Below are 60,948 nucleotides of genomic sequence, written 5' to 3' on the forward strand. Positions count from 1 at the left end.
CAGACGATTGTGTTCCTCATTAAATGTTTTTGTTGGTTCGTAATACTTTTATTTAAGCAACATAATTTGCTAAAATTATATGATGACATCCATTGAAAGCTGACAGTTGCTCTGCCGCAGTTCAAGATTGGGTTATAGGATGCATGGAAATTAGACCAAGTATCCTCAAAGGTACAGCTTCTACAACTTTTACGTTGTGTCTTCAGTGTGTCCATTTGTATCTGCCAAGGGATGTGTGTTGCTTTTGTATGTAGAAGCAACCAGATTCGGTGTGGTTTGAACTTGGTACAATAATCTAACACACTCTTGTCTCTCCTCATCATTTCCTGTGCCATTCACACACTTAGACACACGCACACCACAGATGACGTGCAGCCGACTCCGTGCCTGAGTAGCAGACTGCGACAGAGCATCTCCCTCCCTCCCTCCCTTCCTGTCTATTCCTGCAGTCCTCTCTTGTCCCAGGCACGCTGCTTCCGCCTCCTCCTGCAGCCCTGCCTCACTGGTAATAATCAATAAGCTGTATTAGCCCTTCACTAATCATATTGTGAGAGACAGTGAGAGAGAGTAGGGCACCCTGGCTCTGAGTGCATCATCTGTGTGTGTGTTTGCATGTGTGCAGTTGGGGAGGGAAGAGGGAGGGGTGTATCCTAGCGGGGAGCTTTTCCCTGTTGTAGTAACCAACCACACGTCGACTGCCAGCCATTACTTCACTGCAGCAGCAATCAGCCCTTCCGTACTTAGTGAGCCAGACACACTAACCTGTCTGTCCCCTCCTCTTCTCTCTCTCTCTCTCTCTCTCTCTCCCTCTCTCCCTGCCTCTCCTTCTGTGCATATTCAGCAGAGCTGCCCTCCTCTCCTCCTCATCACTTTACCGCTCCTGCGGCATTGCTCTTTGCTTGAAGGGGACACTGGCCTGCTCCTCACCCACTGATTCTGCATGACTGTCACAAAGGTAAGACCACTTTGTGATTGGGAAGAACTTTTAGGGTGTCCACACATGATTTTGGCTCAGGGGATGTGCTGAGGGACTGAAAAGATTATTTAAAGCATTTTTTCCTCATGCATGTGTGTTTTAGGAGTGGATGAGTGAAAACGAGTTTTTGAGCAGTGCTGAAGTGCCGGGGTACTGCCTGGTTGTCAGGATGTGTGTTATGTGTGGTTATAATAAGACTGCAATTATTTACATTCTTATACTGTAACTGCATTATGTTACAGGCCGGCAACAATTCATTCTGGCGATGAGAAGTCATTCTTTTTATCCGTATAGGAACTATTTAAAGTTTATTCAAAAAGTCAAAGATGCAATCCAGTGGGAGGCCTGACATCCAGTAACACAGCTGATATTGTACATGTTGGGTTGGTGTGGTATTCATAATGGGTTGTTAACATATTTGGCTCATTTCTTTCATTATAAAAGATGAGAACCAAATCATCAGGTTGAAAGCAGTTTGGTGTGTTGTTTGCAATCAGCTGTAGGAATAAAACATGTCTGAAAGCTCTCCGGTGGCTTTCACAAATAATCATATATACTGTAACGCTGATAAGCAGAAAGATTACATTTGACAAATTATTGCTCACGCGGACGCTTACAAGTACTTCACATGAAAACGCATCCTGAGTTTTTCAGATTTTGGTGGTTTCAGTGTGGTGTCACCCTGATCTAATGTGCCTTGGGTTATATTCATGTTTGTGCAATGATCTGAGTAAAATAATCTGCCTAATGAAGAAGTGTAAAAGTACAATGTAAAACACAATGTGCAGATATCACAGGGACTCAGGCCTTATTAGGGATTAAAAAGGGGATTCCAGCAAGACAATTTTTAAGGTAAAGACTTGTTTTTTTGGTTAAAGTTAGGTGAAGGGGTGGGGTCAGGCATACAGCAATATGGTGGAAATAATGGTAGATCCTCTGGGGATATGCATAAGTTATTACGCTGCTCTCTCAACTGACAACAAATGTGTTTGTGTATTAGCATCTAAGGCTGAACTTAAAGTAGGGTAAGTGTTCATGTGCACCTGACTGTGTGTTAGTGGTCGTAGTTTGTGCTTAACGTTAAGCAGCGAGTTGAATCCTCTTAATCAATTAACAAACACACACATGCAGAGAGAGCGAGAAAGGAGAAATTAGCACACCTACTCCGATGCAGAGAATTAACCTGGACCAAAATAGATGACCTAGGATAATGGCCTATTTACCCACACTTATGGTCACACACCTGCATGTTCCACCCAAAAGTATTATTTATAGAAAATGAAGAGGTCTGTATTTCCAGGATGCAATCTCCAACACAGAACCACACAGATTCACAGACAGTTGCTTTCAAAGCACAATGTTGCTGCCAGTGTGTGTGTATGTGTGTGAGAGAGAGAGTTTGTGTGGGAGGTGTATGTGTGTGTGTGTGTGTGTGTGTGTGTGTGTGTGTGTGTGTGTGTGTGTGTGTGTGTGTGTGTGTGTGTGCGTGCTGCTGCGTAGGTGGACGTTCTCCACTATGAGAACTGGAAGAGGAAAAGGTCAGGTGCTCCTGTGTTGGCACTTACCCATAACCCAAATCTGACTGTAGACAAGACCCAAAGCATTGAAAAGAAATGTAATGAATATGGTTACATTTTCCTACCTGTAATTATAGAAATGAGGAAAGGAGGAGGAGGAGGAAGAAAGAGGAAAAAAGAGTGAGAGAGAGAAAAAAAAAAACATGCTTTGACATCTTTGTGAAAAAGGTATGAAAGCATTTTACCCAGTGGTGTCTAAAAGCTGATGGGTGTGTGGGAGAAGAAGGGAGAGGGAGAGAAAGAGAGAGGGAGTCTTGGGAGCTGATTTCATGGCTCTGCCTGCCAACAGCAGAGAAGTCACCTTGGGAAGGATACAGGACAGGGGCCTCTATGCTGATGGGGCTAAACAGCCTTCTTCCCCTCAGCACATAGATGCAGACTGATAATATTTTGGAGAGGAAGGCCCCGAGATGCCTCTCAGACCAAGATCTGGATTGTCTTCCCCGGCCTTTTATCATAAAAATATAAACTTGTAATGGGAGTGTAGATATTTTCACAGTTACAGTGATGCTATCGCTTTAAATTAGCAATAATATACAATTCATTTTTGTTGACTCCTGAGCACCAGCACGTCAAAAACAAAACAGTATCAGGCACGCACATATAAGTGCATTTATAGGGATATGACCGATTAAATCTGGCACACCAATAAGCTCATCTGCATGTTTGATTTTTAAATAACTCAATCTATAGTGCAAGGGTTAAAACTTATGTGCTCCAAATCAGGACATTATAAACAGTTCTTTTTGAATCCTTGACTGGCAAACAAGGCTGGCCAAAAAAGATTTTATCAGGACAGTGTAACTAGCTATATTTGTTATTGCTCATCCCTTAAAAAAAGATTTATTTCATTTGAAGCTGAAGTTGCCGCGGCTATTTTTCTGAGAAACTACAGGAAGTCCTGGATGTGACTGAGAAACGACAGTTAAAATAAAGGAGTCCCACTGACCAAAAAAATGATAACAGTCAAAAAAATGTGCGGCTTTCACACTGAGATAGACAGATAAGCTGACAGAGTGAGAGGCTACCATTCAGTTTTTTAAAATGCTGACAGAGAAAATAGGTCATTGCACGTTTAAATCCAGGCCTTTGCTTTCAAACACGGCCTTATCGGGCTGAGTTCTCTATGAGACAGAACCATAAGCTCTTTAGCTTTTTAAGTCAGACACTTTGGTCTACTGGCAATAATTTCCTTGGGCTGGGAGGTTTATCCCATATATTGCTTCCAAATAGCATAATACCTCAAATTGAAACTCATAATATGATTTGTTAATACCTGAGGGCATCCCTAAACTGTGTGATGTTATTATACTGCTGTGTGCAACTGTGCTTCAGCAATACTTGGACACGGAGGTTTGACAGTGCTAGAGAGTTGCTAAGGACCAAGTGAGCTACAACTCAGAAGAATTATTTCACAGTTTATCTGCAGATTAGAGAAGATTGAAGTTCGAAAAAGAACAATAATGCTTTTCTTGAGTGAGTTGTCCCGTTTTGCAAACAGCATGGTGCTCTCGCAGCGTGTCAGAAAGCTGCACGCACGAGCTTGCGAGCACATCAGGGAACAGCATGAAATTATCATTACTACATCCGGACACTCTGTTCTCATCTGCTCTGTGATTACGTGTTTGTCTGTGTGTGATGAGCGTGTGGATATAGGTGGGATGGCACCAATGTGAGTTGGCAGACACATTATGTGTAGGCCGGTGGAAAACTCACATTACTATCAAATAAGCAGAGAATATTGGAGAGCTTGTGATACCAGCAAAAGAAAATAAAAATTGTTTATTTACCTTAAACTTATGGCTGTAGCCAATTTAAACCCTGTAGTTCACAGCTGCTTCCTTCCATGAAATGAGAAGAAGCAACTAACTCATACAGTGAAACTACTCTGCCTTCGGTTTGTTTCATAAAAGACCCCTTCAGCGTCCTTCGGCTATGCAGGGGGCAAGAGAGGCTTGCTCCAGCATTGATTGTTGCCCAGAGTTAACTTCCCGTCAGTTTTAGTTTTGCTCTCAGTCCACAGGACACAACAGGAATTCTCTCTGAAAGAAACTGACCTCTCCAGAAGGCTGAGGTCACCCAGCCCTTGATCTGCCAAACGACCTCCAGCCAGAGATGCTGGGCAGGAAAGAATTCAGTTTGAAATTTTAAGCAATTTCTGAGCATTTAGAAAAACAATCCCAATGTGCCATAGCACATTAAAGAAAGTTGCTGGTATAGAAATTGTTGCACAGACCATTTGGAATGTTCTCTTGAATGCACCCTTCATTAGAAATCCACAACCCTTTTAATGGTCCAGTTGTTTTTGGTAGGATACCACAGAAAGAGCAGTGTGCCAGGGCTGGTGAGGGAGCTGGAGGAAGGACAGAGGGACGCTGACGGAAGAGGCAAGTGACCAAGATAGTGAGGGGGAGGACTGGCCTTTGGAGTACCCCTTTATTTTTTGCTTCTTAGACACCAGTAAAAGTGCTCCTCAGCTCACACCATGATGGTGATAAATGAGATCTTTCCCAGAGGACACATACACAGGCTTACGTCTAAATCTCACTCCTCATAAGTACAAGAATATATGCATTTAAATCTACGTTATTCTCAAGCAAAGATTTTACATTAACTTCCTGACACGAATCCTATATAATTCAAAGTAGCATTCCAGCTGTGTTGAGTGTGTTTGCAATTACATATCTGCAAACACCCCAATTATGAAGGAGGCCCATGCTGGTCTAATGTCAAGCACACATGTGGTCGGAAAGACGTCTGAAAGCCATTTCAGAGTGTTTATGGTTCAGCTTCTGCTGTTAACTGTATGGCAGTTAAGACTCTTATAGCACAAGCTAGATTTTTTTTTTCCTCTGTAGATATGCTGATATAGTGACTTAACATGTCCGAGTGAAATAGAAAATAAACAATTGCCGCAGAGAAGGGTGACAGATGTGCACACAGAAATCCACACTCAAACTGTCTTAAGTTGTGGCACCTCACCCGCCATAAATCTTAATGGAATCTGATTTAGACCACTGGCCATTTGTCAAGCCTAATGTTTACCCCACACACACACACACACACACACACACAGACACACAGGCTGGATCATTAAACCAAGTGCAAAATCGCTAGCCTAGCAACACCAAAACCTGCTCTTCCTGAAGTAAGAAAAATACACAACAGCTTAGCAGATTAAGAATACTGAATCCAGAATTAGTCTTTTTTTTTTTTTAATTCAGTCTAAATGGAACAGATAAAAGAATTAACATAGGGGAGCAAGTTGTATGTGTGAGGAGAACGGGCATACAAAAAAGTGTGAGAAAAAGAGGGAAAAAGGAGAATAGTTGTGAGAAAGCCGCAGAAAAGCATTCACCACAGGAAGACATTCAGATCTCATGAGCTCATTGCCTGTCAGAAAGCTTCCTTACCCTGCTCAGTGTGTACGTGTCTGTAAGAGTAAGTGTCTGTAAAATCTGTACTTTTCAATTTTGTGTGAAAAACCTGAAGTACATTTCCAAAAGTTGGGAAACTTCTCTTTCCCTGTGTCACTGTATAAATCATCCCTCTGCTGCAAACACATTCACACAGCACAGACTCCCTTTAAGCAGATGACCTTCTTTCCAAAATATGACTTGAATTCATTGTGCAAAGTGAGCGGGAGAAAGCTTTGTTGTGGCTTTAGTTGGATAGAAGCGTTCATTTTTGGAGTCCCCTTTGGGAAACTGCTGAAATAAAAGAAGACGAAATCATGTGAAATTATTTGTGGACATCCTCTGGGGGAGATAAAAACACAGGAGAGGGTGACTGTTATGAGCATTCCCTTTCCACTGCAGCTGAGATTGAGTGCACATCTTGTGTCTGTGTGTTTGTGCAGTCTGTAGAATCAACACATAGGATGTGCTTCCTGTTTGTGGGCCTGAGGACAAAACAATGACTCAAGAGAGATGGGGGTTTTACTCTGTAAGTGCAAGTGTGCATTACTGTGTGTATGTGGTAGGTTGGTAGTTATTTAAGTTAGTTGAGAATTTTGAACAGTGTCCAGTGAGGATGGCCTGTCATGTCAGATGAAATAATCACACAATTACACAAGAATTTCATAGAAAGTTATTTAGCATTTAAGGTATATATATATTCATCTTTTTTACGTGCATGAAAAATTGGAAAAAATTGTTAGAAAGGCTCAATATTGTCAAATGGTATAACAAGAATGTTTGTGGAGTTAATCACTCTCCTAGATGGATTTGGACTTTATTAGGTACGTCTGTGCAACTGCTCATTAATGCAAATATCTAATCAGCCAATCATATGGCTGCCACCCAGTGCACACAGTCAAGCTGAAGTTTAAACTGAGCAGAATGGGGCAGAAAGGAGATTTACGGGAACATGGCATGGTCATTGGTGCCAGACTGCTGATCTGCTGAAATTTTCCTACACAGCCACCTGTAGGGTTTACAAAGAATGGGCCATAAAAGAGAAAATATCCAGTGTGCTGCAGTTCACTGGGCAAAGATGTCTGTTGATGTCAGAGGTTAGAGGAAAATGAACAGACTGCTTCAAGCTGATAGGAAGGCAACAGTGACTCAGATAACCACTTGTTCAGACCAAAGTACAGTATGCAGAAGAGCATCTGTGACAACACAACACTTCAATCCTTGGAGCAGATGGGCTACAGCAGCAGAAGACCACTCCAGGTGCCACTCCTATCACCTAAAGACAGGAACCTGAGGCTTCAATTCACACAGGCTCACCAAAATTGGATTGACATGATCAGAGAATCAATTGTTTGGCGAAACTGGTTTAACATGTGTATACATAAACACAAACACCCCAAGGTACTGGATTCAGATTTGGTGACTGAGGAGATGTTGTACAGTGCATTGTTAGCTGTCAGGTATTCACATGAAGATTGATTTGGGCATTAAGGCACCCAATGTGTGCCACTCATAGACTCATTTATAAAAAACTGGTTTGTGGCCTAATGTTCTGAAGGTTGCACTTTGGCGCTTTGACCACAGCCAGCTTTGCGTTTTGAAAAAGAGCTCACTTTTCTTTGATGCATCACTACAGTTGCACCTGTGAAGCTGCAGCGGTCGGTGCATGTCAATGCAGAGCTTTTCAGCAGCACTGCAGAATCAGGGTGGTCCACTCTCTGTGAGACCACAGAAGTATCATAGAATCATTTTAGCAAAATGCCATCCCACATCACATTCCCAGGTGTGAGGCTGACAGTGGCTGTGCTGTGTTATTCTTTCTAGCATGCTTATGCAGTGCCAAATCACAGTGCAGACGCAAAATATTTTATGATTATTCCTCACAGGCGGCGTAGTGGTCAGGGTATGATGCACTCTGATGTTTTATACCTGTATAGCAGTGCTTCAAAAATGCTAAATGCCACATTTAAACACAACACAATTTATCCTCACATGCAGCATACTTCAGGTATTCTACAGCAATATGACGGCGCTAAAAAGCTGAGTGAACATAAGAGAGCAGTGAGCGAGGAGTACGGTAACAAGGAGAGCACATCCGTGGAGGATGATACTTCCACCCACACTCGCTGTTACCACACACAAACACTCAGACATCCGCATTAGGGTTCATCAGGGTCAAATTCAGCTCTGTATTTGCCTGTGGGCACTAATCACAGTGCAAATATAGAGATAAGTTTCTGTAGCAGAGAATCGTTTCATTTCCTTTCCTCATGTGCCAGTTCTCTTACCACATGTTTCTACTATTCCCACTCATTTTCTCTTATAACAATGCTACAATCTGTGCCACAGTCTGTTTAGTACTGTTAAAAATGAGACTCACCAAAAGTATTAAAACAGATTTTGGTTAGGTCTGTATGAACTGATGAGTGAGTGCATAAGGACATAATTCTCAGGGTGTCACTGCCTGACTCAGCAGTGAGATGGATCTGTGACTTCCATCTCATCGCATATGGAAAAGGATCCATTAGTATGCAGGGTTAATGTTGTGAAGGAGCATATTTTAATCCAAATTACTACCTTCTTCTAAACTTAGCAAGGTAGTCTTTAGTGTCCAACCCTAAAGAGTGAATAAAAAGGTAACAAGATGGGGACCTCAGTCTCTCGGTAGGTTGGAAGAGAGGTCTCCTCCAACCTGCTGCTGACTTTTTGATCCTTAAAAGAAGACCACTAAGTCACAGCATCCAATATTGCCACAGCCAGAGGATGCCAGCAGAAACCATGCATGTATACTTGTGGTGCATCTTACTGAACAGCAGCCTTTCATACCCTGGGCTAAGAATGAAGAACAGCCTGTCTCATTTCCTGGGATGAGAATGGTTGCAGACAAATAAGCTTCTTATAAAGGCTGCAGTTTATGATGACAGTGTCAGCCTTAAGCCACATATAAAGCCTGGTGTGTCAGCAATTTGTAAGATGAGTTTAGCCAGAGTAACCCATTTTAAAAGCAGAGTTCAACTGCCATTTGGAAAGATCAGGAACCAGGAAATGCAGGAAAAAGGAAACAAAGCAGTAGAAACCTGAGTTCCACTTTAACAGTCCTTCAGACTTTGCGGTGTTAGTATTGCTGTGTTGTTCATGTACTTGAGAACTTGAGGTAAAGGGCTTTTTTTTTTTTTTTTTGCTGCACTGAGTTTTTGTGGTCAGTGTTTTGTGTAGACAAATGAAACCCCAGTTCCAAAAACGTTGGGATGCAGTGTAAAATGTAAATAAACACAGAATGCAATGATTCAAAGTTATTTAATTTGATGGCAGCGACACATCCCAGAAAGGTGGGGGCAGAGCCGTGTTTACCACTGTGAAGCATCTCTTCTTCTTTTAATGACAGACTGTAAACGTCTGGGAACTGCTGGACTTTCGGGAGAGGAATGCTGTCCCATTCTTGTCTGATAGATGATTCTAGCTGCTCAGGTCTGGTCTTCTTTGTGTGCCAAATGTTTTCAATTGGTGAAAGGTCTGGACTGCAGGCAGGCCAGTTCAACACCTGGACTCTACTATGAGCTGTAACCTCATACTGCAGATGCAGTATGAGGTTTACTGTAGCTTTGTCTTGCTGAAATATGCAAGGCCTTCCCTGAAAAGCACATTGTCTGGATGGGAGCGTGTGAAAAATCTACATATACCTTTCAGCACTGACGGTCCCATCCCAAAATGCAAGCTGCAAGTTTCATTGGTACAGCTTTTGAACTGAGCACCGAGCATTTTCAGATTTCAGTTAGTTTGACCACAGATCAATTTTTTCCACTGTGCCTCAGTCCATTTTAATGAGTTTTGGTCCAGAGAAGATGGCAGTGTTTATGGATCATATGGCTTCTTCTTTGCACCATCGAGCTTTAACCTGCATGTGTTGACGGCGCGGTGAACTGTGCTCACAGACAGTGATTTCTGGAGGTGTTTCTGAACACATGCAGTGATTTCCATGACAGAACTGTGCCTGTTGTTAAATCTGTGCTGCCTGAGGATCGCAGGCATCAAACATTGATTTTTGGCCTCTCCCTTGCGCACAGAGATTCCTTCAGATTCTCTGAATATTTTTATGATATGATATTCTGTAGATGATGATACATTTAAAGTCTTCACAATTTTATGTTGAGAAACATTATTCTGAAACTGTTCCACAATTTGTAGATTCATTTTTTTTTTTTTTGCAGATTGGTGACCGTCATGGCACTGATCTGTTGCCAGTTAACGTAAATAGATGCAAAATCTTCCTCCAGCTGTTTCTTTTTTAGTACCACTGATTTTTCCTAATTTTTCTTTTGTTGCCACCATCCCAACTTTTTTAAAGTGTGTTGCTGCCATAAAATTTGAAAACTTATTTTTTTTAAATTTTGACTGTATCTTACCCCTTTCTTGTTTATTTGTTTTTTGAGCAGTATATTTGTGAACAGCAACATGACACTGCATCATCAGTTTGATTTACAGCCGACTTTTATTTCACAGAAGATTTATTATCTGAGACTTCCCTCAGAGTTTTTTTTATTTCTTTTATTTTTTTTTACTGGATGTTTTTCATCACAGCTGAGAAACGTTGGCATTAATGTTAATCGGCTCTTATGTTTGGAAAAATGGTTATTAACTCCGAGTGTCTGGATTTCAGTTGCTGTCACCATGGTAACTCAGTGGGCATGCCAGTCTGAAAAGGAACAGTACAACAACTGAGGCGAGAAACAAAGAGCCTTTAGAAATGATTGGCCATCAGAATTCATAGTTCCATCAAACATGAACTGCTGTATTGAGTTTTGGGATCGTTGATATTTCTGATTACCATAACACATTTCACTCGTGTTTGTCTGGCATAACTAAATCATACTGCTAAATAAGTGATTATGAGAAAGATACCCCAACCTTAATTATAATTAAAGGTTTTAGGGAAACAAAAAAAAAAAGCTATTGCCTGACACATTAGTAATGTTGCGCTTGCTTTGATAGTAAGGTCTATACATTGGAGGACACATGGACTGGAGCTCAGGGAAATCCTGTGGGCACCATATGTTGACTTACTGTATGAATTTTCCTCATCTGTTATTGTTTACTGGATGGACTCGCCAGCTGAGAGCCAGCTGTGTCTGCATTCCAGCCGCTAGTTTTTTCTCCGTGGGTGGTGACTGCAGCTGAGAGGGTTTGCTGGGTCTACGCTGATGTGCCATTTACTTGTGTAGCTTGTTCATAGAGAGAGTGAAGGAGAGTAACACGTGTCAAAAACATGGAGAAATGGGTAAGCTGTCCAACACCAGAATTTACGTGTATTAGTATGAACAGTGAGCTACTTTAAAAAATACAGTTAGCTATACATAATGATTATGAAAGGCAATGAGAATTAAATCATTCATTCAAAATGGCTGTGCAGGGTTTTTACACTGATTCTGACACATAGACACATGATTCATACACTGATGCAGTGCCTTTGAGTCTGGGAACTTATTTAACAGAAATCAGTGCACTTTCAGTTATTTCTCGCTATTTGATAAACAAATATGTCAGTTATTCTTTAGTGAATTAAATCTAAGATAATAAAACTTGTTTGATTATTTTCCTTTGGCTCTGTTTAAACCTCTTTGGGAACACCAAAGATTCACATTATTGTCACGCTTAGCCTATAAAATTTAAAAATAAAAAGGATGGCTTATTATTAAAATACTTGCATATTAAAGTTGAAATAAACCTGCAATTGTGATTTTATTGATGCCTCTAACAAGAGGCGATAAATTCTGAGGTCTTTGTGTGTTTTAGGTTGCTGTTTTTGTTAGAGGTTTAGTGCTCACTGTTTTAGCAACTATCAACGGATTGCAGGTAAAAATCTATCCACCCACTCTTTTGTTTTTCACCACACTGTTGGCTGTATTTGCTGCTATTGCACCTTTTAGAAATTAATATTTGCAATAGTCTTGGCAATGCTTCTGACAATGAAAAGTGAGCTTAATATATAGTGATGAAGGCTAAAAATTACAATTCCACAACATTCACAGCCTATAAGAATGAAAAGATAATAGATTAATTTAATTTAGGACATCACAAAGAGCCTAACTAACCCTCATCACTACAGCCTCATTTCTCTGCTACCCCAGAAAAAAAAAATCAGGTATCTCCTGGTTGAAGTTCCCGTCTATCAATTAATAAAATCATACCACTGCAAAACTCTTAATGGTTGGGCAATAGAAGCTACTGTGTCCTTCCACAATTGAAACCACAGCAGATAGCATCAGCCTTCAAATGAGACAAGTTAGAGAGACAGAAAGCTTGCTGCTGATATCAGCTGCTTTGCCTTTGTGCTGACAGACACATTAGGCACAGTGGTTTGGCTTTGGTTATTTTGGTGAAAAACAGCTGCACAAAATGAAAAATAACTGAGGCCTGACAACTACAGGCAAAGCCTGGCATTGATTTTTGACCTAAATTTACTTTCTGTATACTGTAGAAGTTTTTCATTTACACATTTATTCAGTGTTACAGCCATGAGCCGATATGTATTTTTATGTTAAGAATATGGAAGGTATACAGTAGATGCTTATATTTTAACTGTCATGTATATGATTGTAAATGATGTAGTCTAGCGAGTTTATTATTTTCTTCAGCAGAAGATGCACTCAGTTTCCAATTAATTATTAAACTTGGCTAAAAACTAATGCAATCCCACCCAGAATTCTAACAACACCTCTTTAAAACAATTTTAAAAAGATAACTTTATAACTTCTATGATGGTAGACTGTCTTGCAGGGCTGTTACACTGGCTGCAGTTGCTTTGGATATTAGATATACATTATGGGAACTGAGTGTAGTTTTAGATAAATAAGACAACCTGATAGGTGAGTTGGATAATGGGGCACCACTGAGAGTCCTCACTGGCTGCATCATTGTATGGTACGGAGGCTACACGACCTCCTGACCTTGCAACGCATGGTGAATACAGCCAGCAAGATCGTCAGTGCCCCTCTGCCTTCCCTCATGGACATCTTCAACACCCACCTCACCTGCAGAATCATCACGCTCACTCTTCGGTCCTCTGCCTTCAGAGAGGAGGTACCAGAGCCTCCGGGCTCACTCCACCAGACTGTCAAGCAGCTTCATTCACCAGGCTGTCAGGAGACTGAACTCTGCCCACCACCTCCCCCTCTGCCCCCTACCCCTGAATCATAACACATCCCCTTACACAAGAACTCTATCTTAGCTGGTTGCACACAAGGGCTCAATACGTTCAAATCTTTTAATGCTACTGACTGTCTTTGCCCTTTACTGCAACCATTTGCACTACTTGTCCACTACGATTTATTTCACAAGCTGCTCTTTTAATTTATTTTATAGTATTTATAGTATATATCCAGGTACATGTATGATACTGTATTTGCATTACTGCCACTATAGGACATAGGTTTTGATTTTTATATATTTCCTGGAGTGTCCTTTTAACTTTTCTTAACTCTTCTTTTTTGATAATGTGAGAGAAAAACAGGATTTCAGTTCTCCTGTTTGTCCTGCACAACTTATTCAGTTTATTCAAAACACTCTGATACAAGTAAAAATAGGGATGGTAGAGATAATACACGTGGCTAAAGTATGACTTGGGAAGTGAGCAAATTTAGCATGGTGCTGAGACTCCCTTATGGAATAACATCCAAAATTAAATATTATTCTCCATGGAGGATAGTGAAATTAGGTCTTTGTTTTACATCTGGCCTTTAAACTGGGACACATACTGTAGTGTAGCAGTCCAATTAACAGACTGGCAATAGATGGATCAATGAAACAGACTGGAAATATGTGCATGAGTGGCTGACCTTATGATGGAGAGCCAACCTACTGCTAGCTACCAAACACAGTCCACACTCTTACATGAACCATCCATCCATCCATTCATTCTCTTCTGCTTATCCCCATAATAAAATTCTTCAGCAGTGGAAAACTTTTATTAAAAATATGGACGCATGCTGGTGCAGAATGACAGCAGCAGGAGAACAGTAGTCCTGTGGTTGGTTTTCCGTGTGCAGTCTCGTCAACATATTGGCTGCTCAGAAGTAGGTCAAATTCACAACACATTAACCTTCATCCTCATATGGGAATACTGTCATTTCAATGTAGCTCATCAAGCTCACACATAGACGCAAAGGCGATCGCTGCTGGCTGTTTCTGCATGAGCGTGCTCTTTTTTCTTTCTTTTTAAAAAAGAATTGCAAACTTAACTCGTCTCTTTTGTCCCTTTGTTGAAACCAAGAACTGAATAAGACATTATTTTATAGGCAATGGAGAAATGATCCTAGATATACAGATGTGCATGCAGCTTGATGGGAGTCTGTGTGTGCAAGAGTCAAAAACTGAGGAGATGGAGCAGTACACAGTCACCATCTCTACTCAGAATATACATTGGCTTGATTTGTATGCTTGTCTATTTGGACTGTGAGTATGTCTTTAAGCCAGCTATATTTCAACATGCTCACTTTAGTAGAAAAACTCATTAGACGTCCTTCCTCATGACTGCTGCCCTGGATAAGTCGTAACATCTGGAGTTTCCCTTCCCCCACTTTGGTGCCAGAATGGTTGAAACCTGTCTGTCTCTTCACAGATTTGAACTTCTTTGTATACTGCTCAACAGACTGTTGCATGCCTAATTTTAATGTATTTTAAAGAACCCACAAATTAACTTTTTTTTTTCTTTGCTCTCAGGTAATTGCATCGCAAAAATCCTCTATATTGATATGCTCTCTTTTATAACTGTTCTCTTCTCTTCTAGCGACTCGATCCAGTTTCTCCACCATCAGCAAACCACAGTCACCTTTTCCTAATGATAATATAAAGTGAAAGTGCAAAGATAGTCGCTTTTTTGTCCTGAACTGAACATTTCTTTTGTATCATTTCCTAGTGTTCCTAGTGGCTGTCATTACTTCGTGGATCTGCCTTCTTTGTGTATCAACTATTTTATTAAATTTGAAGTAACCAGTGCTTAATCTGAAAACTAGGCCATCCAGTGAACAGAGAAAGTGCTATTCAAGCATATCAGGAGCTAGAGGAAGGCATGAAACACATCAAAACAGTGGCTGGAGCACACTGGACAGCATCTATTGGTGTCATAAAAAGGATTAATTATTCAAATTTAATTATCACAGGATTCAGATATTAACTCAAGATCAGCCAGTGGAGAAAAAAAACAGCTGCCTGACATGGATTTTTTTCAATGGGGGAATGTGGCAATAGGGTCAAAAGTTGGCTTTGCATTCACATACTAGGCTAAGAAACCAAACTAGATGTCACATTCTGTTTGTCTACCTACCAATGTCCTCTGCTTTGTTTCAGTATATATCACAGCTCTGTGTGATCTGAATGACTGACATCTCTCTTTTTCAAAATTAGGCTTAAAATAGATCCAGATTAGGTAAATAATCGATTCATAAGTAACTTCAATTGCAAATAAAAGAATGAATAGGTAAATAAATATTACAAAAACTTTATTGATAGCAATAAAGGAGATTTTGGATCCTGATAGGAGCAGTCTTAAATTTAGGAGAATCAACGTCCATCCATTCATCCATCATCCATCCATCCATTCATCCATCCATCCATCCATCCATCCATCCATCCATCCATCCATCCATCCATCCATCCATCCATCCATCCATCCATCCATTTATCCATCCATCCATCCATCCATCCATCATCCATCCATCCATCCATCCATCATCCATCCATCCATCCATCCATCCATCCATTCATCCATCCATCTTCTTCTGCGGGGTAGGGGGCTGGAGCCTATCCCAGCTGTCAGGTTGCCAACCTGTCACAGGGCTAACAAGAATGACTGACAACCATTCACACTCACATTCACACCTATGGACAATTTAGGACATGTAAGAGGCTCCTGTACAAGGACATTAGTTAACTCACTGCCCTGGATAACTGCATCACACAGATAGCTGCATGAGCTTTACACCTTCTATCCAGTATCTGCACTGTCACTCATACAGACTGAGTCTCTCCAGTACTCTGATTCAAAGTAAAATATGACAACAACTGCTGTGTAGACTAGAAAGGAAATGTTGAGGAAATTCAACCTAATGATGATTCCCTATATATTTAGTAATTAGACTTCTTTTGTAGCCATCATTAGATGTAAATATTCACCTTTATACAAGATAAACAAATCAGAAGGAATACTGATTCATGAATCCTTTCAATGCCAGACATGCCAAAATGACCTAATTGCCTATCTGCCTAATGTGTATCTATTTAATTAACATGTAATAGTCTATTTGTGAAATATACATTGCAGCTTTGCAGCTTTGTGGGTACTCCTTTATTTGGTTACCTAATATGACCTGTGCTTCCAGTTTAAAATGTGACTGGCTTATCTAGTAATGGACAAAGTTCTAACTGACATTAAAACATTAAGATATTTTATTTTCTGTTGAGTTTATGAATCTTAGATCTTTCTGATTCTGCTCCTTCTTGGATTCATTAACTTTGGTATTATCTTCAGTATTCTCGCAGCATGAATGACTCTTGCCAAGGTTCAGACGGTCGCTGTCTGGAATGGAGAAGCCCTTGGCCCGGCAGATGGTCTGTCACTTCTCTGTCTAGGTTTGATTTTTCACGCTGTCCATCTCTCCAATCCTGTGAAGAGAAACAGAGTGAGAGAACAAACTAGTGAAAGGACACGGGAGAGAGAGAGAAAAGGGAGAGCGAGACAGACAGTGAAGGATTGAGGAGGCAGTAGCACCAAAAGGGTGTTGAGTCCGTCTGGTGCTGACACACAGTCGAGCAGGAGTGCCGAGCATACTAAAGCTGCGCACTTCTGATCCTCAAAGCTGTGTGCTTCATCCAATTTGGAGCAAGTAGCTTTTCCCAGACATGTGAAAAAAATAATAAATACACTGTACGTTTTGATGAAGAAAAAAATCAGATGAAGCAGTTGATGGATTAATGTTTTTATGGAAACTGGTGGCTGCTTCAGTCTTGCCGTGTTGTAGCATTATTATCCTTTTCTTATATTTGCTGTAGCACTGTTGCAGTCCACAATAAGCAGTTAGGTTAGGCCTTTCTTTACAGTAGACATGTTGTCTTGTCATGCTAATAAAGCAAATATCTTACTCATAATAGTCACACACCTTTTTCTTTCCAGGGTAAACCATGACAAATGACAGCGTGTACAGTATATGAAACTGAAGCAGCTACCGTTAATTCAGACATCATTAACACTGGTTTTACATGCCGACATGTCAAAATGCTCATTATAGAGCTGTGTCTGTGTAGATTCTCAGTCATCCAGGTCATAGTAGTCTCTGGAGCTTGAAAAAGGCGACTGGACTTCTTTTTGTTTCTTGAAGACGTTTCACCTCTCATCCCAAAGGCTTCTTCAGTTCTCAACCAAATGGTGGAGAGACCCAGGTATTTAAACCCCTGTGGGCGTAGTCCCCTGGAGGTGGTTATGACCCTCTATTGATCATGTGCGTGAACACATGTGCCCAGGTGTGAAGGGGGCGTGGGTCATATTTAATCAGTGGTTTCAGTTGAAACCAATTTAGGACTCCGCTCCATTGTTTCCTGTGGCCTATTGAGGTCACTGGAACAAAGGTGTGAATGGGGGTTGAGACGGCTGGGAAGGGAGCTCAGGACAGCACTGTAAGCGGGGGAAAGTTGGTGACGTAATCCACCTCCTCTGTTCAATGATGGTTGTTCACAGTGGACATAGATGGCTTCTTTCACTCCTCTTTCAAACCATCTGTTTTCCCTGTCCAAAATGTGAACATTGGCATCCTCAAAAGAGTGCCCTTTTTCCTTCAGATGCAGATGTACTGCTGAATCTTGTCCTGTCGAGGTGGCTCTTCTATGTTGTGCCATTCGTTTGTGAAGAGGCTGTTTGGTTTCACCAATGTAGAGGTCCGAGCACTCTTCACTGCACTGAACAGCATACACTACATCGCTGATCTTGTGTTTGGCGGGTTTGTCCTTGGGATGAACCAGTTTTTGTCTTAGGGTGTGACTTGGTTTGAAGTATACTGAGATGTCATGCTTGGAGAAAATTCTTCTGAGTTTCTCTGACAAGTCTGCCACATATGGGATGACAATGTTGTTCCTCTTGTCCTTCCCATTCTCTGTAGTTTGTGTTTGGCCTTCATTCCTGTGCATCTTAGCTGATTTGATGAAGGCCCAGTTGGGGTAACCGCATGTTTTGAGGGCTTTCTTAATGTGTGTGTGTTCCTTATGCTTCCCTTCTGCCTTAGAGGGAACACTTTCCGCACGGTGTTGTAGGGTCCTGATCACCCCAAGTTTGTGTTCCAGAGGGTGGTGGGAGTCAAAGAGGAGATACTGGTCTGTGTGTGTGGGCTTCCGGTAAACTTCAATGTTGAGGCTTCCATCTTCCTCGATAAGCACCGCACAGTCCAGGAATGGTAACTTGTTATCTCTGGTGTCCTCCCTGGTAAAACGTATGTATTTATCCACTGAGTTAATGTGACGAGTGAAGGCTTCTACTTCTTGGGTTTTGATTTTGACCCAGGTGTCATCTACATATCTGTACCAGTGGCTAGGTGCCATCCCTTTGAAAGAACCAAGAGCTTTACTTTCCACTTCCTCCATGTAAAGGTTGGCTACAATGGGAGACACTGGGGAGCCCATGGCACATCCATGCTTCTGTCTGTAGAATCCATCATTGTATTTAAAATATGTTGTGGTAAGGCAGAGATCTAAAAGTGCACAAATCTGATCTGGGGTGAAGCTGGTTCTGTTCAGTAAGGAATCGTCTTCCTGTAGTCGTCTTCTGACGGTCTCCACTGCCTCAGTTGTGGGTATCCAAGTGAAAAGTGAAACCACATCAAAGGACACCATGGTTTCATCTGGATCCAGTACAAGATTCTGGACCTTGTTAGTAAAATCTGTAGAGTTTTCAATGTGGTGGGGTGTGATGCCAACAAGCGGTGATAAGATGGTGGCGAGGTGTTTGGAAATGTTGTAGGTGACCGAGCTGTGTTCTGCAGAGTTTTGTCTTTGACTTGTTTAACTTTGGGGAATGTTTGATTGTGCAATGACTGACAGTGTTTCTTCAGTGGCTACATTAGAAACTAGTGTGGTGGTGAGCAAATATTCCTTTTTTAATCCCACAGTGTGAAAATGCTTTGTCGTGCACTCGGTTATCCCACAACCAGCAAAGAAACAAAACACCAAAAAAACCAGCTCATCCACCTACAGTCTCTTAACATGCTTTAGCATCAGACAGAACTACTGTTTGTATTTGACTCATAAGAGGGTGGCTTTGTGGTTAGCACTGTTGCCTTGCAGCAAAGGGTTCACTGTGGAATTTAAGTGCAAGTTTCTTTCAGGAGCTCCAGCTTCTCCTCTTGTCCAAAATAACCTAAGTTACGTTTCCAAAAAGTGACCTTGACCAAGGGGCTGGCTGCACAGTCGTTGCCCACTGCCCCTGATGTACATGATGGATTTATTGCAAAGAAAAAAAGATTCACTGCAGGGATGAATAAAACCTTCCTTTGATTCTGGTGTCAGGTTCTTGGCACTCCCCCGGCACTGGGATAAATGACCAGTGATCCAAACCTTCTGCAAGTCAATATTCTCCATCAGCATTCACCAAACACACTTGATTAACAGATCTGAAATCATAACTCACCGATTTATCATCCCTCAGAGCTGTTCTGTTACTTCAGAGATGAATTTCAATAATTGGATGAAAGTGCTCCTTCGTCTCCTGTGTCTCAGCCTCTGTGCCATTCTTCTTCTTCTTTTTCTTTTTCTTCTTTTCTTTTTTGTAGAGCTGCCAGAGGGGTTTAATTTCAGAGCTGATGAGATTTGTGCAGCGTGACATAAAACAACTTCCACCCATGCTGCTTCTGTGAAAGTTCTTCAAACACACAGTTTCATTTATCTTTACTTGTTAGTTTTACACAAACAGATGTTCACCATGTATTCAAACAGTCTGTGTACAGACAGGAAGTAGTCGCTGTGATGTCACCCATTCGTTTGTTGTCCTGTTGTGAAGCCTTGAAACTGGACGTGACGAGCAAAGCATGGATCTGACTGAGAAACTCAGGGACTGTCCCCACTTATGTTACTGACGCATCAGTTATAAGTTAGGCCAGCCTGCCTAACTGACTTGACTTGACTCTGATTGATATTTATTAGGTGAAGATTAAAAGAAATTAGTCCTTTTATGGGATTGCTGTCAGGATAGTGCTCATTAAATAATGATGCTTAAATGCAGTCGCTGCACACAGTTTGGTTGGCTCACTGTGTGTGTGTGTGTTTGTGTGTGTGTGTGTGTGTGTGTGTGTGTGTGTGTGTGTGTGTGTGTGTGTGTGTGTGTGTGTGTGTGTGTGTGTGTGTGTGTGTGTGTGTGTGTGTGTGTGTGCTGCAGATCAGGCAGGTGGTCTGACAGAGGGGAGTTAATCTCTGTCTGGTAAGAGCCTCCTCTGCTCCTCCTCTCTGTCTGCATTTTCTTTGTTTCTTTAAATATTTCATCATTCTCTGTCGACCAGCCTGCCCTTTCTTTCTCTTTATTCTCTCCTTCTCTGGCCTTGCTTTTCACCTCACATACCTTATTCTCTCTTTTAGCTAGCTTTTATCAGCATTTGCCTTTTTCCCACTGGACCTCCAGTGCTATCTTCTGTTTCTCTCTCTGGACTTTTTCCTTCACCTTGAGTCTGCAGCCCCCTTCTGCCGTTCAGGGTGTGAGGCCCAGATCGCATCATTATGCTCCAAAAAGCATGTGGCAGAAACTCCTGGGGGAAAAAGAAAGCACAAGCACAGAGGGAGATTATTAATTTAGACCTTTCTTCTGGGTTTTGGATGACTGACCTTATAAGTGGTGTAGGGAAAAATGTGTCTCTGGTTTGTGTTTGTATGGAAAATATGGTATGCGTTAGTGAGAAGGATAATGAAAAGGGCTCCGAACTTGTATCTGAAAGCATATCAGAATATCCAGGAAATAATATGGAATATATCCATAGTAATTTCATTACCTGGGCGATAGCGCTGCTGCTGATAACAACCTCCTTTTACCTTCTGGAGGGATAGATGGATTCCAGGACACCCACTTCTTTATGTACTTGTGCTCTGATAAGTGCCCTTGAGCTGTGTTTCAGTGTTTCCTGTCCATGAGTAGTGTGCTCTTTGCATTACAGCTGCTTAATGGGGCTGGATTCAAGCCCAAGACCAACCATTATCTGAGCCTCTGCATCTCCTGTCATTATACTGAGTGATGCCCCATCATCAAGAAAGCGCACTCCAAAAGTCAGGCAGCGCTTGTTGCTAAGGTATTGACAAAGATAGATTCAGTGAGTTTCATGATCTGGTTACTATTTACCGAGGTTAAAGACACTGTGAGGTGTTTAACCCCTATTATTGAGTAAACTTCTAAAAGCATGCATCTAATTTGTTGAGTTGTGTCACATTAGGTACAACAAATATTTCCACAGATATGTTTTTCGCTTTTTAAGATATTGTAAATCCGGTTTAAAAGCTTTATAACGCTGGGATCTACTGTAGCTTTATACAGATCACATGTGGAGTTTATATAACAACCACCCCCCCCCCCCCCACCCCCCCACGTCATGAATACTCAGACTGCTATTGGCCAAAATGCTGACATGAAAAATAGGAATGTTTTGCCCTTTCACCCAAACCTAGTGCTCACTTTAATGTGATGTATCACAGTTGAGTCTTTTTGATGTGTTCATGTGCACTCTCCGCTTTCTGAGAAACTCCAGAAATGATATAAAGGAAATTAATGGGCACGATAAATGGGACCAAATGAGTTCCAACAGCTCCTGTGACCCTTCTTTTTAACTGATTGAAATTAATGCAGGCTCAAATAAAAGATTAGCTTTCCAACATTCCTGAACAGGCCATCTGGAAAATCTGACAAAACTCCAGATGGACCGATTCACTTTAGGCTGCTGCAGCAGGTGTGTTAAATCTATTCTGTTCTGTTTTATTTTATTCCATTTGCCACTCGCTCGCAGCTGCTGTCCTGTGCTGCCTCTGCCCTTCCTTTACTTCTGTTGGTATGATGCTTCAAGTTAACTTTGCATTCATGACTTCTGTGAAACCAACCTGAGAGTTTGTAGTGCTTTTAGTGGCTGCAACAAAAATGATTTTTTCAGTTTTCTGTTGATTTGGTCTGTCAGCGTGCTTACAGTCCACCTTGGAACGAGGGGCTAACCTCTCCTTTACTGACAGCACCTATTTTGGTTGCTTGCTTTGGATCTGATTTAATATAGTCTGCGTGTAAAAATGATGAATTAGTCTTGCATTCGTCTTCCTCTGTGACTGTCTTTTCATAGCTTATATTGCCGTGCGTCCAGAGGCACTGCTTGCCACCAGGCAAGGCGGGCAACTGCTCGTCTGGGGGCCTCCGAGGGCTGACGAACTTTAAACTACAGCAGCAGCAATGTGCAAAGTTTGCAGTGACATTAGATGAGACCTAATTTCCCTAAGGGGGACCCACCTGGCTCCACTCATTCTCATTGCAAGTGGCGTGCATGATTTTGTTTGAACAAACCTAATGACAACAATGAAAGCCACTTAATGAAATTGAATAGGAGTTATCCTTCTGGGAGTAAAAAAAAAAAAGGAAAATGAGAAAAAGCAAGACAGTGGCAAGTGGAGCAGATAATAAGGATTAAATATAATGCTGCTAAATAACTAAATGCTGCTAATCTAGCCTTAAATATGGAGGATACTTGAATAATGTAACTTGATACACATTTTTTTCTTTTTTTGACATTTAACATTAGTTATTTTAGTAGAGCAGTCCAGTGTGCCCAGTTCTGATGGCTGATGTGACTGAGTCACGTGTGTGCAGCATGGCTGAAAGAATGTAGAAGTTGGTAGTTACAGTATTAATACTTCATAACCATAAACTTTGTGTTGGGCATTGTTACCAAAATAAATGTCTCTGCCATTTCTTGGACCAAAACTAGTCAGTTCAGTTAGATCAGAATGTTGAAGATGAGGCGAGTTTGAATTCAACAGTCACTTGTTGTCAAATGTATTATTTTACTTATGCAACTATCTAAGCTTCAGTTGTAAACATGTAAGAAACTCTGTATGAGGCAATGTTAGGATCAGCATTGCTGCTGCTGTAAAGAAGATTAACATCAGCCACTGATGCTGACTTTCAGCTGATAGCGTGTAAAATGGAAATACTTTGCTTCAATAATCTGCAGCTTCACAGCACACAAAGACCTTTTATAACCACAACTGTCCCATCAGGCATCGCCATAGTGCTGCAGAAAATATTTTAGCACTTTCAGCCAAACTGTGATACTTCCTGTGTGAGTCAGAAATAGAGAGCCCACTTCATGCTGAGAGACAATTTGGCCGAAGTAGCCAATAGCAGAGCTCTCTTTTTGTGGAATTTACTCCTCGCGGAGATGGGAAGTCATCATAAATGACTGTACAGTGTCAGTGCCAAGGGACGGGAAGAAAAGACAGAACATGGCACGGTGGCTTGACAGGGCTTCACTGTGTCTGAGTGACAAGACATGCAATCTCCCTGTGGATTTCCCTTTTGTATCTAGTGAATGTGAACCCAGATGGTCCTACTTCCTTATTTGGCAGCGACATTGATAAAATCCTGATTGGAATATTTTAACTCAGTCATTTGATTTAGTGCTGTATGAATGGCTTTTTAGGGCTTATTATGAGCCAGTGAGCTGCTCGTTTGACTGCTGCTGAGTACCACCAAAAATGAATATTCAAAAGAGTTTTCATGTACCATTTAGACAGGTAGCTTTAGATTCTGGCAGCTTAAATAGCTGCCAGAAACAAAGATCTATTGCTGCATGTCAGGAAAAAATTTTTAAAAAGCCTCAAAAAGACAAGAGGGATCTGGTGCAAACAGCGAAGCAGCACTGTCTTGAGGCAACATGTAAAAAAGTCAATAAACATGCTCTACTCTCTGGAGTGCTCTGCCTTGCAGCTATGGATACTATACTGAATGTATACTGGTGCAAACAGACAACAAATGGTCAGGCATGGATGCAGGTCTAGAAACCAGCACACATGTGGCACGCACGCACAAACACCATGCTGAGAAGCTTCGGTACGCCTCCTTCACACTGAGCCTGAAGGGGCCCGTCCACATTTCAAATTCACAGACAATCATCGAGGGATGCAATTTTCACTACAACACCTGCCTCTGTATCGACCTGACCTTTCAGAAGTGGAAGCTCACACAGTTATCTCTGTTTCCATTAAATCTTTAAATATTACATAGGTCGCAAACAAAAATGTTTTTTATAGGTTTACCAGTGTTTTTTTTTATTTTGTTTGTTTGTTTTTTTACTGGAAAAAGAAGAAAAATCCCTGAAGAGAAGACTTGTAAAATGTAATTATTTTTCCTGCTAGAGTCATCAAATTAAATGGGCCCAAACCTTTTGTGTCTGGCACTCGTGCACAGCCCCGTCAGATGAGCTCTCATTTTCAAATGTTTTCATTTGGACTCATTTAAAATAGGATGGAAACTATTTAGCAGTTGTCAGATTTTTTTGTAGCTAACAGCTGATCAGTCAGCTACTTTCAGTTGCTACTTCATTTAATATTTTTTCATTTTGTATATCAGCTTTTACAGCTTATCCATTTGGTTTATCTAACAACTTTATTTCATCCATACTTTATTTATCTCTATTGCCCAGTAATCCATTCCTTTAGCTAACTTTTAGCTAACATTTAACCACTTTTTCATCATAACTTTTGCTTCCTGAGCTTGCTGTTCCTGTACTATTTTTCATTTCATATGTTTAGCCATATTTTTAGCCAACAATTTTAATTCAAACTTTTTTCTTTCTTTTTTGTTTTTTACTTTTTGACCAGTGCTTATTTGGAAGTTGATGGACCTACATAACTAACATAGCATAAAACACAGCTTTGAGACAACTATAGATTGAATAGTTGTTTAAATGAGGCATCTTCTACATTTCTTGTCTGTTAATATTTCAAGTTTTACACATAATTACTTGTTGATTTATTATGTTACCAACAAAGACCACAGTTGGGAGAGAAGAGATTAAAAAGAGAAAAAGATGTAAAGACTGAAGGGCCTTGTGATTCCAAACAAAGCAGTGGTGGGTGGGAGAGGAAAGAGGATGAATGGCTATTTCTCTAATTCTGCTACTTTGCCTGAGCTGGAGCTTCAACTGTAGTGGACACAGAAAGAGATGCAGAGGGCTGACTGAGTGGCAGGATGGGAGAGAAGGGTAAGGGGGGGGGGGGTGCTGGCCCTCCAGCTATCAGTACTAGTAGGAGGAGAAGAGGGTGGGAAGAGTGAATTTTAAAGGGGAGGGCTGAGAAAAACATGAGAGAAGGAGGTAGAGTAGACACAGGCCACCAGCTTACATTCGAAAGGGAAGGAAGGAAGAGAGAAGGTCCTGCAGCTTGTGTGGATAAGAGGGTGGATGTTTGCAATCTCAGAAAGCAGCAGAAACACTGTGACTGTGTCACTAGAAGGGCACTGGTAAGGTAAGGAGACATTATCAGGTGTGGGATTAAGATACGTGATGAAGTGGTGATATGAAGTTTATATAATTCAAACTTGGCACAAAAACCTTCATGTTGTGAAAATATGCAAGTCTGCGAAGTCATGAAGGCCTCACAGTGGGTAACGCAAGAAGAACTCGCGCTCATAATCCACAAGTCTTGTGACATGATGGATGCTAAATCATTTCTTGAGCTGCTGTGTTCCTGTGTATGCGCATGCCTCTGCTCATGATCTGGGTGCATGTTGGTGTGCTGCAAACCCTCGTGAGATAAGAAAGACACAAACACGCTCAGACAGACATCCTCTCTGTGCCATACGCCGGTGACCGATGAATGAGCATCCTTGTAAAGAGAGCTCAAAGCAGACGAGTCTCCTCTAACTGTCCCTTAGGCCAGTTTCTGCTGCTCTTCTGTTCTGCATTATTCCTTTAACAAGCAGCCACTATTCAGCTTATACAGACCTAATATTGTAGGGTCTTTACCTTACAATGTAAAGCTCTTTGGCATAATTGCTTTTTTGAAGTGGAATTGAAGTGAACTGAATGTTTACATGCAACATATGTAAGACTTATCTTCAAAATGCCAAATAAATAACAGATGTTTTACTTTATATACTCCACGAACTCCTGGTTAGACCAACTTTAATGTCCAGACCATAGATTTGTCTTTATATTTTCTTTCTGTAGACGGTATATGTGGTTCAGGTGGTAGAACAGATTGTTCAGCTTGCGCTGTCTTTTTAAAGCTGAAAAAAATATACAGACAAGGAGAAAATCTGTGAAGTCACAGTCCTGCCACAAGACACTGAACCTGCAGTTGCTGCTAATGACAAGCAAGCACCTTGCATGGTGGTACAGCCACTACTGGTGTATGAGCGTGTGAATGGAAGAGTGAGAATCATTTAATGCTTTACATTTACCATAACCATTTTGGGTTTTTAGGTCTGTTTGTTTTGTAAGAACTTGACAGCACTGCAGATTCATAAAGCAAATGTAGGAACAGTAATCATCTTGAATGGTTTGTGGTTTTGGAGAGGTCGAAGCATTTTTTCTTTGCTCTGTGTTTGCTTGCCTAGGACAGCCAAACCACAGAAACACCTGTAATACAAATGAAGTTCTTTTTCCTGCATACATTTTATTTCTAAGGGGTATAATTCATTCACTACGCCCGAAGCATATTAGGTGCTGAAGTGAGGAGAGGGGGGTCACCCACACTGTAGTCTCCAAGATGCTATTTCTCCAGTCCAGTTTGAAACAGGAAAAGACAATGGTAGCAGCATGGTCAAGGCATGTTTCTATTTGCATGCATACACCCCTCCCACTGGTTCCCTTCCTTACCCTAGAACAATGCTGAATAGAGGATTGCCTGATGTCATCCCGAATTGCAGCCACTGATCTGACAGTGGTCATAAATCCTCTCCCCCAAGTATCTGTTGCAAACTGATAAAGTCCCAATCAAGTGTGACTTAAAATATGTTCTTAAACAGATCTCCTTTCAGAGAATCTTTCAAAATATAGCCACTCATTCATGAGCAATTCCCACAACTGCTGTCCTCTTGGGGCAAAGGTCATTTTACATCCTTGTCCTGTGGCTGAGTCAACTGTTGCGTCTCTACGGAGAGTCAGACAATACCAAAAAGCAAGAGCTCCACCAGTGCATTCTTGTGGTGAAGTGGCAAACAAAAGAAGCGTCTTGAGTCGAGCCTAACCATTTCTCTTTTGTTGTGAGCACCAGCTGCAAACAATGGTTGCTTTTCTTTGGTACGAGATCCATGTGGACCAAAAATAGAGTGACAAACGATAGAATATGCTGTGTTTGTCAGAAATAAATGATGTTCTTGATTGAGATTCAGTTTTTTGTACATATTAATCACCAACTCTAAGGCAGGAGGAAATGGTATGAAAACATTTTCACCCAGTTTTCACCCTTCAAAAGTCTCACACCCAAAACCAATTTGGATGATTTCCCACAACTGTATGTGTGACTCTTATCGTGTGCGCACAGATGGGCCAGCCCACCCTGCAACTGCGCTTGGAAGATAGGAATTTGACACAATCACAATCATTTTTATGTATATATCATTTCTGGTGTCCATTAACACAAAAATAAAAAGATTTTCCATGCAAGGTAACTTGCATTTGTCTGGTTCGGCTATTTTACAGAGACTGTATATAAAAGATGAAGCCATCCTGATGTCATTAATTGGTTTGTAGGCTGCCAATTTGAAGGCTTAGTTTTATCATTCTGGCCATCACCATCTTTTTGTTTGTTTGTTTGTTTGTTTGTTTGTTTGTTTGTTTTGAGCTGGAAGTGACCATGTTATTCAACAGAGAATAATGCTAATTTGTCAGTTAATGCTAGCCAGCTTGGTCAGCAAACAGCATCCATAAGCTGTACAGGTGCATCAATCAAATGCAGATACATCCTAATTATTAACTTAGAAAAAAATGCTAGAAATTCTTGCAACAAAACTGAAGTGTAAACAGTCTTTCAGTATAATTAGCCACAAAGCAGGTTGTGTTATTTATCAGCTCTATCGCCCAGTAATCCATTCATTTAGCTAACTTTTAGCTAACAATTACCCACTTTTTTTTCATAACTTTAGCAGCCTGAGTTCATTAAAATGCCATAACAGCATAACAGCAGCATAACAAACATACTGAAAAATCCAAATGAGTGACTCAAATTTGCTGAGGTGACATCAAGCAGAGTACTAGCGCCCTGTTGGTTTGCTGTTTGTTAGTCAGTTTAGCCATGCCCCTGATAATATAAACTTTAAGCCTTAATTCAATTTCACCTATAAATATCCCCTACCATCTCTGTACAGACACCAAAAAACATTTTTTGTGCCGGGCTGTAAATATGTTTGTTTAGCTCCAAAGTTTAGCTTTTCAAGCTCAGTTTTTGGTCCTAATGTAATTTTTCAGCATCAGGTTGTTGCTTGCTATCTCATTATTACAGTCCTCCTGCCCACAATTTAAAAAATTGCTGCTTAGTTCACATCTGTAGTTCTACATAGCAAAAGCAGAGTTGTCATCTGAAGTCTAGCTATAGTTTAAGCTTAATGGACAAAATATTAGGGACACTTACTTTTTAAATTGACACTGAAAAGGTCAAACCTTCACTGGTCCTAGTTTCTAAAATGTGAGGCTTTGTTTTGTTTTGTTTTATTGATCTGTTTTATATCATTGCAAATAGAACATCTTTGAGTATCTGACTGTTCAGACTATTTATCTTTGACACATTTCTCTTTCTCAGATGTCATGGCGTCCAACGTACCGAAGCTCCAAGTTTCGAAATGTCTATGGAAAAGTAGCCAACCGGGAGCACTGCTTCGACGGCATCCCCATCACTAAGAATGTCCATGACAACCACTTCTGCACCGTCAACTCCAAGTTCGTGGCAGTCGTCACGGAGAGTGCCGGCGGGGGCGCTTTCATTGTTATGCCTGTGTCCCAGGTAATGCTTAATTTGCTCTTTGCTCTTATATCATTCAGAGTAAAGAGATGAATGAAATTTACAAAATAAAATGCAAATCACAAGTTCAGTAATTCTCAACCAAAGAATTTCTTGTAGGATTTTGCTGCATAATATCCATTTTTTCAGACCCAATATTTTTTCCTGTAGCTTTATAAAATTGCTGTGACTTTCAGCTGCTTGGCTCCACAGTGAAATCTGCAAGCTGCAGAGCTCTTTCCACACAAATGAAGCACAGACTGTAACTGCCATTGCAAAGCATGCCAGCCTTAAATCTTCAAGCCAGACTCTAAGGCCAGCATTGTAGCAGGGCTATGCTGCCAGTAGGAGAATATAAAGGCATACTGGTATTGCCTATAAACACTACAAAAGGTTTCTGTTGTACTAGAAAGTCCAAAATTCTTTTTCTTATTATGGGAAAGGGGATTGTATCTCTTCTCACTGATATTTCAGTTCACACTGCATGTACAAGAGTTTACTTTTCAACGAGGATATGATGTAGTTTGTATCTCATTCACCTTTGTAATTGGCATTGCGGGCCTGAGAAACCATAAAGTGTTTTGCCTCTTTAAGAGAGACCATGCCAAGGTGCTTGAAAAGCACTTCGCTGCCAAGCAGGGTCAAGTCAGGTTGCTATCAGGCAGCAGAAGTATTCAGTAAGCATTCAGTTTGCTGTCTGAAGCAGAGAGACTTCAGCTACAGTTTACTTCACATAATGATGAGCTAAGGTGTTCAGGCATGGAAAAAGACTGTGTGTGTGCGTGCATGTGGGCGTTTGCTGTTTAGGTGATTAGATACTTGGTGTGAACCTCTCCGATGATGTCATGCTTTTTATGTGTCCTCACTGGGCACAGCAGTGGCCAAAGGTGATTATCTTTTCTGAGCTGTCTGTCCCAGTTTTGTGAAGGTAATATCTGAGGAGCAACTCCAGGAAATTTCTTTGAATTTGGCTAAAACATTCATTTAGAAGAACAAAGCTCAAAAGTGAATTAGAACAGAAAGTTCATGCAGAGGATTAATAAGACAAAATGATGTACTCGTAAGATCAAAGGTCAGCTTCTCTGGTCATTAGTCTGTGCCTTAACTCAGGAAGATAAGGGGAGATTGTGATCAAATTTGACACAAATCTTTATCTGTGCTGTAGTTTATTTATTTGAACCATTGTTTCCACGACTGTCATGGCTCCAACTTTGTTTTCTATCAGCTTTTTCAGCTAAACATAAATGCACTTGACGCCTGTTATTCCATTTATTTTAAGTCCACATGAGTCTGGATAGTTCATCGATGCTGCCTCAGAGACACCCTTTAAAACTGCTGAAGCTGTAGATAACACTCAGAGCTGTCTCAGAAGTGGCTGTGCAGCACCATTTATTTATGAACGTCCCTGGGCTTTTTGAATTGGAAGGAAAGTGAATTGCCTGAAATATAACATGAAAATAAAACTCTTTTTTTTTTTTTTTTAAATGTTGCTTGCACACATAGAAAGAGAAAAGTCTGGCAGATTTCAGTGACTGGGATCCTAAAAGAAAGCGCTGAATGAAGAGGACAGGCGTGAGTGAGAAAATTCACACACAGAGAATATCAAGAAAATTAGATGTTTATAGCAGCAGTTTTATATATTTCCAGCCATCTATCTATGTTCTTGTTTTGTGACAGCTATTTTGCTCAATTTGAGATTTTTTTTTATCAGTCTGAAGGAAATTAAGTTTGTTTGATGCACCTGTACAGTAATCTTAATGGTAAAACTTGAAAACTCTTTGCAATCTTAACTTCCACTGCTGAATGATATACTGTGATCTCCGGTACTACGTAAAACTTGTGTTTCACCGTGGTCCTATTCCTGCGGTGTGTGAAGCAGGAAAAGAACCATGCAAAGGTAACCCAGCCAAAGACTATAATTTGATACATTTCTTCCTCCGACAAAAGTATTGTACTTAAGCATTCAGGTTTCCGCTGAGTGGACAAGTTCATAAACGGCTATTATCATATTCAGCAACAGCACAGCTTCTGTGTTTAATGCCGTATCCTCCGGTAAATACAGAAAGTCAGCAAACTTACATGATCACTTGTATAAGACAGTAAGACAAACACAAAGTTTATTTTATTTTTAAAATTGTATTTTATAGATTTCAGCTAAATGAGACCATGTATAGAAGATGGCATGTGCTGTTGTTAAATCTGAGTTAAATCTTAATAAGCAGAGGGTGTGGTGTGCAGAGTTATCCCACCTCTTTTCAGACTTTGCAAAGAAAAGCAATAAAGGAAATCTAAAATCTTCTTTCAGTTTTTCCCTTTGTTACAAAAGGCACCCACACGCTTTCAAAAACAGCTCTGGCTCCTCTGTTAGATAAACAGACCGATCTGTAGGGGTTTGGCTAATGGTGCGGTATGAGCGTGGCAGACATATTATGATGACAGCTGGCGAGACGGCCATATGTTTGCCCGCAGACAGAGCCACTAGCAAGTGGACGGACTACCACTGGCACCACCTGGCATGCAGACCAGCTCAGAAAATGACACACAAGGTCACCAGCACCTCTTCATCACCTCAGACAAAGAGGAAATTGCAGTGGGCGTGGCGCATTGTGAATCACTTTAATATTATTCCTGTTATTACTGCGATTGCTGTGTGATGCAGTGTGTGGAGGAAATTAAATGGTTGGAATCAGTTTCTATGATTAAGTCACTGAGCTAATATTTTAGATATAGATCTATATTTAATAGTAATGCTACAGAATAGACATTAACTACATGTAGTAGACAGTGCTCATCTTCATGAACAAGGGTGTTATTTTGTTACGTGGCCATTTAGTTTGAACCCTGAGGTCACTTTAAACAAAGTCCTACTGTACAGTAAAACATGTGGCAGCAGGGATCCAAGGACAGTGACTAAATCACATGACTGGCCAAACACTGCAGATGTGTACAGTATGAAACAACATGCGTTAAACCATTAACTCAAGCTAAACCATTACAAGTTCATTTAAGCATGACTCAGCAGGTTCATTGCAGTAGGCTGAGGAGTCACAGGCCGCATGGGAGATATGCTACAGAATATATAAAACCACTTCCACTTAGATTCGGAGCTTATTACCATTAACTTGCTGCAGGACTCGTGCATAAGAGCACCTCAGCGAGAGGAAAACTGACAAAAAGACAAAAGTTACAGACTTTACAAACATTATTACCTTTTCCTCCTGTTTTGCAAACTGAAACATTAGTCCTCATCATAGTCAGGGGAACCACATTATATTTTCAAAAGATTAATCCGTTAGATGTTTGCTGTTAGTAATACTGCAGTGACAGTGCAGCCGCGGTGAGTCGCATTAGTAAAGATTTATTGGGAATAACAGATCAATAAATGTCAGTAGCAATCACAGCATGGTGCCGCTGACGTATTGGAGATGCTGGTACCTGGCCAGCACATCTGCGCTTCACAGAAAGTGCTCATGTGTGCCACAGCCTCAGGAAATTACTAACGACCATCAGGCCTAACACAGGCCCAGTCATCTTCCTGTCAAATAAAGTCTAGCTGGTGGAGGGCAGTTAACAAGGACTATTTTATAATTTCATATTAAGTTTTATACATGGTAGAAAGATAAAAAATAAATAAATAAATGAAGGGTGAAATCCAAGCTATGAAGTCTGTTTTATTAATTTTATGTCCCATTATAAATTTAATTCCTTATAATACCTCTCAGAGCCTCTGAACCCTCTTGTTCCCATTGGACATTATTTTCTGTGCAGGTAATTAGTTCCACCCAAATAAGGAGTCCCTTAGATCCTATTTCATTAATATTTAAGGCCGAGCTAAAACTTCCCTAATAACAATGTGTCATCAGCTCTCAGATTGGCATAGCATGGCATTTTAAAGGGAGATTTTGTTACCCTAGTGGTCTGCATTAATCATATAAGCCTGTGATGTGTCTGAGTTAGCTGTGTTTATTAAATCAGCTGTCTTGCTTAGTCATGCTGTTTATGTTTTTTTCTTCTCTCTCATCGGTGGATGTCTAGCTTCACAGTGGCTGTGTTTTGGCGGAGATGGATGTCTACTTGTTTTGGCTTTTGTCCTTTAGTTTGTTTGCAAAGCCCTCACTGTGTAGGCAATGTGTTACCTTGAAACCTACTGGGTGTTTTTTTCTGTGGGTAGACTTCCTGCTTTGCAGCTTTTTTTTTTTTTTTTAGCTGGTTAATTACAGCTAACCAAATCTGACATTCCTATAGACGTGAAGAATTCTTTAAACCCAAGCTTTACCTTAAATTTGTGATTTTATTTCCCCATTTTGTCTCCTGCTGTTTACAGGATTACATGTATGCTAGTCTTTTTTTTTTTTGGGGGGGGGGGGGGGGGGGGGGGGGGGGTGCAGTTTAATACGTGTTCAAGGCAGAATAAAACATTTATTATTAAAATGTTGTTAAAGCCTGGAAATGCCTCTAAAATAAGTCTTCAGGGTTCAGTAAGGACAGTGCGTGCAAACACACATGGGATTTCACAGGGGGATGACCCGATGCTCTTAAACAAATCTCTGAGGAAATAAAAAAAGAGGTCAGTGGATTGAAAGGACATCAAACATTCATGACATGATGACCGACATGAGGAGGTTCCTGTCATCTGCTCTTATGATCCAGTGCCCCTCTGTGGACTCTGTAGGTTATTGCAATAATAATAATGATAATAATAATAATGTGCCTCAGCTGTCCCTGTACAATAACCAGGCCTGCTTTGCTTTGTTCAGAAGCGATGGGGACATCTCACTGATGTGATTTCACATTTATTACATTTTATTAGTCTTTCACGTCGACATCAATAGAAGCAAAGATCAGTTTTGCTCAGTAATATTCTCTATAGATGAATGTTATTCTTAATAGGTCCTTAAAATGTGCTCTATTTGTCTCTACTAATGTTTTGTGCAATTTGTGCAATACATCTTAATTTATGAAATGATATATTGTATGCATTTTATCTACATGTTATATGTCATTGTTTCAGTCTGGCCGCCTGGACTCCCACCACCCCAAAGTGTGCGGCCACAATGGCAACGTGCTGGACATCAAGTGGAACCCTTTCTGTGAAAACATCATAGCATCCTGCTCTGAGGATACCTCGGTTAGTGATCCTCTTTATTCTTTTTAACTCCTATTTTTTATGAGTTGATCCCTTTTAATTAAAAACATTTTTTTAATATATGTTTAATACTGAGGTTGACAGCCATTAGCCCAGACGGTGAATGGGTCATCAGTTAAATATGGTCAGAGGTTACTGATTCCGACTGTACTGAACACAACCTTATGATCTGATCGCGGCTGACAGCTTCTTTGGTTTGCGCTGCTGTTGTTGTTGCTGTGAGCCAGTGGTTTGAAAACGACAAATGACAGGCAAAAATCTGTTAGCGTTTCAGTAGCTGGCTTTAATAATGACATCAGGCACAACATCAAACAGCAATCACTGTTACTCTGAGGCCTCTACAGGCTGTTTTTGTGATACATGTACCTGTTACATTACTCTAGTGAATGCTGTACAGCATTGGTAGCACTGTACTCTGTGTAGTACTTTCACATATTCAAGGATAATCTCATCTGGTCTGACACAGACCCTCTATCCATAGCGGTAATCCTGTCTAATCCTAATGCAATGGGCTACGTTGATAGCTTGTGCTATTTCTGATCAGAAGATCTCTAGCTGTGTCCTACTGATTGTGTTTTGGAGTTCATATTAATGTGTTGTGAAAGCATGTAGTAGCCCCTGATAAATTACTAATAAAACTAGAATAATAAAAATGTCACCTGTGACCATGATTTGTAAGACTAGTTATTAATGTAAATTCAATAAGAACCTCTGTGTGCGTTTGCAAATGTTGCAGGTCCGAGTATGGGAGATCCCGGAGGGTGGTCTGAGGCGCAACATGACGGAAGCGGTGCTGGAGCTGTACGGTCACAGCAGACGGGTGGGTCTGATAGAGTGGCACCCCACCAGCAGCGGCATCCTCTTCAGTGCAGGCTACGACTACAAGGTGCAACAGTAACACAGCAAGCTTATACCAGCAAACACAATGATTTATCTATTTATAATCACATTAACTGAAGTGCAGCAGCCGTCTAACAGCTCCACCGAAACAATTCTTCCTGACTGAGTCAGATCCTGATCTGGAACCTGGAGATAGGCGAGCCAGTGAAAATGATCGACTGCCACACTGATGTCATCCTCAGCATGTCTTTCAACACAGACGGCAGTCTGCTGGCCACCAGCTGCAAAGACAAGAAGCTGCGTGTCATTGAGCCACGCTCTGGGAGAGTCCTTCAGGTGAGGGGGAAGTGGCTGATGGTTTGATGCAATATGAATGGCCATAGTTTAAACAAACAAAAGAGATTTATGGTTAAAAAAAAATCCATCTTTAACTAAAATATAATTGCGACTGTCCACTGCATACAGATTTTACTTCTCCTGGACCTCTTATTGATCGTAAAAATTTAAACAGTGGTGAACATATAATGTTGATTGGCATAAACACTGTATTATATGTCCAAGACTATGGAGATAGCTCCATAGATCCCATTTATTTAAAAGTAGCTGAAATGTTTCAGTGGTCTCTCCATTAAAGCTCTGCTTTTAACTGCCATAAGAATATCCTGTTAACGTGTTAGTGTTAACTTTTCCTAGCAGGCATATGAAGTGCTGGAGCTTCACTATCTCTTTGTGTGCTGCTCCATCAGCAAGCCAGCTGCAAGAACCACCGCGTAAACCGAGTTGTGTTCTTGGGCAATATGAAGCGGCTGCTCACCACAGGGGTTTCTCGCTGGAATACCCGGCAGATCGCTCTCTGGGATCAGGTCAGACAACGCTTCAGTATGAATCATGCGTACAATGCCACAGCTGGTGGATTGCATGTGTGTGCATGTTTTTAACAAAACGCTTGTATGTGTCATTATTCCTAGGAGGATTTGTCCATGCCAATTGTGGAGGAGGACATAGACGGGCTCTCAGGACTGCTGTTTCCCTTCTATGATGCTGACACACACATGTTGTATCTGGCAGGCAAGGTCAGGACTGATGCCTCTACAACTGTGCAAAAGCAGTGCACAAAATCATCAAAGTATTTCAGGATTAGTCAAACAAGTTTAGATCTGACATCGAAACAATTTTTTTGTCACATTTACATGTTTCAGATCGTCAAACAAATTTTATGATTAGACAAAGATAATATGAGTAAATACAAAATGCAGTTTTTCAATTATGATTTCATTTATTAAGGGAAAAATCTATCCAAACCTACCTGATGCTGTGTGAGAAAGTAATTGCCCTAATAACTGGTTGTGCCACCTTTGGCAGCAAGAACTGCAATCAAGGGTTTGTAATAACTGGCAATGATCTTTCACGTTGCTGTGGAAGAATTTTGGCCCACTCTTCTTTGCGGAATTGTTTCAATTCAGCCACATTGGTGGCTTTTTGAGCATGAATGGCCTGTTTAAGGTCATGCCAAAACATCTCAGTCCAGACATCAGCCCAGGTTTAGACTCGGCCACTCCAGAACCTTCATTGTGTTTTTTGAGCCGTTCAGAGGTGAACTTGCTGATGCATTTCATTGTCCTGCTGCAAAAGCCAAGTGTGCTTCAGCTTCACGACATGAACTCGTGGCCGGACATCCTCCTTCAGGATTTTCTGGTAGCGAGCAGAATTCCTGGTTTCATCAATTACAGAAAGTAGTCCTGAAGCAGCAAAGCAGCTCCAGACCATCACACTAACACCACCATGTTTGACTGTTGGTTTGATGTTCATTTTATGAAATGCTGTGTGTTAATTTTACATCAGATCTAACAGGAATCAAACCTTCCAAAAGGCTCAGCTTTTATCTCGTCAGTCCACAGAATATTTTCCCAAAGGTTTTGGGGATCTTCAAACTCTCCCATGGATCCCATCGTTGCCCAGTCTCATTCTTACTGTTGAATCATGAACACTGAACTTAACTGAGGCAAGTGAGGCCTGCAGTTCTTTAGATGCTGTTCTGGGTTCTCTTGTGACCTCCTGGATGAGTCCTCAATACGCTCTTGGAGTTATTTTGGTATGCCAGCCACTCCTGGGAAGGTTCACAACTGTTCCAAGTTTTCTCCATTTGTGGATACTAGTTCTCACTGTGGTTCACTGGAGTCCCAAAGCCTTAGAAAATGTTTATAACCTCATCAGATTGATAGACGTCATTGACTTTGGTTTTCATGTGCTCTTGAGTAGGGCAAAGTAAATTTGGATAGCTTTTTTCCCTTAATAAATGAAATCATCATTTAAAAACTGCATCTTGTATCTATGTCTTTTCACTGAATATATCTATATCTATCTCTTTATATACATATATATAGATTCCTACACATTGTGTAAGGTTTTAGGTTATGTATGCCTCTTGAATTTTAGTAGAGTTTTTTTTTTTAATTTCAATCTTAAACTTAAACTTAAATGATGATGGGAAGTAAAAATAAAATCTAAGTAGCACTGCTTGATCTGGGAATCAGAGCATAGCCACAAATAAGACGTAGCTTCAAGTGTTCAGAGGTGATGGCCACATTCTGTTGATCTGGCAGGGAGACGGCAACATCCGTTACTTTGAAATCACCACAGAGAAGCCGTACATCCAGTACCTAATGGAGTTCCGATCCCCAGCCCCACAGAAAGGACTAGGTAAGCCAACTGCTGAACAGCAGTATATAATCTGTCATACCAGAGGACAAAGAGAAACCCTAACACAGTCATTAACTGTCTGTAGAGATGGAGAGATGGAATGAATCACTGTGAAAATGGGCTCTGCCTCAACACTGTTCTAAAAATGGTGCTGCACGGCTGAAAGGATCATATTCTTTGAAGAAGAAAAAAAAGAGCTGTAGGAACTTAAACATTCCCTCAATGAAGCTTAAAGAGCGCCACCAATTTATCCATCAATGTCACGTTGCAGCAGGTTGTTTTTGTATCTTGTTGATGAGACAAACCGTGAATTCTGGGAAGGGATGTTGTCAAAACAACTGTCACCACACGCTTCTGTTCCTGTCTTCAGGTGTGATGCCGAAGCACGGGCTGGATGTGGCAGCCTGCGAGGTGTACCGCTTCTACAAACTGGTCACCCTCAAGGGTTTGATTGAGCCCATTTCCATGATTGTGCCAAGGAGGGTGAGTGGGAATGAAATCAAGAAATGAACTGATTAGGCTCCATTCTGTCATCATCATTCATATCTTTAATATATTATATTCAGCATTTAATGAGTCAAAAAAGCTGTTACATTTTATCTAACACTTCTTGGGAGCACTTGGACTTATGATATCCTGGTTTGTAATGAACAGAAATACAAAATCAGACTTAGAAGCAAACAAGGACAGAAGTAATTTATCAAATGCAAAACACTCAATCGTGAAGTGTTTCTTTAGCTTCAGAAGTGTGTGATTCAAAGCAGGAGAAGTAGGCTAGTGAATGAGTTCCTGAAAGTCAAAAACCAGAAAATTATTGAAACTTCATGTGATATTTTGAGATAAAGACACTTCACATAAGAATCCTTATGTCCCGACTTTGAGATAATCAGCAGTGCTGAATTAATGTAGCTGAAAATGTTTGTTTACAGTCAGACACATACCAGGAGGACATCTACCCCATGACGGCAGGAACAGAACCAGCCCTGTCGGCCAGCGAGTGGCTGAGCGGAATTGATAGAGGTAAGCAACCCATCAGGCATACACTTGTCTGGCTTCTTACGCAGCATTTTAACAGACAAGTGGGCTCATGATCATTTACTGGAACTGATTTCCCTGATGACTTGCATGCAAGGTTACCTCAACAAGTAAACAAAACTAAGGTGAATTCATTTACAGCAAACTTTGGTGACTGAATATTTTTGCTTTGCTGTGACTCTCACTGACAGCATGCAGCTTGTATTATTACCAACACAGTAAAAATTCCCACAGTTGATTTCTTCTACTCGACTCAATTCAGTCCAGTTCAGTAAAATTCAGTTTTACTATATTACCAGCACCAGTACACAGCAATAGCTATCTCAAGATTTTGCAATAAAGACCCTACAGTATTAGAGAGGATACACCCAACAACCCTTTAACTGAGAAGAGCAGGGAGGAAAACTCCCTTTAAGAAGGAAGAAGCTTTAGCTGGTCTCAGCCATCTACTGAGACCAGCTGGAGTGAGGACAAAAAGAAATACAGAAAGATGGTAAACAAAAACAAGACAAAGCACAAAAGAGAAGGGAGTGGAGGAGAAGTGCTCACTGCATCATGGGCAGGCCCCCAAGAACCTGGGTCTATAGCAGCGTGGCTAATGGACTGGGTCACCTGATCTGATAAGAGTAAAGTGAGTATCTGCCCTGAACCCAAAGTGGGAACTGGTTTCATAGGAGAAGACTCAGGTAGCTGAAGGCTCTACCCCCAGTTTTACTTTTCAAAACTGTCAACACCAGAAGTAAGACAATGTCATGCAACACCTAGGCTCTGATTCATGTTTCAAGAACCTTTAAAATTAGAACTTCAACCAAGTGAGCATTAAATTTAGGATGTTGAAAGTGTGTTGAAAGTCTTTTTTTTTTCTTCTCACATTGTGTTCGCTCTCAGTGAGCCTCATTCACTTAACATGTGCATAGAAATAAACTTACCCTGAACAAAAAATGTGCGCATTTCCAAAATTATTACTCAATTCATGAAACCTACACACCTGCCAATTTTGTTCTAAGAACCAGGCTTATGTTAGTGAATCAGAATCATTCTAAATCGGCAGGGTGATGTTTGCCATTTGTAATCTGTATATTGCTATATACATTATATTGCCGAAAGTATTCACTCATCCATCCAAATCATTGAATTCAGGTGTTCCAATCACTTCCATGGCCATAGGTGTATAAACCAAACACCTAGACATGCAGACTGCTTCTACAAACATTTGTGAAAGAATGGGTCGCTCAGTGAGCTCAATGAGTTCCAGCGTGATACTGGATGCCACCTGTGCAAGTCCAGTTGTGAAATTTCCTCACTACTAAATATTCCACAGTCAACTGTCAGTGGTATTATAATAAAGTGGAAGCGATTGGGAACGACAGCAAAGTGGTAGGCCACATAAAATCACAGACTGGGGTCAGCAGATGCTGAGGCACATAGTGTGCAGAGGTCACCAACTTTCTGCAGAGTTAATCTCTACAGACCTCCAAACTTCATGTGGCCTTCAGATTAGCTCAAGAACAGTCTGTAGAGACTTCATGGAATGGGTTTCCATGGCCAAGCAACTGCATCCAAGCCTTACATCACCAAGTACAATGCAAAGTGTCAGTTCCAACATGACTGCACACCAGTGCACAAAGCAAGGTCAATAAAGACATGGATAAGTGAGTTTGGTGTCTCGACTGGCCTGCACAGAGTCCTGACCTTAACCCAACAGAACACCTTTGGGATGAATTAGAGCGGAGACTGTGAGCCAGGCCTTCCCGTCCAACATCAGTGTGTGACCTCACAAATGAGCTTCTGGATGAAAGGTCAAAAATTCCCATAAACACTCATAAGAACTTGAGTGAAATCCATACAACTTCAGCTCTTCTGGGAAGGCTTTCCACAAGTTTTACGAGTGTGAAGGCAGATCAGCAAATAGTTTTGGCAGTACAGTGTATGTGGAAAGACATTTGCATGTTTATTGTTGGATAATGGAAAAAGCACTAAATTTGTTCTAAGACCGAAACCCCCCCACAAATAAAGCAGGACAGTTTCCCAGTGAAGAAACTCAAACACTGTCAGTTTTCTTCTGGAGTAAGAAAAGAGGGGGCTCAGGCTGCAATAAATGAAATGGTGATTATTGTGTCCCCTGAGACACGAAGGGGACTCAGATAAAAGAAAGAAAAGGCTTAGGTTAAAAAAAAAGAGGTTTGACAAAGTTTATGTGAAAAAAGAAGAAAAATGAGGAAGCAGGTGGAGACTAAAGAAGACCTGACATGTCAGCCCAAGATAAAAAACTTTCTTCCAGTATAAGAAAAGAAGAGCAGATCTATAAGCGGCATATTGCCAAGAAATTAGTCCATAACTGATTACATCCAGCAAGGATGGAAGCCATTTTCATGAATGTGATTTTAATACGCTAAACATTTAAAACTGTAGTATGATCACTATTTTGTATCTGTTTTGTCTGTTTTGTTTGGTCTTTGCAGTGGTGAAACATAGTAACAATAGGGTTGCCTGTTGGAATATGTTTTAAAAAGAGAGAAAGAGAAGCTTTCCGGTCAATATTTTCCACATTGTTATTTATTTAGTTTTGTGAACATTTTTTTGGTTGACACTGTTTTGGAAGGCTAAATAATGACCTACAAAAGTCAAAAGCACTTAATGAGTATGCTAATCACGTTGCAGAATAACTTAAGACTTGAATATGCAGATGCCAACACGCTAAAGAGCTGCTCACAAATAAAGGCATTAGACAAGTGGAAGGGCAGCACAGATGAATACAAGAATTCCCCGTGTTGATCTGTGGAGCACTTAAGCCTTTTGGTGCTTTGTGTTGGTTTTCACCTGCTTAATGAAAAATGCCTTTTCTCCCTGTTTTTCAGACCCGGTTTTGATGTCCCTGAAGGACGGTTACCAACGGCCAAACCAGGTGGTGTTCAAGGTCCCAGTGAAAGAAAAGAAGAGTGTGGTGGTCAATGGGATCGACCTGCTGGAGAACGTACCTCCAAGGACAGAGAACGAGGTATATGAAGGATGACTCTGCTCTGCTGTTTCTTATTATTCAAGTATCTAATATAAATCATTTTAGAAAGTAATTGCACAGCCTTTAATGGAGTCTGATGATGCTAAAAATGAGCAGCATTTGGTTTTTTGTACAGCTGTTGTGTTTATTTCCAACTCTGTGCTTTTTCCCCTTTCTATAGTAGCTTTATATAATATCACATTTAAAATATTTTTATTTCATACTTTGCATGCATTAACTGCAAAGTGTGAAACATGCTCCCATCTCCCTCCCTTTGAGTCAACTTACTTTTGATTGGCTGCCCCTTTTAAGAGTGTAAAGTGACTAAGGTGACTATTCTTTGGATATTCACCATCACAAAGTTTGAAGAATAGAAAAAAAATCTGAAACTAAGCTTTTAGAGCAGTCTAACCTTTTGGCTCATGGGGTCCGTGTAGCTGCTGTTCCAGGGCTTTCAATCATAAGAGTGCAGGCGAATGTACTGGTGCAGTATATTTCAGAAAAAAACTACCAAAGATGATTTATAATCAGGTTATTTTTCAGCTAGGAGACTACCGTTTCAGAAGAACCGGTTTCATAACTGTAGTCATGCTGTGAAATGCTGTGAGAATGAGCCAAACCCAACAAAATGTCTTTTCACTCATTCTGCCAGTGTCCTCTAACCTTCTTCTGAGAGCTGCTGTTATACTCATGTTCTTCCGTGTGCTTTCCACTGTTTCCACAAAGCTCCTGCGGATGTTCTTCCGGCAGCAGGACGAGCTGCGGCGGCTGAAGGAGGAACTGACCACCAAGGACATCCGAATTCGCCAGCTGGAGCTCGAGCTCAACAACCTGAAGAACGTTAGCCCCAACAACGCCTGACCTCTTAGACTCCTGGACTGGCAAAGCTGCTTCCTTTGCCCCCAATTCTGACCTCCAACAACCTTCTGAGCCCTTCACCCTGCTTTTTTGATATATTTCATTATATCATAATTTCATTCCTGCTGTTACGAGTAGTGGACACAATAATATGGTAACCATTGGATAATGTTAACTGATGCAATTACTGGAATATTGTAGTAGTGACAAATATAAGTACTGAAGGCAAGACAGATCAGGGATTGCCACTTAAGCATTAAATCGCTGATAGAGAATGCAGAGAATTTTGGCATTTTCTGTTTTTATAAGTGTAAATTATTGATCTAGCACACTGTCAAGTGTTATTCCACACCGCCTAGGTATTTGTCTCACTTTGCCTATCCTGTTGTCCATGTGGCAATGCCTTGATCACCGTGCAAAAAAAAAAAAAAAAAAGTCCTCCATTACTGACCAAACCACCTCCGAATTGTAATTTTTGTGTTGAGGTAAAACTGGAGAAGACTATTACTGCTCCTGTTTTTCTTCCCCAAGGCCTTAGACCCTGCTGCGGACCCAGTTTGCAGCGAGCTGCAACATTATCTCAAAATGGCGGACGAGGAGAGCTTTGCAGACACCGATCATGTTTTTCCACAGAGCTGCTTAGCCCGTAACTGCTTTCCGACCTACAGACAGTGGCTATAAATTTACTTTGTCACACTGGCGCATAGCTACTCAAAACAGTCTTTTCCCAAGGACAGCACATAGTTCACTTTGTTCAGGTATCTCTTTATTTAAATAGCAGGGAAGCAGCAGAGGAGACATGAATCCACAGGTGGTGGACGTGTGTCACTACTTGATTATAGTCTCAAGGGAAGCTTTGCTGGTTGTTACTGGGTTTTAGGGCTAATTTTGATGTTGGGGGGTGATGTATATTTGCTTTTATTTATTTTTCACATCTTACCTTTTTAGCTATTAACATGTATATTTGTTAATCCTTTGTTTTGTTTTTTTGTATGACACGTTGCGCAAGTAATGATTGTGATGCTCTATAGATTTTTGCTGAATGTTTCCGGTTGAGACGGAGCGAGATTTGTGTGAAATGGCACCTTAACAGGTATCATTTCTTATTAGTTCTTTGTCTCCAAAAACATAACATCTGATAAGTTATGAAGCGATATTATTGCCTACTCCTAAAAGTGCAAACTGTAATTATAACCGACCCTTTGACATTTAAACTTTTACTGCTATTAATGTTTGTCTGTAGCCGTGTAATTTTGCTTTAAACAGGTGACGTGCCTCTCCTCCACCTGTACCACCAACACATTTAGGATAAATTGCAGTTTTATCATCAAATCTGGTTTTCTTTCAGCTTTAGGAGAATTAATATTTAATTGGCACCATTTTAAGAGCCAAGTTCCAGAAATGACCAGAGCTCTGTTCTTGGTGGCCTGAGACAATGGAGAGGACTCCACTGCATGCAGGGCGAGGATGGAAATAGTAAGTTAATAGCGAGTTGCAGACTGAAGGTCACAAGTCTTTCCTCATAACATCATAGCAGGCGCATAAAAGGGCCCAAAGCTTTAGTTAGAAAAATCTAGAGAAAAAAAAACGAGCCCTTGCAATGCAGACTTGAACGATGGTAAATGTTAAATAAAAGGCTACAGTGAAAGTGAATTAGCAGCTGGAACTGTGCTGTGTCAGAGCTTCTCATGTAGGTGGACACACACACACAAAAAAAAGCTGATTTTTCTTTTTTGTAAAGTATAACAAGGTAGAAATGCTTTTGCTTTTGGCTGAAACTTGTTTTATACAGTTGTTAAACAGCAGTTTTGACCGGATGGTTACCATCGCAGAAAAAGTAAACCCAAGCTTAGACTTGCTTAGTATGGTAGCAATGTACTGTAGGACTACACTTACTAGGAGTTCAGTCTTGTGCAAAAAAAAAAAAAAAAAAAAAAACATTCTGGATTGATTTTCCATGTAGATAATGATAAATGTAGACTGTCATCACTCCCTGGAATTCTGTATACACTTCACCTTTTGATTTTACTGTAATGTACAAGGACCACAAACTTCAAACACATATATAAAAGGGATTTATTGAAGTGAATGGGAGGGGAAAAGAAACAGAAATTGGCTGATGACAGTGGATTTAACATATAGTGAAAAGAAAGAAAAAACAAAAAACAAAAACCAAAACATAAATCACTGAGGTAGGCCAATTTGACCATTGCGGATACTGGAGAAAAAGTCCAAAACAGCTGACTGTTTTCCAGAGTTTACACTTTGCAACAATAAATTTTCAATGCACATAAATTGTGGCTGTAACCTCCGTTTATATCGAGCACTTCTCTACACTACCAGCACAAACATCGTCTTCTGTGTGTCACAGAAAAGAACATGGACAAAAGCAATAATGAGCTCTGATGTTGAACATTTTCTCTTTATGGAAAGATGACGCATACAAAGTTATGTTCAAATTCAAGAAATTTCACACTGCGTATTCTTAGATAAAGCAGCATACATATTTAATATCTTATTACAATTCATAGTTTCACCTCAGTTGTCTGTTCAATGTCTGCCATCATCAAAGAGAATACAAAAAAATAGATTTGGTCATTATTTACAAGAACACGTAATTTCCGAACTATCAAAGCTGAGGGTTTAAGAGGAGGAGGAGCAGCTTTGACAAGGGCAGACATTTTTTTGCTAGGATTTAAAAATATGCCCCCCTGCGAGGGTCACACTGTGCATGTTCAGACAGAAGTTTCACACCAGGACAGCAGAGAGTATTGGCATACTGGTGACACTACAAACACATAACTTACATTTAAAAAAAGAAAAGAAAAAAAAAAAAGAATTAAAAAAAGTTTAAGACAAGGAGAGGACAGCCGTATATGAATCCAGTAGTTGACTTTAAAATGTATTAGACATGCACTCTTTTTTTTTTTTTTTTATTCTTACTTTGTTTTTTGGAGGGGGCAGTCTTAAAATACATCAGAAATTGGTCTTACACAAACAGTGAGGAAACAAAAACATCTCTCAAAAAGGTTTATATTTGCTATTATTTGATTTTACAAAACTGGTGTCCACAAAGCAGTTAAAAGTGGACAATAAAGACTGGAACACGGGGGCCTCAAAGGTACATAAATGTAACTTTTTCTTTCCCTCCAGGAAACCCCGTCTACCTGACTGGCCAATAACAACAACAAAAAATAAAACAAACAAAAAAAACAAAACCCACTCCTACTGCAATATGAAACTGAGGGGAAAATACATGGGGGCTGTTGGGAAGTGACTGGGAGATACAAGTTAAAAACAGTTCACAACTTAGCTTAAAGGAGACTCTCAATCATCATCATCCTCCTCCCCTTCTTCATCCAGGTCCCTTTTTCTCTTTTGACCTCGCTCTTCTTCTAGAAAAGAAAAGAAAAGAAAAAAGCCATTTAAAGACACCAACAGCATTTCACAGAATGAAGAAAAAAGCTCCAGAAGACCAAAAGTTGTTTTATATTTATTGCCATATTTTTTCCCTTATTTCACATGTGTCTCCCTGTTTTGTTTGTATCTCACACACACACACACACACACACACACACACACACACACGCACACACGCACACACACCCCCTCTGTGGCTCAATATGAAGCAAACACATAAGGGTTAAACCTGCAGTCCCCCAAATGGCCACTTGAGGCATTAAAATGCTTTAGACCAGACAAAATAAAATACTTAAAACCTGGTACAAAACCCAATTTTGGTCTTGGTCTGTGTAGCCATTTTACCCCTCCACAACAATAGCTTAAAAAACAAACAAGTTGCTCACCCTCATCATCCTCATCGTCAACCTCTCTGTCATTCAAATCTTCTTCCTCTTCCTCCTTTAATAAAAAACAAGGCAAAGTCAGTGTGCTGATTGTACGGAGGCTTGTTTCCGCCACTGAGAAAGGAAAAAACAAAAAAACAAAAAACTAACTCAAAAGTTCAAGTTATTTTCTCAAAATTTTGAGATACCCAACTCAAAATTTCAAGTGAAATTTATTTATTTATTTTTTTCCCTTTTCTTTTCCCAGTGGCATACACCATGGCATCCTATCCATGGTATACTAACAACAGCACCTCCATTCAACAGTTACTGAATACATATCTCTTTATTCTCATCTCACCTCTCCACTGAGGTCTTCCTCTTCTTCTTCTTCATTCTCCTCTTCTTCGTCCTCTCCTTCTTCCTCCTCCTCATCTCCTGGCGCTGCATCTTCATCATACTCCTCATCATCTACATCTGGGTGAAAGTGATGAGTTAGCCATATTTATTCAAACGCCAACATCAGCAGCTCTAAGAAATACACACGAGAGTACATGCAACCTCAAACCTACCATCGTCATCTTCCTCATCATCATCCAAGCCCTCTGCGTAGACCTCAGCATCAGAATCGGGCGCCTCTTTGTCGTCTTTGTCGTACCCATCCAGGTACGTGAGCTGGGGTAATAGCTTGAACACGTTGTCTCTGTATTCGTTCAGATTTGTCACTTCACAATTAAACAGATCTAGGCTTTTCAGGGTCCCCAGTTCTTTCTGTCAAAACAAAAATAGATAAAAAAAGAATCCAGTCTGATAAATAACTCAGCCAGGTGCTTTGTATGTTGTGCTTTTATTGTCCCATCAACTATTTCTGGGACTCACCAGTGGTTCTATTGTGCTGAGGTCTTTAATCTTGTTGCCACTGAGGTTTAGATGTGTGAGGTTGGGGCACTTCTCTGCCAGAACTTCCAACCCTCCTGAGATCCTGTTATCGCTGAGTTCAAGCTGTTGATCAATTAAACAATCAAAACATGTAAAACTTTACAGCCTGCAGAGACTTGAAGTGTGAGGAACAGCACTTACCTTTTTGAGTTTATTTAGCTTCGGCAAGTGGGCAACTGTCGTCAGGCCAACATTGATTGTGCTTAGAAACTCCAGCTCCTCGAATTCGTCTGTTAGACCCTCGATCTTGCCTTCATTTGAGCGACAGTTGTCTAGCACTAGTTCTTTGACCTGAAGAGCAAACCAAAAATAAACTGGTTAGCGTTAGTCCAACTGTAAACATCACATTCAATCATCCAATCGATACATTTATTTGTCACTTTGCTGCAGAAGTCCATGCTGCTGTAAATTTAATAAGATACCTTTCATGTGCATTACATTTATTTTTAATACTTTAATTAAATTTTACCCATAAAAATATGCGGCAGAAGTATTTTTACTGTGTGGTATTGTTATTTTGATTTGAGGAAAGGGCCTATAATTCTTCTGCCCTGCTTATGGTTTGCATAAAATTGATTATAATCCACCTTTATATAAAATCAAAAGAAAGAAAACAAATGTCAAACACCGTCCTACTGATAACAGTGCCCAGCTCAACGCTGGGCGGATACCACACTTCAGTGTGCAGCATGAGCGCACTGATATTTAAATAGTGTGATATGCGGTCACAGGTGGGCTGTTATCGGATATTTCACCTCGGCCTTGAACGTGACTCAGCCAATCAGCGATGAGGACCGGAACTAAAAAAGAAGAATACTGTCCATCAGCGGTCAGCGCTCATTACACCGCTGTAAATATCGCGATACGTTGACTCGCTTTCCATTACGTAAATATGACATTTATCTTTTTGCCACAGTAGAAAGTGATAAAGTACAGCGGTTGTATGCGGTTCTTTCACTGGCTACCGTGTTTAAGCTTAAATAAGAGACGTGTGCGTGAGTTATGAGCGACGCAGATGCACATTAGTCAAAACAAGTCGGAGCCAAACAAACCTACGAGTCGTGTACAGGGTCATTTGTGAGTAGGAGGGGCCGCTAAAGCCGATTAGATAGCTGCCAGGCAAACGTTTCATTGTTGCTTGCGCTAAACAGTTGCCGATTGGACTGATGGTGTGTGTAGACTTCGATTAATACGAAGGTATGATGAATGGTTCGTCGTTTGTGTCGAATGAACTGGGTTTCGGTGTGTTTCGAATAGCCTTTGTTTCTCAGTAAAATGGCGGCTTGTCCTAGTTCTGGAAAACTAGAGCAACAACGCGGCTCGACGATTTAGTTTTGATCACGGCTGGATTTCTCAGCTCGAAAAGTCCACGATTAGACGAGTTAACGTACACCCGGACTGTTAACAATGAAGCGGGCGTAGCTTGTGTTTGATCGCTGCGTGTTTTCGCGCAGCTCGGTGGCCGCTAACGGTCAACGGCGCTTTATTTCGGGCCATCTGTGCGCACCGTGGCTCCGGCTGGAGGCTGCTGGCTTCCCCCGGCGTCAGCTGCTCAGAGTCGTGCAGAAATAAACGACTTCAGCCGGGCAGTTTGTGTAACTACTTGCAGGTGCAGTTGACGGGCAACAATTCGTGGCTATGATCTTTATGCATCATTGATAATTTCATGACTTTGAGTGTTCGCACCCTCAACGCGCCAAGTGCACGACTTAAACTGCTCAGGTGAATGCATTTCTCACTCCAAGCATGCAGACAGCGACTAAAATCCCGAAAACGCGGGGATTTAAAACGAAAAGGGGCGCGTTCGTGGATCAAAAGTTACAAATATGGCTTCTCACACTGCTCGCCTTGTTTATACCGCTGGCATAAAAAAAAGCTGTGGTGCATTCTCAAACTGCACATCAAAAAACGTGAAGCTGGAGCCGCACAAAAAAGTTCAAGCAGCGGACCTGCAGCACCTGCCAGCTGTAAACACGACGGCAAAGCAACAATGCGAGCCGACGTCCCCGTCATCTTTTTAACTTGTAAGAAACTTTGTATCCCCACGCCAAGACATCACACGAAATATTCTCCATTAGCTGAGAGTGAAGCGTTACAGCGAGCCAGTGAGGCCAACTTACATCTGACGGAGTGCGGTTCCGCAACTCTAGGTGAATTCTTTTCTTCATGTCCATCCTCGATCGGTTCACCCGTGATACGATACACACTTTTAATAATTACTGCAAATGCAACTACCACCTCCAGAGCAGACTGCTGTTGTTCATTCAAACTTGATCCGCTCGGTGGGCGGGAGCACGTTTCAGGATTGTCGTCACCGCCGACCAATGGCGTGAGCCAAATAAAGAGGGAACGGATTTACAGACGCGCGGACCAATGAGACCGCCCTTATAAACCTGGGTGGGGTTTTGTTGTCTAAGTTTGGTTGTTTGTTAAGTTTACATGGAAATAGTAATACTGTAACGTTTTACATTGAATAGGTGCAGTCAGTGCATAACCTCCATCTACATCGAAGCCTGGTGTTAAACTGCTGATTTTATTTTACATCTTTTTATTTTTTTTTTAAATCATTAAAAATGCACACAGTTCATTTGTCCCATTACTCAAAACAAACAGAAATCCCCAAAAGGCAAAAAAAAAAAAAAAAAAAAATACGCACAATCATTTTTTCCTTGATAAAAGTGATAAGTTTTAAAATAACAGTTCTCACATGTGATTTTAAACGTCCAAATAGTTGGAAAAGTGCTGACGTGACTGTTACGTTACACAAACACAACTTTAATGTCCCATAATAAACAGAAAACACTCATTTTGACATACTTTTTTACATTACATTACTGATACGTAATCCAGAGTGGAATCTCCACTTAGACTACCAACTTTTATGAGTGGAGAAGCAAGAATAGTATTAAAATAAGACTATAAAACTATAATTTTAGGTTCAAAGACCTGCATTTTTCAAGGATTTTAATAATACTGAGAGCTTCTAGTGTAGCTTTGAGGTAGACTGGGTCATTCACTAATCACAGGTTTGCTCACATGTTGAAGTGGACTGATGCCATAGATTAATTTTGCTATTCTTCTCCACACGAATGAAATGCCACAGTGGTCAGTCATTTGGGCAGTCAGAGCTCCACTGGGTGTCTTCTGCACAGTTTCTCTGAAGTGCTGGCAGGGTAAAAGTGCCCAGTGTGAGGCTGTGCAGAGCTTCTCCACAAGGGGGAAGCAAAGCCTGCAGCCAGTGCCCTCAGGAGGGTGTTAAAAATTTCAGTTGAGCTCAATTTTTCTTTGTTTTTGAAGCATAAGTAAAGGGTGGGAAGCACCCTAGCACTGTGGGATGAAAAGTAATGGCTATTATTATGCCACAAACTTTCCATTAGTTAATTTAACCTGAATGTGAACAGAAAATGATGAAATATATCAGGGTAAGCCTTTATGTCTTCCAAATAAATACACGCCACTGATTATCAATAAGGAGGAGTGTCTCTCTCTCTGTCGCTGTCTCACTCCCATGTCCATGTAACTTGTTAGTGATAAATAACGTGCATGTTCATGATAAGGACAAATGAGAGTAACTGCCAGTAACGGAATTGCTGCTTCACTCCATTAGTGTCAAACAAGCTGCTGTCTAAAAGAAGAGCTCATGCATCCTGGTTAATGGAGCTGATCTTAACTACTGGGGACACTAATTCACTTTTTAGTCTGTTATAATGTTAGGAAATGTGGCTTTCACTTTTTCTCCAAGACACTGAAATTCTATGACTGAGATGTAAGTTATAATTTAATAACTTTAAGTATATAATAAATACAGAGTGAGGTAGTGAATAAAAGCCATTACTAAGTAAGTACAGCATATGGTACAGCTACCCCACAGTCCAAAGACATGCAGTTACTGGGGTTAGGTTAATTGGTGATTCTAAATTGCCCATAGAAGTGAATGTGAGTGTGAATGGTTGTCTCTCTGTGTTAACCCTGCGACAGGCCGACGACCTGTTCATGGTGTACCCTGCCTCTAACCCTGTGACAGCTGGGATAGGCTCCAGCCCCCACACGACCCAACAGGATAAGCGGAGATGGATGGATGGATGAAAAAAATGTAACATACAACCTCAAAGAGACATAAAATAATGACAAAATGTTATGCAGTGTTAACCTGAAGAGACATGCAAAGCACAAAGAAATACAGAGATGCAAGTGAACACAAAAGAGATTCAAATGCTGCAGTGAGCTATTACAAACAGATGCATTTGTGTGTGTGTGCGTGTGTGTGTACTCTGGATGGGTGCTGGACTTTGACTTGTGAATTATGTATCAGTTTTTTCCAGATGAAATATAATAATTATAATCTGAGAGCTCATCGAGGTGAGGCGTTTTGAAGCGACTGATGTGATTTGGTGCTATATAAATAAAACTAACTGAATTGAATTGAATTGAATTGCAAGTTAATATGATATGCACTGACACATCCATTTGGTGCGATTGTGGAGATAAAAGTGAGAACTCTGCCACAAGAGGGCGACTCAGTCCTTTTCCCCCTGACAATTTAAACTCTATGCATGCTGTATATACAGTGTGTTTTTTTAAAGCCAGCACCAAATAAATAAAATCAAACAGGTGAAAATGGTTTGTAAATTAAAGCCTAACCTTTCATTCTTCCTGTTGTAACCCTAAGTACAAACGACAACCACAGACGCTGTCACATAGTGCAGAATATTCAATTGAATGTACACTATATTGCCAAAAGTATTCACTCATCCATCCAAATCATTGAATTCAGGTGTTCCAATCACTTCACCACAGGTGTATAAATCAAGCACCTATTCATGCAGACTGCTTATGCAAACATTTGTGAAAGAATGGGTTGCTCTCAGGTGCTCAATGAATTCCAGTGTGAATCCTTACTGTGATAGGATCCCGCCTGTGCAACAACTCCAGTTGTCAAATTTCCTCACTACTAAATAATCCGCAGTCAACTGTTAGTGGGATTATAACAAAGTGGGAGTGATTGGGAATGACAACTCAGCAATGAAATGGTAGAACATGTAAAACGACAGAGTGGGCTCAGTGGATGCTGAGGTGCATAGTGCTACAGACTTCCAGACTTCATGTGGCCTTCAGATTAGCTCAAGAACAGTGCGTAGAGAGCTTCATTGAATGAGTTTCCATGGCCGAGCAGCTGCATCCAAGCATTACATACCGATGGATGAGTCTGAGTTTGGTGGTTGCCAGGTGAACGGTACTTGTCTGACTGCATTGTGCCAAGTGTAAAGTTTGGTGGAGGGGGGATGATGGTGTGGGGTTGTTTTTCAGGAGTTGTGCTCGGCCCCTTAGTTCCAGAGAAAGGAATGCTTCTGCATACCAGGATATTTTGGACAGTTGCATGCTCTCAATTTTGTGGGAACAGTTTGGGGATGGCCCCTTCCTGTTCCAACATGACTGCACACCAGTGCACAAAGCATGTCCATAAAGACATGGATGAGTGAGGTTGGTGTGGAAGAACATGACTGGCCTCAACGTGATAGAACACCTTTGGGATGAATTATAGTGGAGACTGCGAGCCAGGCCTTCTCATTCAACATCAGTTCCCCAGTTCCCATAAACACACTCCTAAACCTTGTGGAAAGCCTTCCCAGAAGAGTTGAAGCTGCTATAGCTGCAAAGGGTGGGCCAACATCATATTAATCCCTATGGATTCAGAATGGGATGTCACTCAAGTTCATATGCATGAGAAGGCAGAAAAGCAAATACTTGTGGCAATATGGTGCATCTCTGTGTGAACGCTCTTTATTAATGCACTTTATTAGGTACACCTGTTCAACTCTTTCTTAACACATATATCTAATCTGCCAATCACATGGCAACAACTCAGTGATTTTATCCATGTAGACACGGTCAAGACAACCTGCTGATGTTCAAACTGAGCATCAGAATGGAGAAGAAAGATGATTTAAGTGACTTTGTGTTGTTGGTGCCAGATGAGCTGGTTTCAGTATTTCAGAAACTGCTGATCTACTGGGATTTTCACATAACCATCTCTAACAGAGAGTTGTCTGAAAATGAAAATACCGAGTGAGAAGCAGTTCTCTGGGTGAAAATGCCTTGTTGATGCCAGAGGTAAGAGGAGAATGGCTAGAGTGCTTCAAGCAGACAGGAAGGCAACAGTAGCTCAAAAAATAAAATAAAATAAAAAAACCCACTTGTTGCAACCAAGGTATACAGAAGAGCATCTCTGAATGCACAATTCATGAAACCTTGAAGCAGATGGGCTACAGCAGCAGAAGACCACACCTGGTGCCACTCCTGTCCGCTGAGATCAGGAAACTGACCTCATCAAAACTGGACAATACTCTGGGGGAAACAAAAACAACATTGCCTTGTATGTTGACTCTTGACTTCTGCTGCAACATTCAGATGGTAGGGTCAGAATTTGATGTAAACATGAAAGCGTGGATCCATCCTGCCTTGTATCAGTGGTTCCGGCTGACCTCAGTATGCCCATCTCATCACCCAAGTCACAAAGGTCAGATCATCTCAGACTGGTTTGTTTAACATGACAATGAGTGCACTGTACTCAAATGGTCTCCACAGTCACCAGATCTCAATCCAACAGAGCATCTTTGGGATGTGGTGGAACAGGAGATTCTCATCATGGATGTGCAGCCGAGAAATCTGCAGCTACTGCGTAATGCTATCATGTCAACATGGATCAAAATATGTTTCCAACACTTGTTGAGTCTGTGCTATGAAGAAATAAGGCAGTTCTAAAGGGAAAAGGGAGTCCAACCTGATACACTAACAAGGTGTACCTAATAAAAGTCCATACACCCATCTTCTTCTGCTTATGGGGGGAGGTCTTTGGACAGACATGGGGAGAACATGCAAACTCCACACAGAGAGGTGCCAGCCAAATGGTGGATTCAAACTGGGGACCTTCTTGCTGAGGCAGCAGTGCTAACCACCATGCCACCGTGCTGCCCTACCAGACACTTTATAAGGTAGGGCAGCACGATGGCAAATAAGATGTAAACACAGATATCATTCTCAAAAATGACATTACATTAATATCATTTACAAAAAATAAACAGTGAGCCAAATAAAGAAGGAACAGATTTACAGACGTGCAGACCAGTGAAGACACTATTCAGAGTGCCATTTTCAGAGTCTTTCAGAATTGGCTTAAATTCACCATGGCCATATGCTACTGCAGTAGTAAGGAACTATGCAGTCTTTACCAAATAAAAATGGAACCTTATGCAGAAAATAGCCTGTGACTAAGAATCTGTTATATATTTTAGATTATTAACAATGATGTGGAAACAGCATTTTAGTACTCTAGTTTGCTGTGAAGCAAATATTAACAGTAAAAGAATCTAATTATATCCTTTATTATTTTATAGAAATTTTTTAATGAAACAAAAAAAGGTAAGATTATTAAAACTACTAAGGTTTTACCCAAGACTCACTGATTAAAAGGTTTAACAGGTTTTAGTGACAGTTTCAAGAATGTTCAAGGACAGTTTTCCAGAGATCAGGTCTCCTGAATCCAAATTGGGAGCTGGTTCCATTGAAGAGGGGCCTGAAAGCTGAAGGCGCTGCCTCCCAATCTATTCTTAAGTAGCCTAGGAACCACAAGTAAGCCAGCACTCTGAGCCAGGTTTAAGTACTATTGGTAAGTAGTGATTGGAAACAGGTGTGCCTGCCTGAGTCCTCCCTGGAGCACAGCCACTCCTGGAAGAGAGCACCATCCACACACAACACCCACAGACAGAGGAGAGGAAGTTGGAAGGCAGGTCCACACCAAGAGAATGTGGAGACCATGACAAAAATAGGCTCTGTGTAGATCAGTTTTCCATCCATAGAATAATTAACTGTTGAAATAAGTAGTAACTGAAGCAGTCAAATAAATATGTCCCTCTGAATTGTAGCACAGAAAAAAGAACAAAAGAAAATAGTGCCAAAAATTGTTTATCTCTGTGTGGAGGACAGTTCAGATCAAGTGCCTGTTTCAGCAGAGTTTTCCTGCCCGAGTTTCTGTATTCCCCTGGATGATAAAAACACACAATGTTATACATCTTGGTTAACTTTGCAGAAAGATCACAACACGATATTAAAGCATGATATCAATGACAGCTCACTTGATCACGCTGTCAAGTATAAGAGATTATAAGGACACATATTAAAGTATCCTGGGTTCAACGAAATGCTGTGATAGTGATTACGGAAACATTAGAAATGCTCTTTGCTTTCCCTTTATTTCTCCTGAGTCTGTGATATTGGTTTATTTGTAATATTAGTTTTACGCACCAACATTGGTGGCATGTCACAAATTGCATTTGTGAAGTAATTTAAAAAATGTTTTTATAAGCCTGAAGTTCTTCAGCTCTTCTTTAGATTGTTAGTAAAATGCATGACTCATCCAAGTCCAAATAATCCCAAATGTGTTTAGTGATCCAGAGCAGTTTTACCACACTATATGTAGTTATATTAAACAAATAAATGTATGATTTATCTGGCTAAAACAAAGAGTTGTTCCTGGCTCCTGCCTGGTGCTGTCTATGCTTCATCACGCTCTATGCGGTAATCACAGTCCTTGCAGGCTGTGTTGACCAGAGACTTATATTCAGAGGCAAAAAATTCAAACACTTTTTTCGGCATTAAAAAAATTCAGTGCCAGAAATTCAATGGCATTTAAAATTCAGATCCTGATGACACAAGTTTGCTTCCATACACGTTAGGTTACGCTGTAGGGTTCGGAGGGGATTTCCGGTTACGTACGTAGGCCCAACGCAGAAGCATAATTCAGGCCTTAGGTGTGCAGTTCGAAATATAAGGGGCAGCGAAACACAATCGATCCCCCCTCGACATTTTGTGAACTTTCACTTTATTGCGTGTTTGTTTGCAATTTATTCGAGGAGAATTTCCCCTCCTGAGAACATTTTGAGCTGATCTCTCCAAAATAAGATATGCACATAGTAATAAATTAATATTAATAAGCACATTCACATCACAACCCTCACCCAATTTATTTCCACTTTCCCTTTTGACCCCACCATTGTATCATAAAGACAGACACCATATTAATAAGCTCAGATTTTTATTCATTTATTCTAATTAAAGCTTTACACACCAAAGCCACGAGGTCATTATAATCACTCTGCCTGTTTTACATTTATTGTCCACTTGATGGCGCAGTAGAACAAATGAAACGCCACGAGGCTTCGGCCCATGAGTGCACCAATTGGATGGGACGCTTCAGTGCTTCATGAAGCCTCGTCTCACCATCACTATCCCAAACACAGTTCCTCTTTTCTAAGGAGCGAGGCATCTGAACACAGAAACGACAGTTAAAGCTACAAAACTATGACTTCTTCTTCTTCTTACCAGCACTCACAACAATGAAGATCCAAGCTTCAGTACCGCATGCAATGCAACAATCTGACATCAAATGAGGAAAAGTTTCCACGTTAAGTAGGTCACCAGTGACAAGCTCCAACTGCCATCAGGTGTATAATCAACAATTCTTTGCAGGTGTGGAGCAACAGAGCGGGAAGCCACACACAAGCAGACTCCAAACGTGCACACGCAGATAGGGGAGGGAGAGAGAGGGACAGAGAGAAAAGGGCGAGTCAGCCAGCAGGACTGGGATAAAATTTTATATGTGTTTATAATGTATACGGAGAATGTCTCGAAGTTAGTCTTTGTCAGTTTGGTCAAATTTGTCAGGAAAACAAGCCTGAAGAACACTGGTGCAAATATATTTATATTTATTGAGAATGAGATGTCTGCGTGAGTCTAGATGGTGTTGTGTTGGTTTTGTGACACCTGTTCGAAACTTCGTAAAATTAGCTCCTAATAAATAGTAACCTGTCCACATTACAAGTCTTCAGAATTGAAAGCATTCGTCTTTCTAGACCCTGAGGTGACCGACAAAGGAGTCTTGCACAGGCTCCGGTTCAGGCTCTACACTGATTCAGTGCAGGGGTCTAAATTAAGCTTACGAGACAGGGAAGCTTTTTGGATTTATGAATTAGAGGTCATTAAATATACTGGACTTAGATTTTACTCTTTATTAGCAATGTTATTTGTGGCTTATAAAATTACGATTTAAAGTTGAATGTGATAAACAATGTGGGCCAGAAGGGTGCCATTTTCTGTTGTCTTAACCCTTTCAGAGTCCTACACCTTGTAGGATTTAGAAAATTCCTATTGGTAGTGTTTTAGGTTAAACGTGATCATGCCACTGCATTTGCATTTTTATTTGATGGAGAGTACTTTGGATTATGTTTGAATTTTAATAACTGCTTAGTGGGAAATTTGATTTGTTTATGTTGTAAGTGACTCCTGTATTTTTCCTCAACTGTCAAAGCCCGTCAGAAAAATGAAAACATCTGTGTGACCATGTGTGGGCTCTAGTTGCCTTAAACCTGTTAATCAACTTCAAACCCCCAAGATGAGCTCCATTAGCTTTGGACAATTCTTTCCTTGCTTCAATTCCTTGGTGAAAATAATGCATACATGTGAATAAGATGTAAATAATTTCTCCCACTGGGATCAAATGTAAGACATTTTTCAACCAGAAATATTTAACAATGGAAGCAAATGTAAATTTAATTGTGCACATCATACTGGGTTGGGACGTAATGTACTACACAAAATGGTACTGAAGGGCTTTTGAAAATTCACTATGTTGCCAAATGTATTCACTTGTCTGCATTCACACGCATGTGAACTTGAGTGACATCCCATTCTTAATCCATAGGGTTTAATATGATGTCGGCCCACCCTTCGCAGCTATAGCAGCTTCAACTCTTCTGGGAAGACTTTCCACAATGTTTAGGAGTGTGTTTATGGGAATTTTTGACCATTCCTCCAGAAATGCATTAGTGAGGACACTGATGTTGGATGAGAAGGCCTGGCTCACAGTCACTGTAATTCATCCCAAAGGTGTTCTATCAGGTTGAGGTCAGGACTCTGTGCAGGCCAGTCAAGTTCTTACACACCAAACTCGCTCATCCATGTCTTTATGGACCTTCTGTTCCCACAAAGTTGGGAGCATGAAATTCTCCAAAATATCTTGGTATGCTGAAGCATTAAGAGTTCCTTTCACTGGAACTAAGGGGTCGAGCCCAACTCCTGAAAAACAACCCCACACCATAATCCCCCCTCCACCAAACTTTACAATTGACACAATACAGTCAGACAAGTACCGTTCTCCTGGCAACCACCAAACCCAGACTCATCCATCAGATTGCCAGATGGAGAACTGTGGTTCATCACTCCAGAGAACACGTCTCCACTGCTCTTGAGTCCAGTGGCCGTGTGCTTTACACCACTGCATCCAATGCTTTGCATTGCGCTTGGTGATGTAAGGCTTGGATGCAGCTGCTCATCCAGGGAAACCCATTCCATGAAGCTCTCTACACACTGTTCTTGAGCTAACCTGAAGGCCACAGTAAGTTTTGAAGTCTATAGCGACTGACTGGAGAAAGTTGGTGACCTCTGCGCATTATGCACCTCAGCATCTGCTAACCTGCGCTGTCATTTTGTGTGGATTACCACTTAGTGGCTGAGTTGCTGTCATTCCCAACTGCTTCAGCTTTGTTGTTATACCACTAACAGTTGACTGTGGAATATTTAGTAGTGAGGAAATTTTACAACTGGACCTGTTGCACAGGTGGCATCCTATCACAGCGCCACGCTGGAATTTCCTGAGCTCCTGAGAGCAACCTATCTTTTCATAAATGTTTGCAGCAGCAATCTGCATGTCTAGGTGCTTGGTTTATACACCTGTGGACATGGAAGTGATTGGAATACCTATTCAGTGATTTGGATGGACGAATGAATACTTTTGGCAATATAGTGTTTGTGTTGTATTGGAGTATGGCTGCCACAAGAGGGTAGCATTTGTTAAGAAGAAGTACCATCAGCAATCATCAATCTTCAGTAAAGGAAGATTAGCTCTATTTTAATACTGCTAATATAATAATAACTATTAGGATTTCAGGCATTAACTTTCAGCACTGATAGGTTTAAAGGGCATAAACAGTACTTAAAGTTCGCAAAAAGGCTCCTGTCTAAAGATAATGCCTCAGTCATCAGTTTGAATTAGATTTACTACAGAGAGCAACTTGTAACTTCTTCAGTTTTCTTTAATTAATTAAAAAAAAACCCTTTGTTTAATTTCATGATTTAAAAAGATTAGTCAAGAGTATGTCTGTATTTACAATCATGCGCTTCCACTTTTCTCCACATGGAAGCACTTTTTACTTGTGGTAAGCTCCAACTCAAAAGTTGGTAGATTTTGAATAAAGTCCTCTTCTTAATGTCTTAATCTTTGTCAGTCACCAGCTGCCTGCAAATCTAACAAAAAAAATAAACAACAAAAAAAACTGAGCAGACCCAATTAGACTAAAAGTTTTCCTCTGCTGGAATTCGGCAGAATTTGGCAGCTTTCCTGTGCAGCAACCTGATGTTTAGAAGCAGAATTCAGGCAGATGTGCTCATATGTGTGAAGCCTGAACAGCTGCTGCACTGTCTAAGTATCACTTACATACTTTGATAAAGCACAAAAAATCTGTCTGCTATAAAAATGATACTGAATCCAGAAGAAACTGGGAAATTATACGAATTCCAAACACATAGCAGATGGATTTTAAAACAGTTGGTTGTTCTGTGCTTGACCTTGACTTTACAGATAACAAAATGAAACTAGTCCTGCTAATTTGATAAGGCTGCTTGTTGGGCTTGTTGTAGTGTTTTGGTCCTTTAAACTGACCAGTCCATCATGCATCCCTGCAGAATACAACCTTTTTACTTCCTGCAGAACCACTATAATATTTTCATCTTCATTTTACGTATTCATTCATTACTCGGTGACTTTTACTTCATTGTCGCCAGCAAAATTTGGACTAGTTCAGTCAAATATCTAACAGATGGATTAGCATCACATTTCACTGGATAATGAAACTTAATGATTCAATTGTACACTTATGGCCACCATGAGTCATGCAGTTGTGATTTTGAGTTAAATATTTAGATCATTTTTGGTTAAACGGGGACGAACTTTGGTACGCACTGATTTTGCACCCAGGATGAGCTTACACCGGAAACATGACACAAATATTTAATTTGCTATGCAAAGCTAATGGAGCTTAAATAAAAGGATTTATTTTTAAATGTTAATCTCTGGACTGTTTTCATTTGAAGTAGGAAACTTTTTTTTTAATTTAATCACTTACTGAAGCTTTGTCGGTAATAAATTATATAAGCATCCTCTCTGTGACTGTATCACTGAGCAGGAAATGATCATTTTTGAAGTGTGCTATAAAGAGCCAAGTGTCTTCTAGAGCTTGGTGATCACTGGTTAGAGCCTGTGGACTGGATAATATGTGCAAGCCCTCCAGCTAAGGGTGATGCAGGGGGTAAACTGATATTAGTGGGGCAAGTAATGCCATCAGTGTTTCTTGATTTAGTGGATTGCATTCCTTCTCCATGTGAATTAGATCCCTTTTAAGAGCCACATTTAGCTGTTGTGGTGCAGGGCAGTGCAGACTTTTTTGTGTGTGTGTGTGTGGTGTGAGGCTTTTTGGGGGCATGTGGCGCCTTTAAAAACCTTATGACTTACCTCATATCTATATTAAAAAAAATTGTTTCTTGTACCTGCTGCAAAATTAAACTGTTCTCCTGCACGTGCAA

General features: G+C 40.7%; 2 protein-coding genes across 5 annotated transcripts; one reads left to right on the plus strand and one right to left on the minus strand.

Annotated features, from left to right (window-relative positions):
- The first annotated feature begins 772 nt into the window (after positions 1-772).
- coro2ba (coronin, actin binding protein, 2Ba) lies at positions 773-44,500 on the plus strand. 2 transcript variants are annotated; one of them, XM_030726270.1, is made up of 12 exons: positions 773-955; positions 28,758-28,958; positions 33,967-34,083; positions 34,838-34,987; positions 35,113-35,277; positions 35,688-35,804; positions 35,910-36,014; positions 37,545-37,641; positions 38,012-38,124; positions 38,571-38,661; positions 41,535-41,674; positions 42,401-44,500. In XM_030726270.1, the coding sequence occupies exons 1-12, from the start codon at positions 941-943 to the stop codon at positions 42,533-42,535; spliced, it is 1,446 nt and encodes a 481-aa protein (XP_030582130.1). In that variant the 5' UTR covers positions 773-940; the 3' UTR covers positions 42,536-44,500. The 2 variants fall into 2 exon arrangements, with proteins under 2 accessions (XP_030582130.1, XP_030582131.1); XM_030726271.1 differs by lacking the exon at positions 773-955 and adding an exon at positions 25,350-25,481.
- A 94-nt stretch (positions 44,501-44,594) lies between these two features.
- On the minus strand, positions 44,595-49,564 carry anp32a (acidic (leucine-rich) nuclear phosphoprotein 32 family, member A). Of its 3 annotated transcripts, none has more exons than XM_030726273.1 (7): positions 49,377-49,564; positions 47,398-47,547; positions 47,197-47,319; positions 46,890-47,088; positions 46,679-46,794; positions 46,339-46,393; positions 44,595-45,924 (listed from the first exon to the last, which is right to left on the minus strand). In XM_030726273.1, exons 1-7 carry the CDS (start codon positions 49,428-49,430, stop codon positions 45,860-45,862), a joined length of 762 nt encoding a protein of 253 aa, XP_030582133.1. In that variant the 5' UTR covers positions 49,431-49,564; the 3' UTR covers positions 44,595-45,859. The 3 variants fall into 3 exon arrangements, with proteins under 3 accessions (XP_030582133.1, XP_030582132.1, XP_030582134.1); XM_030726272.1 differs by having other exon boundaries at positions 44,595-45,927; XM_030726274.1 differs by lacking the exon at positions 46,339-46,393 and having other exon boundaries at positions 44,595-45,928; positions 46,781-46,794.
- Between the last annotated feature and the right edge of the window lie 11,384 nt (positions 49,565-60,948).

The sequence above is a fragment of the Archocentrus centrarchus genome, chromosome 3, assembly GCF_007364275.1.
Source record: "Archocentrus centrarchus isolate MPI-CPG fArcCen1 chromosome 3, fArcCen1, whole genome shotgun sequence".
NCBI classification, from domain to species: Eukaryota; Metazoa; Chordata; class Actinopteri; order Cichliformes; family Cichlidae; genus Archocentrus; species Archocentrus centrarchus.

What these genes read in the sequence shown, in the direction of transcription:
- anp32a (XM_030726272.1), bottom strand. Translation starts at nt 49,430, where the DNA reads ATGGACATGAAGAAAAGAATTCACCTAGAGTTGCGGAACCGCACTCCG. An exon ending in AGCTAAATAAACTCAAAAAG is followed by an intron (nt 47,320 to 47,397) that starts GTAAGTGCTGTT and finishes ATTGATCAACAG; the next exon opens with CTTGAACTCAGCGATAACAG. An exon ending in AGGAAGACCTCAGTGGAGAG is followed by an intron (nt 46,394 to 46,678) that starts GTGAGATGAGAA and finishes TTTTTATTAAAG; the next exon opens with GAGGAAGAGGAAGAAGATTT.
- coro2ba (XM_030726270.1), top strand. An exon ending in CCTGCTCTGAGGATACCTCG is followed by an intron (nt 34,084 to 34,837) that starts GTTAGTGATCCT and finishes CAAATGTTGCAG; the next exon opens with GTCCGAGTATGGGAGATCCC. An exon ending in GTGCAGGCTACGACTACAAG is followed by an intron (nt 34,988 to 35,112) that starts GTGCAACAGTAA and finishes TGACTGAGTCAG; the next exon opens with ATCCTGATCTGGAACCTGGA.